The sequence below is a fragment of the Myotis yumanensis genome, unplaced genomic scaffold, assembly GCF_028538775.1.
Source record: "Myotis yumanensis isolate MYYU_CA2020_CCGP unplaced genomic scaffold, mMyoYum1.0.hap1 SCAF_2, whole genome shotgun sequence".
Lineage (NCBI taxonomy): Eukaryota > Metazoa > Chordata > Mammalia > Chiroptera > Vespertilionidae > Myotis > Myotis yumanensis.
The window spans coordinates 172177402-172248163 of record NW_027223753.1 but is presented as its reverse complement, the minus strand read 5'-3'; the positions used below and the strand labels follow the sequence as shown (position 1 = coordinate 172248163).

General features: G+C 44.0%; 2 protein-coding genes and 5 non-coding genes across 9 annotated transcripts; 6 read left to right on the top strand and 1 right to left on the bottom strand.

Moving 5' to 3' along the window:
- Positions 1-31075: 31075 nt before the first annotated feature.
- EIF4A2 (eukaryotic translation initiation factor 4A2) lies at positions 31076-37269 on the top strand. Of its 3 annotated transcripts, none has more exons than XR_011470320.1 (12): positions 31076-31178; positions 31979-32024; positions 32111-32243; positions 32525-32664; positions 33386-33554; positions 33642-33751; positions 33993-34136; positions 34446-34583; positions 34826-34915; positions 35137-35216; positions 35656-35762; positions 36478-36568. XR_011470320.1 is itself a non-coding variant. In XM_070406607.1 (11 exons), the coding sequence occupies exons 1-11, from the start codon at positions 31150-31152 to the stop codon at positions 36620-36622; spliced, it is 1224 nt and encodes a 407-aa protein (XP_070262708.1). In that variant the 5' UTR covers positions 31077-31149; the 3' UTR covers positions 36623-37269. The 3 variants fall into 3 exon arrangements, 1 of the variants encoding a protein (XP_070262708.1); XR_011470319.1 differs by having other exon boundaries at positions 35656-35766; positions 36478-36567; XM_070406607.1 differs by lacking the exon at positions 35656-35762 and having other exon boundaries at positions 31077-31178; positions 36478-37269.
- Positions 32355-32423, top strand: LOC139004782 (small nucleolar RNA SNORD2). Its single transcript, XR_011470595.1, has one exon. It is a non-coding gene; the product is annotated as a small nucleolar RNA SNORD2 (small nucleolar RNA).
- LOC139004636 (small nucleolar RNA SNORA63) lies at positions 33798-33923 on the top strand. The gene has a single exon (XR_011470491.1). It is a non-coding gene; the product is annotated as a small nucleolar RNA SNORA63 (small nucleolar RNA).
- Positions 34183-34360, top strand: LOC139004777 (small nucleolar RNA SNORA81). The gene has a single exon (XR_011470590.1). It is a non-coding gene; the product is annotated as a small nucleolar RNA SNORA81 (small nucleolar RNA).
- Positions 34632-34763, top strand: LOC139004635 (small nucleolar RNA SNORA63). The gene has a single exon (XR_011470490.1). It is a non-coding gene; the product is annotated as a small nucleolar RNA SNORA63 (small nucleolar RNA).
- Positions 34945-35081, top strand: LOC139004675 (small nucleolar RNA SNORA4). Its single transcript, XR_011470524.1, has one exon. It is a non-coding gene; the product is annotated as a small nucleolar RNA SNORA4 (small nucleolar RNA).
- RFC4 (replication factor C subunit 4) lies at positions 36863-57286 on the bottom strand. The gene is made up of 11 exons (XM_070406608.1): positions 57036-57286; positions 55473-55615; positions 53570-53648; positions 46570-46649; positions 42170-42289; positions 40097-40240; positions 39789-39909; positions 38989-39114; positions 37685-37765; positions 37494-37610; positions 36863-37412 (listed from the first exon to the last, which is right to left on the bottom strand). Exons 2-11 carry the CDS (start codon positions 55601-55603, stop codon positions 37317-37319), a joined length of 1095 nt encoding a protein of 364 aa, XP_070262709.1. The 5' UTR covers positions 55604-55615; positions 57036-57286; the 3' UTR covers positions 36863-37316.
- Between the last annotated feature and the right edge of the window lie 13476 nt (positions 57287-70762).

The window sequence follows — 70762 nt, the reverse complement described above, 5'->3', positions numbered from 1 at the left end:
ACATCATTCAGCAGCGGAATTTTAAAAGCAAAAGCAAACAAAAGCCCTCAGGCAGCCTGCACTTCAAATAGGCTGGGGAGTAGGGCAGCATCTATACTTAATAGGTCAAATGTCTATGTTTTCTTGCTTTCCTTTTTCAATTAAGATGCCTACTTTAATTACTTAATAAATTGGCTTTTTAGAATATAATCAAGGTCATATAATTTCAGTTATATGAGAAGCCAATGTTTTTATAAGCAATTAGCTTTAACAAAGTCCAAGGTAAAAATTCCCATAACCTCTCTGTGTATGCAGATGAGAACTAGCCAAAAAGAATGTGGTTTTAAAGTAAATTTTAAGCTTAATAAAAAGGAGAAATTTTAAAATCTCTCCTGCTACTATTTACAAGGTAAACTGTAGATTATTATTCAAGCATTAAATCAGATCATTAATAAAGTCACCATAAATAAAAAGAGAGTTACTTTTGCATGGTATGTAGGCATAGCAGTATCAACCAGAATTCAAAAAGCAACCGAGCTTGGTGCTTTGGTTAAAAGAAAGAAAAATGTTTTAATAAAGAAACTCTCTAAATGTGGTCTAGAAATTACTCTGGGAAGAAATAAAGGGAGGTTTCCTTCAAATGTCTGGGAAAGTGTAATTAAAAGTCAATATATTAGGCCTCAAATAGAAAAGTAAATAATTTGCATTTTGTCTCCCTACCAAAGCTTATGTGGATATATTCAAAGACTGAGAGCAAAAATTCAGTTAGTGTCCACACCCAAGGACAAATAAAGTTTAAAAATAGCCTTATTTCAGACTGATTTAAATTAGCAAATTGAAATAACTGAATATACAGGGGAACTTAGTTGTACTAGGCAGGAAACTATTCCTGGAGAATTAACTAATTGTTTACTGATGATTCATCTCATAGTAAAGCTGCTTATCATGCTATGAATTCAAAGCAGTCATACTTCTGTACTAAGAATTAAATTGAAAGCTTTCAAGGCTGCATGCTGGATTTTCAAAAGCCAAAATATTGTACAGCAGGCAAAAAATATCCTCCTTGCAATTTAAAACAAAAAAAAAAAAGGCAGGATAGTGGAGTAATCTTCTGTAAGTAAAATACATCAAGCCTTAATTACTTTGAATTCTTTCACTTTGACATTTTTTTCACTTGTATGGCAGGACATACATGGTGTCTGAATAAGCCAAAGGTAAATGGTTTGGTAAAATGAAAAGATGCCGAGTCTAGTTTACAGAAAGGATTCCTTTATTAACCTTTGGTAGAGGATATGCTTATATATTTCCAGAAAACTCCTCCAAGCCCATGTGGATTCCTGCAACAATGGATCTGAGAGAGGAAGTGACCAGACTACTCCAGCCACAGATGGCGGTGGCCCCAAGCAACACGCTGACGAGACAGAGGAAAAACAGTCCAGAGGTGAGGGATGGAAAAGACGCCTTGCCATGCCAGCAGTCAGCAGCTGTGCATCGCTGCAGGATGCCCAGGACCAAGCCAGAGAAGGTCAGACCTGCATTGCCATTGCTCACCGTTTGTCCACCATCCAGGGCTAGAGTATCATTGCTATCATGTCACAGGTGTGAGGTGGCCCAGAAAGCGGCGTAGTGAACAAAGAGAACCAGACGGTTAAAGAGGAGGGAAGGAGAGGAGTTTAATGCTGCGTTCTCAGGCGAGACCCACCAGCCCAAAGGTGGGGCCAGTGAATTCGGGCCAACAGGGAGGGGCGGCACTTCTTTTATACAGGTGTTTAGTGAGGGGCGGGGCGGGAGACGTGAGCTGAGGTAGTTCCCGCCGCAGGGGGTCGGCAGGGTCTTCAGGAAGGAGTCAGTATCTGTGTGGGGGTCCTTGTGGATTCCAGGGAGGAGCCGGTATCTGTGTCTGGCAGGCTGATCTGTTAGAAATTCCAGGAAGGGTGCATTATCTGGCCATACATCTACATGCGTTGATCCTGGGCTCCCTCTGACCTAACAACAGGGGTCAGTGATTGAGAAGGGAACCCATAAAAAAATGTTGGACAGTGATTGGAAAGGGGACTCAAAGAACTTTTGGCCCAGAAACGAGCTTACTGCAGACTGATTCCCTTGATAACTGGGAGCAATTTAAAAGGACATGAAAGATTCAATCCTTGTCATTGAATTTAAAAATCTTAGTGGGACCAGAGCTCTGCAAATGGCATACATTCTTGTTAAATTTATTAAATTTATTAAATATGATGGCGGAAAATTCCAGCAGGTCATAATTATGCAAGAAATTCATCAGAAGGCTGATGGACCTTGGGGCTTCAGCAGGACTGAAAATCTGCATATTATTACCTGCTGCTGAACAGTTGTAGGCATTTCCCCTAACCTGATAATCTTTCCCTGTTTTACAACTTTACCTTTTTCCATTCCTAAAGGACCAATGTGTTTTCCATTAATAAAAAGGATGTGGGTCCAGACACTCAGGGAGCCACTTCACTAGAGAGCTTGTTTCCGCCTGGTTCCCCATGACTTCCAAATATATATTTCTTGTCTAGTCTCTGATAGATCCTCCCTTCCCCCAACTGTTGGGCGGGGTATGACGTAACCTGCAGCCCGGAAATACCTGAGTGACTAACCAGGTACCTTATATGGACTGTACATTGGACCACCCATCCACACCTGCCAAATACCCAAGCCCTTGTCCTATATGGACCATGCAGTAAGCCACCAATCAGTGTGCGCCGAGTACACTAAGCCCCCCACCCCTTCCCATTCCGCCCCTCAAAAGGCGTGCCCACCCCTGCACGTGCTGCTGTCCTCCCCTTGGGAGACAGCCCGGCAGGTGCTTCTCCTCTAATAAAGCCTGTAGTCCTGGTTTTAGGCCTCCGTCTGATCTTTCATTTTGGTGCCGAAGACTCGGGAGAGGTGAACGGGAGCGTGGATGATCCTCGAACCTAGGCCCGAACTTCTGACTCCTACTCTGGCTCTGCTCGGTGGTACGGTTCTGAGTTGATTGGCCCACTCCTCTCGAACCTTGCGGCACCAGGACATGCGGGGATCTCGTCGCTTCCCTTCCACCGGTAGGCTTCAGGGACTTCCCCAACCCCCTCCTACTTTTTTTTTTTGCTAGCTCCCTGTGACCTGGAGGGGCATTAGGGCCTACAGAGTTTCCCGTCTACTCGGCTACACGTTTCGCGCGTTCTACGAAAGCCCAGGTACCTGGCCGGGAATTCTCTTCTACTCCACGGGAACGGTCTTGGGGTGACGACCCTGGAACCTTTTCTCGTCTCTTTCTCTCGCTACAGGTTGGCTGAGGGAAAAGGAGGACGCTCCTTGTTCCTTCCCCAACTTCCGCTCGCCCTTCCCTCCGGTCATAGGGACCTCTCAGTCTAAACCCCCTCGAAACACACCCTTAAGGTGTCTCCTCGCCAATCTCTCGACCCTTGGTCTTTCTGGCTACATCAAACCAAAGAAGCTCGTTTTTTTCTGTAACACTGCCTGGCCACAATATAAACTCGACAATGGCTCTCGGTGGCCCGAAAACGGCACTTTTGATTCCAATATCCTCCGAGATCTAGATTTTTGCCAGGGAAAGCTTTCGAAATCCCTATGAACAGGCTTCTTTTTCCCTCTGCTCTCGCTCCTCGCTTTACTTCTCATGTTCCACTCATCAGATCCTCCTCGCAAAGTCCTCTTTGCCCTCTCAAACTGATTCTCAGCTCCTTTCTCTGTCTTCTGACCCTGACAGCCCTGCCGTAGAAACCTTCATCCCATGCTCTCTGAGACCTCTAACCCCACCCCCCCCACCCCCGTGACCTCCAGCAACCGAATTCAGGTGGCTGGCCAGTTCCCTTTGCTTGAAAGTCGCAGAGGGGAGGGTATTACCCGGGTAGCCATTCCCCTCTCACTCTCTGATCTTTCTCAAATCGAAAAACACCTCGACTCTTTCTCTTCAGACCCTCCTAACCAGCAGCCACCTTCTCCCCAATCCCTGAAAGCCCAAATCCTGAGAATGTGAGCTCTAAAACAGCCTTTCCCATCTAACACTCATTCTCAGGTCACCCACAGACTGCCTTCCTCAACAGCCTCTTCTATTCCCGCGTCCATTCTACCCAAGGAAGGCAGCAGGAACTGAGGGCATAGTCTGAGTAAATGTCCCATTCTCTATGTCAAGCCTCACACAGATTGAGAGGCATCTCAGGTTTCTTTTTCCACTGACCTGACCACCTTTACTCCCCCCGACATGCGCAGCAAACTTCCACAAACCCCTCAAGAAGACCTCGTTAACCTTTAAGGTCTTTAATAATAGAGATGAGGAAACCCATATCCAAAATCAAAGACCAAGGCTGAGGCACACTAGGAGGCCTTTCAGCTCCTAGCCACCGCTTTCAAACCCCAAACGACGTGTCAGTCCTCCAACCGCGGGTAAGTCAGGGGCTAAGCCTCCTCCGGGCCCATGCTTCAAAAGCAGCAAGGAAAGACACTGAGCCAAGTCCTGCTCAAACCCGAAACCCCCGCCTGGGCCCTGCCCAAGGTGTGGAAGGGAAGGCCACTGGAAATCAGACTGTAGTCTGGCCCTCCGGTCCAGGCCTCAGCCAGTCCAGCGAAGCCACCCTCTGAATCCGGTTTGGAGCTCCAGACCTCCTGGGACTGGCCACTGAAGAAGCTGCCCAGGCCCCGACAGGGCCCCACAGACTTACATCACCAGGACAGAAACTCGGGTAACACTGTGGTGGCAGGTAAGCCAATCTCCTTTTTAATTGACACTGGGGCCACTTATTCTGCCCTCTTTGAATTCGCTGGGACCCCTGTCCCCTCCTCAGTCTCTATTATGGGGGTTGATGGATTAGTCTCACAGCCATTAGCCACCTCACCTCTACACTGCATCTTACTAAATACCCCCATTCACTCTTTTCCCGTTCTACCTTGGTGCCCGGCCAGGGCTACCATGCATCCCCTCATAAAGCCCAGTAATCTCAAACCACAGTCACCTACCTCAGTTTCACTGTCTCACCCCACAAGGCCGGCCATTCCTGGGACTGTAAACGCCTTATCTCCCTATCTCCACTAAGACTGTCCCCTCCTCTGAACAAGAAATTTTCTTCTTTCTCAGGCTCACTGGGTACTCTCGCCTCCGGGTTCACAACTGTAGTCTTCTTGCAAAGCTCCTTTATGACATGACATGGTGAAGGGACCCCCTCACTGAGCCCATAGATCCCAAGGCCAACATTCTCACCCTTTTAATGCTCTGAAAACTGCTCTGACCTCAACGCCTTCTCACGCTGTCCCCCTCGCCCACTCTACCCTTCCCAAAGGACTCAACAGTCTGGCTATTACCAGAAACTGAGATCGTTATCTCTAGGAAAAATGCGGCAGTTTTAAAATCCAAGCTGCTAGAGGCCTGAAACAGGCTGCTCGGCCTGCTCCCTCCTCCTCCTGCATTTTCTCCAGCCTCATATACCTATACATAATTTTCCAAAGTCTTTATTAACTTAAAGACTTTGGAGCATTGCTGGGTTACATGTTTTAATTCGCCTACTTTTAGTATGTATACTTTCTTGAATTAAGAGAAATACTTAATGAAAGGTCTGAGGCATGGTTATGCATTTTTGAAGGACATAGAAAGAAGGTTTGAAGGCTAATTTGAAAGTGTGAAATTTATGAAGGTTGTGTATGTGATGAAAAGGAAAAGAGAAATGTTGAAAGAAAGAAAGAAGTTCTAAATTAACTATTTACAAGAATTGTAAAAGGGCCATTTTACTCTGAGCAAGAAAGTGAGGTTTCAGTCTCCAAGCCTGGCAGGACAAGGTTGCTGGATACTTCTTAAGCTAAACCAGAATATTCAGAAAAACAGCAAGGATTAAGGTTCAGTAAAAATAAGAAGTTAAGCCAGCACAGTGTCTTACTTCTTATCCAACCATCCTGGTCTCTAGCATCCACTGCTCCTTTCCTTCCCTTTCTCTTTTCCCTCGGATACAGCCCATTCTAACATTCCCTCCCACTTTTCACTGCAATACCTACCTCTCTCAGGATCACCAAATGCCTCCCATTATCCCCGAAGAAGACTCGGCAACACCATCCAGGACCTGATGACCCATCATTCCTCACAGACTCTTACCTGGCAAGGGACCCTCAGACTTTTTACTCGGGAAGAAGCTCAGTTTCTTGCAGAACAGAATGCAGGTGTTCGCCAACCAGAAGGTGGGAGAAATCTATCTGGCCTTGAATTCAGAACCTAGAGACACCTATGTCACCGGAATCTTTGAGACCCCGGGTAGATGCCCCTGATGACGTCCCCTCTCAGCAGGAAGTAGCTATGGAAGACAGACATTCGCCCCCTGACCTTGCCCGGACTCTCAATTTTTTTTAATATTACCAAAAGCCTGGAATGATAGATCCTCCCTTCCCCCAACTGGTGGGCGGGGTATGACCTAACCTGCAGCGGGAGGCAATAACATGTAGATTGAAATGCCCTTAGCTGTCTGGCAGCAAGCAATCATTTAATGCATCCTTTTCAGGTTTGGGGAAATGCCCTCAGCCATTTCCAGATGATTCAGCCCTGTTGACATGCTGGAATTGGCTTCCAACATGCACTGGCCACCAGGGGGCAGATGATTATTGCAGGAGCTGCCCCGGGCATTCAGTGTGCTCCCACAGGGGGAGCACCACTCAGCCAGAAGCGGGCTCATGACTGGTGAGCACAGCAGCGGTGGCGGGAGCCTCTCCCGCCTCCATGGCAGCACTAAGGATGTCCGACTCCCAGTTTAGGCCCACTTCCCCTGGAGAGCAGGCCTAACCTGTTGGTTGGACATCCCCCAAGGGCTCCTGGACTGTGAGAGAGTGCAGGCTGGGCTGAGAAACCCTGCTGAGTATACGAATTTCATCCACCGGGCCTCTAGTAAAAAATAAAATGCAGCCCTGACTGATTTGGCTCAGTGGATAGAGCATCGGCCTGCGGACTGAAAGGTCCCAGGTTTGATTCCGGTCAAGGGCATGTACCTTGGTTGCGAGCACGTCCCCAGTGGGGGGTGTGCAAGAGGCAGCTGATCGATGTTTCTCTCTCACCGATGTTTCTGACTCTCTATCTCTCTCCCTTCCTCTCTGTAAGAAATCAATAGAATATATTTAAAATAAAAAATAAAAATAAATAAATAAAATGCATAGTTTCTGCACATCTATGTATGTCTTTATGTATGTATATTTATGCATGAACACTTTTTCCTTCAGAAAACTCAAATTGAGATGAAATAAATATAAACATACTAGAGGCCCTATGCACAAAATCGTGTACTTGAGGTGGGGGGGTCCCTCAGTCTGGACTGCACCCTCTCGCAGTCCAGGAACCCTCAGGGAATGTACGACTGCCAACCCAGGGGGATTGGGTCTAAGCCAGCAATTGGACATCTTTGTTGCAGTCCAGGACTCCTCGGGGGATGTAGCAGTCCACCAAGAGGCAGGAATCCAGGGAGGAGCCCAAATTGTGGCCGGATGCTACACCACTCGTGCTAATCCCAGCCCACAGTGCCTGCTGCTGTGGAGTCGGGAGAGGCTCCCGCCGTGGCAGCTGCACTCCCCAGCCGTGAACCTGGCTTCCAGCTGAGCGGCACACCCCCGGTGAGAGCACACTGACCACAAGGGGACAGCTCTGGCGTTGAGCATCTGCCCCCTGGTGGTCAGTGCCCATCATAGTGACCAGTCATTCCTGTCGTTCCGCTGTAACGATCTCTTGAGCTTTTATTATATAGACTAGAGGCCGGTTGCACGAAGAGATTCATGCAATAGGCCTTCCCTTCTCCTGGCTGCCGACACAGGTTTTCCTCTGGCACCCGGGACCCAGGCCTTCGCTCCGACTGGAGCCGCCTTCAGTCTTCCCTCCACCGCTTGGAGCCTACATATGCAAATTAACTGCCATCTTTGTTGGTTAATTTGCATATCGTGCTGATTAGCCAATGGGAGGCATAGCGAAGGTATGGTCAATTACCATGTTTGTCTATTATTAAATAGGATAATTATGATATACAGGATTATGATATACAGGGTGAGGCAAAAGTAGATTAACACTTGTTTGTATGGAAAGTAAAACAATAATTAATAAATAGTAATACACAAATAAACCCTATTCATATACTCACAATTGTAAACCTATTTTTGCCCCACTCTGGACTTGATAAAGTTGTTTTAAAGCTAGAGTTTTGTTTTGTTTTTTAATTTTTTTTGTATTGATTTCAGAGAGGTAGGGAGGAGCAGAGAGAGAGATAGAAAACTAATGATGAGAGAGAATTATTGATTGGCTGCCTCCTGCATGCCCTTCAATGGGGATTGAGCCCACCACCCATATATGTGCCATGACTGGGGAAAAAACCGTGACCTCCTGGTTCATAGGTCAATGCTCAACCATTGGGCCATGCCAGCCAGGCTAAAGCTAGTGTATTAAAGTTTTAAGTATTGTTATTCAAACTAACATGACCCTATAAGTACCTATGTACATATCAAAGCTATATTAAGGCTAATAGCATTTTTTAATTACATATAATAGAGGAGAGATGACTTGTACTTTGAGAAAAGAAACAGGGTATGTCTCAAGGTATGTCATCTGTTGCCAGCATGAAGCAGAAAAAGTTCTTTGCCTAAATTATGTTCTGACATGGTAGCAACAATTTTGTCACCCTTCTGGGCGTGTACTCTCACTTTTCACAAGTGTGTCAAGTTTATACAAATCCTCGTGATGCTTTTGAGTACTTCATGATTGAACAGGAGTGTAAAATAATGCAGTTTCCAACTGCTGAAAGAATGACAATTTCCACTGTTACCTCTGTGTAGCCAGTATCAAATATCCATTTGTCATTTTCAGCCACCTTTGCTACTATTGTTTATCAACTGTCCAGTCTCATAGGCCTACTTTTTCATATGTTATTCATTTCTACAAATTGACTGCAAATTCGGTAACTTTGGACATTTACAGGTTGTTACTTTCACTCCAACGTTCTTTGCTGCTCCCCAGAATAACAAAGATAGGCTCCCTCACCTTGTCCAGCTCAGCACTCACCAACTAGGAGGGGAGACCAAGAGTGAACAGGCATGACTTGTATGCTGTAGTATTTTCCCAGGACTGCTCTTCTGTCCTGTAAAAGCTGCCCTTTCTTGTGAGCCCTTCAATGTTGAAAAGAATGTTAAGACTAAGAGGAGCACACCTCCCCTCCTGGGAACCTAGTGAAGAGTGGCCCATATGTGCACACTCACGCTTGTGAGACCCTGTTAGAATGGGTGGGCACAATGGCTATCCACAGAAGACTTCTAAACAACAATGGATCCCCAGGTTTGGAATACCCGTGTCTGTTAACAATGTTGGGATACACTTTACAGGACAGATAGTGAAATAATTTTGTTTAAAGGCCCAGGATAAATGAAATGTCAAAGTAACAATCTTAAAGAAGAAAAAGGAGAAAGAATAAGAGAAAAGGAGTAGAAGAACAAGGCAGGGGAGGAGGGAGGTAAAAAGGAAGGAAGGACCAGTAGCCAAGGATTTTTTAAAAATTGGATAAAAGTGGCTGGAAATAGTACTCATAGCAAAGAAGCAAGTAGCAGTGGTAACCTCTGGGGAGAGGAGCTGGAACGAAGGGGCTATGAGGAAGACTTCCTTTGCACCATTAACCCTCATGCTCTGTTACATTCTGTACAAGGTTTATTATTGTTTATCAAAAAAGTGAGTATAATAAAACAACACTCTCCCAAATTGCAAGCGGTTCATAGAGTGATGTGTGTAGTAGCAAAAGATGGAAAGTATCTAAATGTCCATGGAAGGGGATCAGTGAAATGAACTGTGTACATCCAATGGAATACAATGCAGCCCTAAGAAAGGATCAGGAAGCTTATTATGCAGATATGGAAATGATGCCTCCATAATATATTAAGTTAAAAAAAAAAGAATGAGTGATGTTGAAAAGAAAATTATGCTTTTATTTTCTGTAAAATAGACACCATTTCCTTTCTTGTGCCTTAACAAATACAGAAGGATACAGAAGAATTTAATATCATTGGTGGAATCTGGAGAGAATAATTAGGTGTCAGTTAGACAATAGTAAGAGGATGACTCTCCACTGTAAGTACTTTTGTACCTTTTTGGACTTGAATCTTGCAGATATATTACCTGTTTGAAAAATAAAATTTGTCAGAAGATGAAGATAAAAGTGAAATGTTACCAATTTTAAAAAACTTCATCTGCAGGCATTTAGAGCACCTCTACCAAAGTTCAGTTGGTATCCCAGTAAAACTCATTTAAACCATCTCTGAAAATAACCTGAGACTGTGATATAGAAAGAACATGGCAACTGAACAAACCTGTAGAAATAAACAATGAAACCCAGGTAGTTTTTCATAGGTGAAAACTTTCTATGATGTACAAGTATAAATATACCAGAGTGCTCTTCTTCCTGTGAGTTTTTTAAACTTAAATTGTGACAAACTTTTAGACTTGAGGAAGAGTTGCAAAAATAATACAGATAATTCTTGTATACCACCTACCTAGCTTCCTGCAATGTAAATATCATATACGATCATAGTACAATTATCAAAATTAAGAAATTAACATTGATACAATACTATTAACTATACTACATACTTTATTCTGATTTCCTGTGAGCTTTTAAATTATCTTCAAGACCTACTTGATTCAAAAAGCAAGCCATTAGTAAGAACAGAAACACATTATTTCTTTTTGCTATACAGCAAAAAATATGTATTTTTTTGTCCTTGGATTTTAACTTTTGCCACAAAGACTTTGCAAATGTTCAAAAAAGCTATTTTGAAAATTTTAAAATTTGTGTATACAGATTGTCTCAAAAAATGTATACACATTTTAACAGCTAATAGCTCAATTTTGAAAATGAAATGTATTTTCATAAACACTAACATTATAATTATTCAAAGTGTGGGTGTACATTTTTGGGACAGCCTATATGTGTACAGACTGAATTTATACTGCAAACAATGGTATGCTGTAGAATTGTGGAACTGGCTTAAGGTACTACTTGAAGGAGGTGCTCTTTGTCTCATCAGTTAATCACAAAGTTTTGATAGTCAAAAATGTACAAATTCTCTACTTAAATAAAAACATTGCAATTCCATTCCTGAGCTTACCTCCCAAAGCAGTGGTTTTCAAGGGTGGTCCTCAATCAAGCAGCATCAACTTTATCAGGGAAATTGTTAGAAATGCAAATTTCCAGCAATCTGTACATTAGAGAGCCCTGGTTGATCCTGAAGGCTAAACTTTAAGGATCTCTGATTTAAAAAATTGCTTTGATGACTAAAGGGAGGGGTCTGAGGAGGGAGGGATTAACAGAGAAAGGGAAATGCCCAATGGGACATTCAAGTTGCCTGTTTATTAAGGGAAAGGTCTTGTTTCAGACTACTTGTTTGTTTCTTAGAAATTAGATTGTAACTTTGTTTCTCCTAAGTATGGACTTACTTTTGCATGTCAAAATTTGGCTTTGGCCACCTTTGACCTGATTGAATTGATTCCAAAGACTACAAAATGAGTAATGTAGAGCTTCTGTGTTGGTAACCTCTCTGCTAGGAACCAATCGGGAAATGAGTATAGGCGATCCTGGTTTTGCACAGTCCTGAGATGCCTAAATTTCAATCTAGTTAAATTAAGACCAGTCTCTCAGCAACAAGGTGCAAATTGTAGTTACCATAAAATATTATCTGTGAGTAACTACATTGTACCAACTTCACTGTCTTCAAAGCACTAGAAAAATAACAAATGTGCATCATGATCAGTGGCCAATCACATGAATTCTTTCAGAGTCTGTGCATCTGTTATTCAGTTTCCACAGTCTAGCAAAGCATGTAGTTGCTTCATTGTCTCCCAGTGATAAACTCATATTTTACAAAAATGGATGATTGAAAGAGGGAATTGTCCAATAAAGCTGAAATTGCCAAGAAAGGTAAAGTGATATTGCTAGGAATGAAATTGGGTATGATGGAATGTTAATAAAGCTGCAATTCTGGAAACTCTAGGCACGCAGCCTGAGGAGTTTTGTGAAGGTGAACTGACAACATAACTGAGGAAAGTAGCTGTAACACAAAAGGTGAAAAAAGTGTCCCAGGTGAAGCGATGCCTACAATAACCTTCACATTAAAGGATCCCTCAGAGATATTTCATAACATGAAATATCATAATATGAAATCACAAAGGATAAAAACTTGCAAGCAAAAATACGTTGTCAAATTGTATTCCTGGGAACTGGGACCTGTTATATGAGTGGACTGTTAGACTTTCAGGGAATTAGGACCTGAAAAATTGTGTAAGTTCAAAAGGTTAGTTCAGAGACTGTAGTTGTGCCTTGCATCAGTGAGCTTTATCCTCTAAAGTTTAATATCTTGCTTAGTAAGTTTCTGGTCTGGTAATAATATTTAATTTTCTTGTTGTTGTTAATCCTCACCCGAGGATATTTTTGCAATTGATTTTTTTTGTGGGGGGGGAGTGAGGGGGAGAATGGAAGAGAGAGAGAAAGACAGAGAGAAACATCAATGTGAGGGAAACCCATTGATTAGTTGCCTCTTGCACACACCCAACCAGAGTCCAGGCCAGGGAGGAGCCTGCAACTGAGGTACATGGGGTTGACTGGATTTGAACCCGGGACCCTTTGGTTCACAGGCCTAAGCTCTATCCACTTAGGCTAACTGGCTAGTGCTGGTAATAATATTTAAATTATTGTCTCTTTTTATGAAAGATATTAATACTTGTGTATTTTCTTTATTAAGCTAGAAAAGGATTTTTGGCTCTTCTTCCAGGTTTATCAGGGTTAAAAGGAAGGAAGGGGAGGAGAAAGAGAAGAGGACAGGAGAAGGGAGAGAGGGGGATAAAGAGCAAAGACTAGAGAAGAAGAGGTGGAGCTCTGCTCCTTCCCATCCATCCCCCCTCCTTATTGTTCTTTGTAGTGTAGTTTTTTCCTTAAGGATTTAATTCTCTGTCTGTCATTTTCTGTGTTCTTATTTCATGTTGTCTTTCAGATGGTCTTTCTATTATCTCAAGCTCATGGCCACTGAATCCTGCTGCTTGTTGTAAGTACTGACCCTCATGCCTGGTGAAATTTTTTCATGTGTATTTTGATTATTAGCTCATCTCTAGCAGGGCCCGCTTTTTCCTGAAAGAACCCATTGTGCCCCGGGTGGAAAAGAGTCCTGGTAGATCCATTCTCTCTTGACTTCTGCCAAGAGTCTTGGGGTGTTACTGTGCTTTGACACATTTCTATGTTAGGTTCTCAGCTTGGGGTTGACTCATAATTCTATACTCATTCCCTAGGAAATACTATCCAGTTCAATGATTTTAAATGTCTACATATGTCAATGACTACCAAATTGAGATCTTATTATCTGGTTTCTTCTGCCCCCTCCCCAAGACTGCAGACTCCTATATTCAACTGCCTACTCAACAGCTCCACTTGAATGTCAAACTTAATACGATCCAAACAGAACTCTACATTTGGTGCCAATAGTAACAGAATAGATTGTTCAGTATATGCCTGTGATAGGCCTTAGCCAGGCCTGGTGATATGGCAGCAAATAGAACAGAAAAGTAAATCACTATGGCATAGCAAAATCTTTTTTTTTTTTTTTTTTTTATTTTATTGATTTTTCACAGGGAGGAAGGGAGAGAGATAGAGAGCCAGAAACATCGATGAGAGAGAAACATCGACCAGCCGCCTCCTGCACACCTCCCACTGGGGATGTGCCCGCAACCCAGGCACATGCCCTTGACTGGAATCGAACCCGGGACCCTTCAGTCCGCAGGCCGACGCTCCATCCACTGAGCCAAACCGGTTTCGGCGAGCAAAATCTTCTTTATGGAGTAGTAAGCAGACCTTTGAGTATGAAGGTAGGCCTTCCCCAAGTCTAATAATATGAGATGGTAAAACCATAGTTCTCTACGTTGACCATCAAATTTTAAGTACAGCTTCATGAGGGTCCTCTAATCAAAGACTTACTATTTTACTATCTTTATTGAAAAAATCTTGAGACTAGAGAGATTGAATGAGGAAATGAGGCCTAACTCCATGGAGGACAGGAATTCCTGAAGTCTGCTTTTTCTTTTTTCTAGGTTAATATCACATTTATTCTTATTACATTGAGCTTGGAAATAAAAGGGTCATTAGTGTATAGAATTGGGCTATTCTATTGTCTTTCAGACTTGGGATCTAGATTTTAGTATTCTTTAAGTTGAGTATCTGAATCAGATTCAGAGGTCAACTGCTGCTTGGAGCTGGAGAAAGATAGGAAACAAAAATGTATTTGACAATAGAAGGCTCATGTCCCAGAATTCCATGCAGGTACCTGAGGATCCTCCATGTAGATTACATGTATGTGGCTGGGAGAAGGGCACAGCAGCTCATCAAAGGGAATGTGATTGGTACAGGCCTGGGCTGGTACTTAGGAGGAGGGAGGATAATCGCATGTGCACAGGGAGGACCTGAGAAGACACTGTCCGCTCATCTATATACGAGGATCCTGTGAAGGGCCTCTTCATAAGGACAGAGCCAGGGTTTGCTCTTTGGCCTCTGGTTGGCCTCTTTAATAGTAGGGTGTATACCCTACAAATTTATGAGCATTTGTGGACATTGTTTCCACTTTTTTTTATTCTTCTGTGCTTAAGACCCTGGGCAATTGCATTTGACCATAGATGATTCTGAGACTAGTTAGTAAAAAGCTAGAATATTCCTTGACAAATGGAGTGAGGAAACTGAGACAGATAGTTACATGGCTGAGCCATTTACAGCCAGATGATAAATCACAAGGTCTTATCTTCCCTAACCAAAAACACTTAGGAACAAGTGGTTTACACATTCCAGACCATGCTTTTGCTCCTCTGTTCTGGCGAATTCAAATTGCTTTTTTCAACAAATTTTCTACCAGTGTTCCTGTTTGATTCTCACATGCCCGTGTCCAAAGGAACATGGTGGTACCAATTCCTGAGTTCTTGGTTCTATCATATGAATGAGGTTGTTTATCAGCTTTTCCCACTCCCAGTTTAGGACTAAGCTTTCTCCTATCTGCTAATTTTGTCACCATTTCCCCCATTTGCTTCCCAATTTAAGCAGCTTTGTGAGCTGTTTTCTGTTTCCAATTTTCTCTAGTGTGTACGTCTTTTAAACAAGACTTTTAGCCTGGTTAGTGTGGCTCAGTGGTTGAGCACTGACTGATGAACCAGGAAGTCACAGTTTGATTCCAAGTCAGTGCACATGCCTGGGTTATGGGCTTCATCCACAGTAGGGGGTGTGCAGAGGCAGCCGATCAATGATTCTCTCACATCATTAATGTATCCATCACTCTCTCCCCCTCTCCCTTCTTCTCTCTGAAGTCAAATTAAAAAAAAGAAATAATAATAATAATATAAAATATAAAAGGAAGGAGGAAAGGAAAGAAGGAAGGAAGGAAAGAAAGCAAGGAAGAAAAAAAAGGAAGGAAGGAAAGAAGGAAGGAAGGAAGAAAGGAAGGAAGGAAGGAAGGAAGGAAGGAAGGAAGGAAGGAAGGAAGGAAGGAAAAAGGAAGAAAAACTTTACTATTATTTTAGTGAGTTTTCAAGAGAGGGCAGAGATTAAATATCAATCTTTTAACTTTAAAAATAATCAAGACTTTAATATATAGGGGCAAAAAATCACCATTTGAAGGGAGAGAGCAGGGTGAGGCAAAGGTGGGTTATTGATGCTTCCAGGAACCTAGCGGTGGTTCTCAAACTTCCTAATGCCACGACCCTTTAATACAGTTCCTCATGTTGTGGTGACCCCAACTGTTATGCCCAGATTTCAGGATCCCCAAGAAACCACATCAGGGAGCCAGCCATGTCCGATGCAAAAGCATGAGTCTTTATTCGAGCTAGCTTGGCTCCCCCACCTTGCTGACACAGCAGCAGGAAGCAGAGAGAGAGATAACTCTGTGTGGAGACCGGTTATATAGGGGGAGTTGGAGGAAGGGGAGGAGAAAGGACTGTGCTCTGCCGATTGGCCAGGACAAGTCGGTGTCTTGTTCCTGGGTGTGGCTAGCAGATGCTTAGACTTCCGGGAAGAAGCTCCTTGCCAAGCATGTGGCCAAGGTAAGATGGAGCACTTACCCTGGGGCAAGGTGGAGGGCGTAGCCCTTACCCTGGGGCAAGGTGGAGGGCGTAGCCCTTACCCTGGGGCAAGGTGGAGGGCGTAGCCCTTACCCTGGGGCAAGGTGGAGGGCCTAGCCCTTACCCTGGGGCAAGGTGGAGGGCCTAGCCCTCGCCCTTTCATTCCCCCCTTTGTCTTGGAACTTCCGGCTCAATCATGAGATGGACTGCTTTTCTATTCCACCGTTGCTAGAGGCCCGTACTGGGCATATCTTAACAAATGGTCTGGTGGAAGGGAAAGAAACCATTTTAGCTTTAACAACTTCTATTGAAATAGGATTTTTCTTCTTAAAATTCCTCCATGGCTATCAAAAAGCCAAATCAAGATTAATTTATCTACTGTCCTGATGTTTGCATAAACACAACAAGAATGGTAACTGACTACCTTTGCTGGAATCTCATGGTTGAATCTTAATGTGCCCCGTAGGGCCAGGAAGCCGCACCACTCAGCTGCCATCAGGCCTGCCTGCAGTATCTGCTGAGTTAGGTGAATCCCTCACCTGTAGCAACTCCACCTGAGCCCACGCTCTAGGCTTTAAACCCATCTCAGTAGCCCTCCTACTTGTTGCGGCCCAGAGTGTGTGGGGATTCCGCAGGAATGCAGAGGCATCCCTACTGCTCCCCTTCTACTCTTACCAACCGCCAATAATGGTAGGGCATGGGCCTGACGCTCCAGCGCCAGCCATCTTCAGGGCTTCCAAGCAGGATACCAGGCTTTCTTCGTGGCATTTTTACTGGCTTCAAGTCTTTAGAGCTCAGACAGGGCTCTTTAAAACATGATACTCCAGTCAAAGTTTTCCATTAATAAAACCACTATTAGGTACCAGTCTTATTGAATCTATGCAAAGAAATGTATTGCCATGACTTATTTAGCATTGCCAATATTTCAGAGGAATTATGTAAGGAGAAAAACATACTGATCTGCTCTAAGATTTTTCTGATTTTTCCTTGCCAATTCCTTTTCATGGAGTTATAACAAAACAGTAACTGTTGGCATTAAACTTTCTTTCTATGCATAACCATGCCTTAGACCTTCTATTCCAAACAGGCCTTTCCCAGCTTTCTAAGTTGAGGTTTGTACTACCCCTGACATGGGCATGGTTATGCAGGCCTGCAAGACAATATACAGGCTGCCAACCATCAACTGTCTCTCAACAGAGACCAAAACCTGATGGGCACTGTTCCTGCCCAGTTGGGCACCTGCCCTCTTGGCAGCCAGACACCCTCTACTCTTGGGGTTCACCCCACACAGTCCCCTTCCAGGACAGCCAACATACATTCAAACCTGCAAGAGAATCAAAGGTCAATATAACATATCAATACAATGAAACATAATATTGGCATCATGGCCGCTTCAGGCAGCCAAATCCTACTAAAGTCTATTCTTGACCTTCCTATGAATTATCCTTGTCTCTTTGGAGCCATGTCCATGAAGATGCAGGCATCATCTCAGTCTATTACACAGTATTGTGGGGGCTCCCAGTAGCAGGAGTGATCGCGAGCAATGTTACCAGCATCAGGCATGTCGAGCATGCCGTAGCTTGAGCTTGAGGGGGTTGCGTTGATCTCGATCGACGCTCCATTTGGTGACAAAGTCTTCCCGGATCACAGATGGACCCAGGTCGCGACGCCGTCTACCTTGAGAGCGGTGGAGGTCGTCAGCACCACAGTGTAGGGACCCTTCCAACGTGGCTCGAGGGTCTCCTGGCGGTGCCTTCTGCTGTAGACCCAATCTCCTGGTCTGTGCTGATGAGGAGGAGTTGGGGTTGGGGCTGGTCTCGTACAGATTCTAGGGCCCGTTGCCTTCCTTTCACAGGCAGAGGGAAGGGCCCATGAAATCTCTGCCTTGAGGAACTGTGAGCCCCATCCTTAAATGTCCCAATCAGACTAGAAAAGCCACAAATACCTTTTAAATTTACCCCAGAATTCCAAAATCCCAACCCAGCACAGAATATCACATAGCAAATCAAAGTTCCCAGCAAACAAACAGAGATGCTTACAAACATCAAATAAACATTTACACTTACACCTTTTCAGTGAACAAGTATTTTTACAGTCTTGGGCTCTTGAGCTGATAACAGGAACATTGCCCAAGTCCCCTGATGGGGGCCTGACAGGAACAGATGTGGGGGTCTTCCCTTTCCCACATTCCAGGACAGGATTCTTGACCTATGTCTCATTCAGATAGAAACTGTTTTCATCACAAACAAAAACAAATCCAAAACCAGAAACCAAGAAAACCAAGGCCAGAAGTACCCTCTGATGTTTCAGGGGTACCAAGGAAGGAGAAGTTAGGCAGTGTCCAGCCCTTCTCACAATCCACCACCAGTGACCAGTTCCAGCTTACTGGCCTACCATCCATTCAAAATTTCTTTCCTCCCATCACACCAAAGCCATGCTTTTCAGTTAGTTAAAACTTTTAGCCTTAATTTTTAGGTGACATGTAAATAATTAACATTCCTCAGATTAACAATACATTCAAATTTAACAAGGATACATATTTAAGCAATAAGGACAGATCAATTTACAGAAGCAGAGACAGCATGCAATCCAAACCACAGCTGTGGTTAAACAGATTATCTAGAGTCCTTGGGTAACCTAGGTTCAGCATGAAACCACAGTCTCTATCTGACTTTAGAAATTGGATTACTGCTATCAGTCCCTTTTAAAGACTTTGACATAACCTTTGATTGTCCTTAGTTTAAGGAAAGCAGGGTTTTCTAGATTTAAGAGATTAGCTTAAAAAATAAATCCGCAAAGCAAGCACATTTGCAGCCCCTTAAAACTTTGCCTTAAAGCTCCACCCCTGACTAAATCAGAGGGCGGGGCCTTTGCTGTTTCAAGATGGCAGCCCCCAGGGGAGCGGCAAACCATGTGGCCAACATGGCGGCTGCCAAAGCTTGCAGCCCAAAATGGTGGCTGTACCAATAAGCAAAGGCATTTAGTTTCCACAATAACACAATTTTTCCCAATTCAATCCGAACCTTAAACTTTTAGCTGGCAAGTCAAAATATTCAGCATTTCTCAATCAGTCTAGAATCTAGCTAGCATCCATTTTTTCTTTGGGTAAATGATCAGTCTTGGGCTCCATCCTGCACATCTGCAAAGAGACTCTAGCTCAAAACTCTATCCAAAATCAGACAGTGCGCGCATTAGTTTTAAGCCAGCTTTTCTCTCTACATGTGCACAGAAATCCCAGACGCATTTACTTGGGGAGGGAGTGACCTGTTTTCACAGATCCTCACTCAGATGCCCACCTGACCGAAGTCGTGGAGCCACACAAAGGAGGGGAGAGGGCAGGCCCCCTCCCTCCACACTCACACACTTTCACCAGACATTCACTCAGAGTTTAAACAATAACAACTTCCCAACTCCTGAGGGAGCTCTACAGCCTCCCCGAGTCTCCTTGAAATGATCAATCACAATACCCAAAGGAGCAGTCTGAGTCCGTCCCATAACATCCGTCCAGTAAGTCCACAGAAAACAGAAAAACACAGACACAGACAAACAGAGGGCCCCAAAGAACAGCCTTCCAACTCCATGGAAGCAACTAGACGATGGCCTTACGCCAAACCGGCGGGAGCGACCCGCCTCGTCTCAGATTCTCAGATTGAGGGGGTTCCTACAGACCTTCCGACTCCGCGGAAGCAAAACTACACCCCTCCAGATGGAGGGTCGAGGCGTCCCCCGACTCCTCCCGCCCTTGATCCCCCTGTGCGTCCACTTAGATCATTGCGGGCGATTACAGATTTCAGAAGTGAGCTCACACAGAACAGATACAGAACAAGTCCCTGAACAGAGGCAGTAGAAAACTGCCTAGGAATGCTTCTCTTCCACCTTTTTTAAAAGATAGGCCAGATTCGAACCTTTAGCCAGTCCGAGTTTTGATGGTGAGTACCATCTAGAAGCCATTCCTCCAGATACAGGAAAAGTCCCTTAGAGATAACATATATCACACAGAACAGAATACACAACACACAGACACTTACCGCGGCCAGTCAGACTCTTCGAACTGGGGGTCCCTGGATGGTCTTGGGAATCCCGGACGAGCCCCCAAATGTTATGCCCAGATTTCAGGATCCCCAAGAAACCACATCAGGGAGCCAGCCATGTCCGATGCAAAAGCATGAGTCTTTATTCGAGCTAGCTCGGCTCCCCCACCTTGCCAACACGGCAGCAGGAAGCAGAGAGAGAGATAACTCTGTGTGGAGACCGGTTATATAGGGGGAGTTGGAGGAAGGGGAGGAGAAAGGACTGTGCTCTGCCGCTTGGCCAGGCACAAGTCGGTGTCTTGTTCCTGGGTGTGGCTAGCAGATGCTTAGACTTCCGGGAAGAAGCTCCTTGCCAAGCACGTGGCCAAGGTAAGATGGAGCACTTACCCTGGGGCAAGGTGGAGGGCGTAGCCCTTACCCTGGGGCAAGGTGGAGGGCGTAGCCCTTACCCTGGGGCAAGGTGGAGGGCGTAGCCCTTACCCTGGGGCAAGGTGGAGGGCGTAGCCCTTACCCTGGGGCAAGGTGGAGGGCCTAGCCCTCGCCCTTTCACCAACCATAAAATTATTTTCGTTGCTACTTCATAACTGTAATTTTGCTTATTTTTATGAATCGTAATGTAAATATCTGATATGCAGGATGTATTTTCATTGTTCGTAACCCACAGGTTGAGAACCGCTGATTAGAGTCACAAACCATTCAGAGTTCCCTGAGAAGCTTTGAAATCTGATTGCTAAGAGTTAGCCTCAGGGATTGCCCAGGGGGCTCTCATCCCTGTTGGCTCAAGCAAAGCATTCAAAAGCAAGCATTTTTGCATAATACTCTCCAGATTACAGAGATAAGTATCACTTGATCTCACTCATGTTGAAGCAGACGAGCAAAATAAACTGATGAACAAAATAGATCCAGAGACATAGAACCATGCAACAGACTGACAAACTTCAGAGGGAAGGTGCGGTGGGGGTAGGGGTAGGAGAAATTAACTGGGGAATTGATATGCGAGTATGCATAGCCCAGGGACACAGACAATAGTGTGGTGAAGGCTTGGGAAGGGTGGGTGTGGGGTGGAGGGAGTCAATGGGGAGAAAACAAACAAACAAACAAACGTAAAACAACAAAGAGCACATTTGTAATACTTTCAACAATATAATTAAAAAAAAAAAAAAAAAAGCAAGCATCTTGTGATAAATCATTTAATCTCTGTCCAATCCTATCCCCTCCCCATATTTTTACCTTTAGGAACCCCAGTCAGTGCAAAGGAGGAGGGCAACCAAAGTTAAAAAATACATGTCCCAAATAAAAATTTAGTAATTATGCCTCAATACATATACCCTGGTGCTGTCTATCTCTTAGTGGTTCCCACTGTTCATAAGTATACTTACCTCTAGCTTATCAATTAATATAGAAATGAGTATATTGATTCTACTTTATAAATCTAGGAACCTCATTTAGTTCATGTGACAGATTATTTTGTCATTATTTACTTTGAAGTGTCTAGATTCAGCAGTTAATCTCAGATTAGAGATAGGCAGGAAAAGACAGGAAGTTTCCCATAGGAGACTTTGCCTTTTACTTCTGTGGCATGCCAGGAGCTCAGTCCAGAGTATCGTGAGGGAGTTTGACAACTGAGCTTAGTACAGCACCATCTTATCCAAGAACGAGGTTTTAAAGTGTATTTAGAATTAAATCTATTAGAATCATATTTCATTTTAGCTGTCAAAAAGACAGCTAGACACAGGATCTGGGTTTTCTTTTAATCCACTAATAGACATCAGATTATGTAGAAAGGTAAGTCATATCAGGAAAAAAGAGACCAGACTGGTTCAACTACAATTTAAGCAAACAAATTCCATTTTCTACTATAAACATATTCTGTAGATTGAAGAAACACTACAAAATTGTATTTACTTTGTAATAGAAGGGAGATTATTAAACATGTAAGAAGCATTGAACATCTCAGGACCCTTTGGTTAGGTGTCATTCCAATACACCAAAGTTGAGGTTCCATCCCTGGTTAGGGCACATTCAAAAATCAAACAATGGTCAAAACCGGTTTGGCTCAGTGGATAGAGCGTTGGCCTGCAGACTGAGGGGTCCCGGGTTTGATTCCGGTCAAGGGCATGTACCTGGGTTGCAGGCACATCCCCAGTAGGAGATGTGCGGGAGGCAGTTGATCGATGTTTCTCTCTCCCTTCCTCTCTGTAAAAAAATCAATAAAATATTTTTTTTTTTTAAAAAAAAAGAATCAAACAATGAATGCATAAATAAGTGTAGCAACAAATCTCTCTCTCTCTCTCTCTCTCTCTCTCTCAAATCAATCAGTAAATAAAATAAAATAAAATAAAATAAAATAAAACATCTCAGGAAAATTTTTGGTGTTTCATTGAACCTAACCAGAGATAGAGCCTTTTCCTATATAATAAAAGGCTAAATGCAAATAGACTGAACGGAGGAACAACCGAACAACTGGTCGCTATGATGTGCGCAGACCACCGGGGGTGCATGTGGAACATGGCGGGCATTGGCAGCAGGTGGCAGAGCGCGGAACATGGCGGGCATTGGCTGTGGTGGGATGGTGGAGCAGGTGAGCGGGGATGCCAGACCAAGGTGGGGCGCTGGTCACTGTCATCGGGGCGAGCCTCTGGTGGTTACTGAAAATTCTTTGCTCCTGTGTTCCTCAGTCCCGCCGGGTGCTCGTACCCGCTGCTGGCACCTGGCGCTTGTCCCAATCCCTCAGCGCTGTCAGTGGGTGCGAGTGGCAGCTGCTGGCCTCGATTGCCCCTGAGGGCTTCTCCACCTCCCCCTGCTCCTAAGGGGCGATCGAGGCAGTCCGCCATTCAAACTGGCTAACAGCGCTGGCCCCACTCGCACACACTGCTGGCACCGGCCCCAATCACTCCACACAGTCAGTGGGTGCGAGTGGCAGCGGCGGGAGCGGGGCTGCCTGCAGACAGGGGACCAGGGGCTGTGGCAGGAGGGGCTGGGCAGGGGTGTGGAGGATGGGCAAAGACCGGCTCCTGTGCCCACCAGAGCCTTGCTGCCCACAGTTCCTTTCAAGGTGTATGAATTAGTGAACTGAGACCCTAGTAGATTATAATTAAACTAGAGGCCCGGTGCATGAAATTTATGCGCAAGGGGGGTGGGTAGTCCCCTTAGCCCAGCCTGCACCCTCTCCAATCAAGGACCCCTCAGGTTAGGCCTGGGCCTAACCTGGCAGTCAGACATCTCTCACAATCCTGGACCACTGGCTCCTAAGCACTCACCTGCCTGCCAGCATGATCACCCCTAACAGCCTCTGCCTTGCCGGCCTGATTGCCTCTAACTGACCCCTCTGCCAGCCTGATCACCCCTAACTGCCTCTGCCTGCCGGCCTGATAACCCCCGACTGCCCCCCCTGCCGACCTGGTCGCCCCTAACTGCCCCCCCACCCCCCGTGACCTGGTCGCCCCAACTGCCTGCCCTGCCACCCTGGTTGCCCCTCACTGTCCCCCCTGCTGACCTGGTCACCTCATGCAGCCTGCTATTTGGTTGTTTGGTCATCCCTCACTGCCCTCAAGCTGGCCTGGTCGCCCAACGCAGCCTGCTGTTCAGTCATTTGGTCATCCCTCACTGCCCCTGCAGTCAGCTTGATTGCCCCACACAGCCTGCTGTTTGGTCAACCGTTTTGTTTTTTTTGTTGTTTGTCAAGGTCACTGCCTTTATATATATATAGATAAGACCTTTTCTCTACCAGTCTGATCTCCTTATTCCTGATATCACCAGATTGTTCTTAACCTACTGTGGAGGACAATGACCTGCCTAGTACTTTGAAATTTTCAAGTACTTGACATATTGGTTTCTTGCCCTCAAGACCTATTAAATAATTTTGGTTTTGGCGCCTCCATAGCTCCCACTCAGTCTCACTGCGCTTCTTTCTTTTCTTCCAGTTGTAGATCTCCCACTGGACCAACTTCCCCATGGTTCTGAGTGGAGGTTGTTTACCTCATAGTTGATAGTTTCAATGATGCTGTGAGAGAGCAGCACGCACAGGTCCACTCCCTACGCCGCCATCTTGGTTCTCCCTATTAAATAATTTTGTAACATATATAATTTATTTCATTTAGATCAAGTGTAAGTGTAAAATTTTAAAAATTATTTTTCAAAAGGATCTTAAAGGAAAAGAAAAACAAAAACCTTCATCAAGGGGACACTACCCCTTGGCTGTCTTCTCCCTTCAGGGAAGACTCAAAGGCCTTCCCAAACAGAAACCTCAGAGAGCACCAGTTAGTCTTATTGATATAATCAGAAATAATTTCCATCAGGAGCAACTGACAATATTATCTGGCTAGTCACAGACCTGTGGCCTATCATTCAGAATTCAAAACTGAAAACAAGATCTAATTTGCCTCTGCTAATTTGTCTGGCTAATGACTACAGATTTTGGTGGGCCTAAACGGTGTATCCCAAACTGTCAGAAATTTCAGGTGGAATATATTGACACACAGTATTTATATTAATAGTTATGTAATTGTTTTCATCAGTACTGGAAAAATACAACAAGTTAAACCTGATTTTACTCAAGGGAAGTAAATGCAAATTGACTTTTAAAAAATTTGGGAAAGAATTCAAATGTGGCAAAAAAAAAAAAAAATTTGATAGAGCCTGGATAATTGAAGAACAGCTGGATTCATACCGAGGAAGTAAGGTCTATAAATTGCTGCTTTACTTCTATGTACTGCACCCCAGTTTCAGGTGCACAAACTGGATTTAAGGACCCCTCTATCCAGTCCATGCTCCAGGCCTCGCTTCAAATTTGGGCAAATTCAATTTACAAAATTCACAAATAACATCAGCAAAGGTAACAACACTATAGCAACTAATGGGGCAGTAAACAAGGGGAAATGCCCTGCCTCAACTGAACTTTGTTTCTTAATGTAGTAGGGTTAAGAGAAATTTTATTTTTTAAATGTTCTCTATCATTTTTAAAGCATTGCTCGTACAATAAAAAAAAGATTAAAATTTACAAGCAATTGTAATTTGTTTTATAGTTCAGATAGTTTAAAACAGCTCCTTGTTAAAAGCATATAAATCATCACCACTTCAGTAATTAAATGAAGGCTCATAAGTCTAGGGAATAGAAATGGTCAGATAAGCTGTAGGAAACATCAAGATGTCTCCTTTCTGACTATGAATAGCAAGGAGAAATAGTCAGCCCTAACTGGTTTGGCTTAGTGGATAGAGTGTTGGCCTGAGGACTGAAGGGTCCTAGGTTCAATTCCAGCCAGGGTCACATGCTTGGGTTGCGGGCAGGATCCCCGTGTGGGGTATGCAGGAGGCAGCCAATCAATCATCATTGATGTTTCTATCTCTCTCTCCCTCTCCCTTCCTTTCTGAAGTCAATAAAAATAAGAAGAAGAAAAAAGAAATTAAAACAGAGTATCTACACTAATAAAAGACAAACATGCAAATTGATGGTACCTTTGCTACACCATAAGCCATGCCCACCAGCCAATCAGAGTGACTATATGCAAATTAACCCAACCAAGATGGCGGCTGGCAGCCATGGAGCTGGAGCAAACAGGAGGCTTGGCTGCCCCAATGATGGAGGAAGCCAAGCTTCCCACCTGCCACGGGCTGCTCTGAGTTCCACTCAAAGCAACAAAGTTTCAATTATAGAAGGTAAATAAACCCTGGATACCTGCTTTCAGCCAGCTATGGCCACGGAGTTGGAGCAAGCAGGAGTGGGTTGCCCCTGGCGATGGAGGAAGCCAATCTTCCCTCCCACCTGCTCTGGCCGGCTCTGAGTTCCTCTCAAGGCTACAAAGTTTCAATTATAGAAGGTAAATAAATCTCAGAATTAAAGAAAAAAAAAGAGGCTTCGAGCTTCTGTCTCCATGGAGGGTGTGGCCAGCCTGAAAATGGCCCTCAGCCCCTCTCCCAGACTGGCCAGGCAACCCAGTGGGGACCCCCCACCCTAAAGGGGGTGTGGTCAGCCTTAAAACAGCCCTCAGCCCCTCACCCAGGCTGGCCAGGCACCCCAGTGGGAACCCCCACCCTGAAGGGGGTGTTACCATCCTGCAAACACCCATCAGCCCCTCACCCAGTCTAGCCAGGCACCCCAGCGGGACCCCCACCCTGATCCAGGACAACCTTCAGGGAAAACCAGTCGGCCCCCACCCATGCACCAGGCCTCTATCCTATATAATAAAAGGGTAATATACAAACTGACCCTAACAGCAGAACGACTGGGAATGATTGGTCACTATGACACACACTGACCACCAGGGGGCAGACGCTCAATGCAAGAGCTGCCCCCTGGTGGTCAGTGTGCTCCCACAGGGGGAGCTCTGCTCAGCCACAAGCCAGGCTGATGACTGCCAGTACAGCGGTGGTGGTCGGAGCCTCTCCCGCCTCCTCAGCAGCGCTAAGGATGTCCTGCTGCAGCTTAGGCCTGCTCGCCGCTGGCAAGTGGACATCCCCAAGGGCTGCAAGGCTGCCAGAGGGATGTCTGACTGCCAGCTTGGGCCTGATCCCTCAGGGAGCGGGCCTAAGCCAGCAGGTGGACATCCTCCGAGGGGTCCCAGATTGCAAAAGGGCATAGACCAGGCTGAGGGAGCCCCCGAAAGTACAAATTTTTGTGCATCGGGCCTCTAGTCATCATTATAAATCACTATAGGAAATATATAATATCCATTCTTCTAGTTATTCACTAACAAGTGGCCCGGTGCACGAAATTCATGCACGGGGGAAGGGTGTTCCTCAGCCCGGCCTGCACCCTCTCCAATCTGGGACCCCTCGAAGGATGTCCTACTGCTGGTTTACAGGGATCGGGCCTAATACAGCAGTCGGACATTCCTCTCGCAATCTGGGACTGCTGGCTCTTAACCGCTCACCTGCCTGCCTGATTGTCTCTAACCACTCTGTCTGCCAGCCTGCTCGCCCCTAACTGCCTCCCGCTGCTGGCCTGCTTGCCTCCAAATGCCCCCACCTGCCAGCCTGGTTACCCCCAACTTCTCCCCCTGCTGGCCTGCTCACCCCCACCTCCCCTCCCTACTGGTCTGCTTACCCCCAAATGCCCCCCTCGGCCAGCCTGATCACCCCCAACTGTCCCCTCTGCTTGCCTGCTTGCCCCCACCTTCCCTCCCCACTGGCCTGCTTACCCCCAACGGCCCTGCCCCCCACCAGCCTGATCACCCACAACTCCCCTCCCCTCTTGGCCTCTAACTGCCTCTACCTCGGCCCCGCCACCATGGCTTTGTCCAGAAGAATGTCTGGAAGGTCTCCTGGAAGGTCTCCCAGTCTAATTAGCATATTACCCTTTTATTAGTATAGATAGAGGCTTGGTACACGGGTGGGGCCGGCTGGTTTGCCCTGAAGGGTGTCCCGGATCAGGGTGGGGGTTCCCTTGGGGTGTGGGGCAGCCTGGGCGTGGGGCCTGTGGTGGTTTGCAGGCTGACCATGCCCCCATGGGGTGAGGGTCCCTGCTGGTGGAGTGTGGCCAGCCTGGGTGAGGGTCTAAGGCAGCCGTGGGCAAACTACAGCCCATGGGCCAGATCCGGCCGGTTTGAAATGAATAAAACTAAAAAAAAAAAAAAAAAGACCGTACCCTTTTATGTAATGATGTTTACTTTGAATTTATATTAGTTCACACAAGCACTCCATCCATGCTTTTGTTCCGGCCTTCCGGTCCAGTTTAAGAACCCATTGTGGCCCTCAAATAAAAAAGTTTGCCCACCCCTGGTCTAAGGGCTGTTTTCAAGCTGGCCTCACCCCCTTTAGGGTCGGGGTCCCCGCTGGGGTGCCTGGCCAGCCTGGGTGAGGGGCTGAGGTCTGTGTTCAGGCTGGCCACATCCCCTTTAGGGTGGGGGTCCCCACTGGGTTGCCTGGCCAGCCTGGGTGAGGGGCTGATGGCTGTTTGCAGGCTGGCCAAGACCCCCATCAGGGACCCTTATGCCATAAGGGTGTGGCTAGCCTGGGTGAGGGACTGAGGGCTGTGTTCAGGCTAGCCACACCCCGTTCAGAATGGGGGGTTCCCACTGGGGTGACTGGCCAGACTTGGTGAGGGGCTGCGGGCTGTTTGCAGGCTGGCCAAGCCCCCCAGTGGGGACCCTCACCCCATGAGGATGTGGCCAGCCTGGGTGAGTGGCTGATGGCTGTTTGCAGGCTGGCCACAGCCCCCAGGCAACCCAGGCTCCCAGACCCTCCTTGAGCGGAGGCCATGCCGGCTGGAAGCAGGTATCTGGGATTTATTTGTCTTCTATAATTGAAACTTTGTAGCCTTGAGCGGAGCCCACAGCCAGCCAGGGCAGTCGGGAAGCTTGACTTCCTCCATCGCTAGAGGCAACCCAAGCCTTCTGTTCACTCCAACATAAAGCATACTTTTAAGGTTTTGTTACTGTCTTTACATGTCATACTGACAAATTTGTACTACCTAATTCCTTGATTCCTCTCATCTGGTGAATATTGGCTTACAATTGCTAGATGGGTTTAGAATTGTCAGCTAAGGCTACTGAAGAGCAAAATTAAACTAGGTGGCTCATATGGGGAAAGAATCTGATTTTTAGCATCATTTGCAGTATAAATGGCCTCACATGCTACAGGTTAGCAAAGAAGCATTTACGGTTGACTTTGAGAAGGCTATCTAATTTTAGATCTCGAGTAAGTAGAAAAATTTTTTTCAACCATAAAAGAGTGTGCTTCTACATTGATATGCAAAACTTGTGTGTTTAGATCTTTAACTCATTTATTATTTATTAATGCTATTGAGTAAGCATAAGCAAATGTGGGGAACACAGCATTCATTAGAAATACACTAGGGTTTCAGGCAATGGGGTTCTGAATTTTCACTGAATTTTGAATTATAGAGCTTTCTTACCTTAAAATCACTTCAACAATTGCGACCTAAACCAGAGGTTAGCCCTTGATTATTTCCTCTTAAGACACTGGAAATCCTGAACAGCATTTAACAGTAGGGCTAAACCTAAAGAAAAGACTCAACAATTAGGTGTTAACCGTTGATTGATTTCACCCTATGAGTGACTGATTATACCCTAAAGCAGTGGCTCTCAACCTTCGTAATGCCGCGACCCTTTAATACAGTTCCTCATGTCGTGGTGACCCCCGATTTCATTGTTACAAATTGAATATAATTAAAGCATAGTGATTAATCACAAAAACAATATGTAATTATGTATGTGGTTTCCGATGGTCTTAGGCGACCCCTGTGAAAGGGTCATTTGACCCCCAAAGGGGTCTCGACCCACAAGTTGAGTCTTTAGGGCCTAAAGACTCAAGTGAGACTAAATGGTTAGTTGGTCACTTTTCTGATTCAGTATTTTCTTTTGTTATTATTATTCTTTAAAAATATATTTTATTGATTTTTCTCAGAGAGGAAGGGAGAGGGATAGAGAATTAGAAGCATCGAAGAGAGAGAAACATCAATCAGCTGCTTCCTGCATACCTCCTACTGGGGATGTGCCTGCAACCAAGGTACATGCCCTTGACAGGAATCGAACCTGGGACCCTTGAGTCCGCAGGCTGATGCTCTATCCACTGAACCAAACCAGTTAGGGCTGATTTAGTATTTTCATTGATTTCTTAGTTCTCAGGAGATTTTTTTAGTAAGTTTTAGATGAGATAATAGGATCTCTCACGTTCATTCTCAGAAAATGTCCAGCTTTGAACATTACAGGCAGATGGATAGGAACCACATTACTAGACTGAGGTCCACTTTTTTTATCGTGGTATTCGTTTTTGTCAGTTCCTGGCACGATAATAATTTTGAAACAAATAAACAAACAAATAAATTAAAAATACATGTGTATCAAATATGATAAACAAATATAGAAAATTAAGAATCAGTATTTCCAGTCTCAGACTTTAGGTCGGTCTTCTGAATTAATGAGAAAATGTTTTCCTGAATATTCGCGATATCTTGCATCATGAGAAGGATTGTATTTAAGAGTTACATGAGTAGATTCATTGTTTTTACCGACGGGCCTGGGTTAAGAGACTACAGTTGAAAACCTCTAGAACTTAAAGAATCATGCAGTTTAGTTGAACAGCAAGTGTTGTATTGATCTCACTTTCAGTAAATCAACATTCATTACGAATGAGCAATTAAAACTCCGTCTTCAAAAAACAGACCTAGATAGACCAGAATCAAAACCCATCGTCCCAAAACAGCATGGAGTTGTGTACGTCAGAAGCACTCGTTTAAATTTCTTCATTGTCAGGGAAATGACTCCTCCTTCGCTATTATCCATTTACAAAAGTTTAAAATGATTTTATCATGCATTCCTCACAACGGTGAAAATTAAGAGCGCTAGAGAAGACCGGAAACAACAGGCGAGGAAGAGAGTTGGCTGCTCCCTAGAGACGCTTGCAGATGCCGCCGCGACACGCTCCCGCTCGCCCTGCTCAGTGCGGGGACCCCGGCTTTCCGGGACGCGCTGGGGGCCGCCTTTCCTGGCAGGACTTTTACACGTTTCCTATCTGAATGGGTATCAAGCGCCCGGGCTAAAGGCCAGGCAGCCCTTCAGGGTCAAATTAAATGCCCTGTTCCCATCGCTATTTAACCGGGCGGCGCGGGGTGGGGGTGCCTGCCTCTCTGGCACCGGGCGCCGCGGACAAGGACGAGGGCGGCGAACGGATCCCCGGGGAGGTCGGGCCACCTGCACCCGACGCGCCTCCGGCTTCCGCCTCCTGGTCCGGCCCGGCGCCTCCGCTTCAGGGACGCGGAAACCCCGTAGGTGCAGGGTGGGAGGGGAACGCGGGTCGAGCACCGCTTGCTGCAATATTCTTCCGCCTCCGAGCAAAGAGTCCCGACCTTCCCTCGGCGTCCCGCGATTTCCAGCGACCCTGCAGTATCCTGAAACACCCAACCTGGGTTTCCCCACAGACCCGCCTCGGATATTTTCGGAGGTAAGGCTTCCAGGGTCACAATTTTGTGGCTCACCGAAGAGCGACGGGAAAATTCCTCCGCAGAAAACGGGTTCCGGTCGCGAGCCTATAAAAAACGGGTGGCGCGGCCCCGCTGTCTTTTCAGTCGGGCGCTGAGCGGCTCTTCGGAACATGTCTGGTGGCTCCGCGGACTATAACAGGTACGGCGCTGCCCGCGGTGCCCGCCGGTGAAGGTCATGCGGCGCCATGGGGGGTGTAGCGGCTGGCGTGGAGGCGGGGAACTCGGGTTCATAGGTGTTTGCCCGGGGAACGGCGCCCCTATGTCCTTCGAGAAGCTTCCATGATGGGCAGGGCCACGGACTGCAGGGAGACAAGGGTACGGAGATGGAGTGGTGTGGCGGCTTTTCCCGAAGACCCTTAGGGTTTCTGGCGCCGCCCGTGCCGCACGGAGCTGACGTTTGGTGAAGGCCGGGGCGCAGGCCGCGTCCCGTGCGGTGTAACCGGCCTGAAGCTTTATGTGCGGCCACCGCCGCGGGCGGAGGGAGGTGGGAGAGGGAGGCCTCGGCACCCACTGGCCACGACCTGGAGGTGCTGGGACCCGGCCGGCCACGGGGCTCAGCGAACCGTTGGCTTAGCCCCGGCCAGGCCTTTGCCCGCGTCAATCACCGGCTTGCGCATTGTAAGGGGCGGAGCTCGGCGTGTGGAGCTCTCGCGAGACGGCCCGCCGCCGAGACCGGAGCGCGGGGCTGGGGGGAAGGGCCGGCTGCCCGGAGCTTTTTCGGCCGTCATAGCTCAGCTGTGCCTGCCAACCGGCCGGCGGGCGCTCGGGGGATAGATGGTGTGTCCTGCCCCACCAGCTTCCTTTGCTCTCACAGTAGGAAGTGACCACGCGGAGGGGAGGGTGACCGGACGGGAGCGGGGGTGAAGGGCTGCCCCCTCCCTGAGGTGCGGATGGGGCGCTTGGAAAGGTGTTCTCTAACTTCGATCTTTCTGTCCGCAGAGAACATGGCGGCCCAGAGGGAATGGAACCCGATGGTGTCATCGAGGTAAGAAATGGGTGTGGATTTTGAAGCCGTGGACAAGTGAGGTTGGTCATCCTATTTATTCCGTTTTAAATGTTTGTTTTTTATAGAGCAACTGGAATGAGATTGTTGATAACTTTGACGATATGAATTTAAAGGAGTCTCTTCTCCGGGGCATCTATGCTTATGGTTTTGAGAAGCCTTCAGCTATTCAGCAGAGAGCTATTATTCCTTGTATTAAAGGTAAAAGAATTCGTTGGAACTTGATCACAGCGAAGCATTGTTTTATATAGACCTGCGTTATAAAAGGGCAAATAGTCTGGGGGACTAGTACCTACCTACTTGTATTCCTTAAAGTGAAATGATGGCAATCATCTTTCGGGACTGACCTGAAATGAAGAGAATGCTCATTGCTGATCACTTGATTATTTGGGCATATTTCATGTTCCAAATGGAATACATAGTGTAAACTAGAAGTGACGGTTTGATGTGGGATCGGTAAATATGTATCCTACTTTTTTTAGGGTATGATGTGATTGCTCAAGCTCAGTCAGGTACTGGCAAGACAGCCACATTTGCTATTTCCATCCTGCAACAGTTGGAGATTGAGTTCAAGGAGACCCAAGCACTAGTATTGGCCCCCACCAGAGAACTGGCACAACAGGTATTGATAGTGTAGTTAAAAAAAAACTGCTTGCGTGTTGCATAGGTTTCAGGTTTCACAACTGAAGAATTCAAAACGGTATAAATTGGTCTTATCAGAAACCTCCTTTTAACTGTCTATGCATGCAGGGAGTTTTTGTGCAAGTATGGTTTGCAGGGTTATATAACAGATGGAGAAACTAAAGTTTTCTTTTCAGGGTGGACTAGATCTGGTCTCAATTTTAAGTTTGAATGCAGTTGTGCAACATGAAAACTGCAGTGACATGTTACTAGTTTGTGATGCATCTTTTTGCATGATATGTTTTCAAGACTCACTGCTAATAAAGGCTTTGAAGTACACATTGCTAATAAAACTGTAGGCTTTATTGAGGTCAATGTCACTGCCCTTTGGGGAAAATTAATGTAGCAATGATTTGTTGTAGCTGTAATTGCAGAGCGTGGCCCACTATTTATGGCTCCCTACACAATGGAGAATAAAGGACATGTTTTTAGTTCTTCATCCAGCAGGTACCTGGGACAATAGGATCCCAAGTTTGACAAGGCACAAGACATTTCAAGGGAATTATACCTCCAAGCAGTTAGATCAGTCTTCATTTTGAGCTTAGTAGTTAAGTGCTGTGCATGCATAAAAGCTGTGTGTAGACCACATATTTGCCATTATGCTTTGGAAGTTTAGTCACAATCTGTAATTCTGTTGGATAATTAAGGCTTTTGCCTTTTAGATCCAAAAGGTCATTCTGGCACTTGGAGACTATATGGGAGCAACTTGTCATGCCTGCATTGGTGGAACCAATGTTCGCAATGAAATGCAAAAACTGCAGGCGGAAGCACCACATATTGTTGTTGGTACACCAGGGAGAGTGTTTGATATGCTAAACAGAAGATATCTTTGTAAGTGTTGCTGTCAATTGAGCATAAACTTTTTTACTATAATAACTTGAGAATTTAGGGATGATAGTATGATTTTCTTTTTAACAGCTCCAAAATGGATCAAAATGTTTGTTTTGGATGAAGCAGATGAAATGTTGAGCCGGGGATTTAAGGATCAAATCTATGAGATTTTCCAAAAACTAAATACAAGTATTCAGGTGAGCTTTATTTCACGCCCTCCAATAGCTGGAGGGCAGGTTTTTAATGCAGGAACTGTTACAATACAACTGAAGTGTTTTATTGTCGTTCCCCCTGCTTAAAGCAATTGATGCATACTATCTCTGTCTAGCACAATTCCATAGCTAGGCAGAGACGCTTGGCCTCAAACATGGTTTTTTGAGTATTGTAAAAGTTCAGCTAACAACTTATGTGATAGCATCATTTTGTTATTTTTTTAAGGTTGTGTTGCTTTCTGCCACTATGCCAACTGATGTGTTGGAGGTGACCAAAAAATTTATGAGAGATCCAATTCGAATTCTGGTGAAAAAGGAAGAATTGACCCTTGAAGGAATCAAACAGTTTTATATTAATGTTGAAAGAGAGGTAACTTGTCTAATTAACTAAACATAAAAATGTAGCCAGATTTTTGACCTTCTTGTATAAGCACTGTGCTAAAATTGCAGAAACTAGGATCACATCTTGGTTTTTGTAATAATGCTAGCAGAGTACACACAAGAAGAAAAGTAACTGCACTAGATGATAAAGACTGGGGTGGACCTCTTTCTTAATGTCCAGTGTCCTTTGTCTTAAAATTTGGTGCAACATGTCTTCTGATCAGCCTAACAGCGAATTTTTCATTGTAAGTTGGAAACAAAATTTTAATGACTTAACTTTTTCTTTGAAATATTGTAGGAATGGAAGTTGGACACACTTTGTGATTTATATGAGACACTGACGATTACACAGGCCGTTATTTTTCTCAATACAAGGCGCAAAGTGGACTGGCTCACTGAGAAAATGCATGCCAGGGACTTCACAGTTTCTGCTCTGGTAAGAGGTGTTCTCTAATAGTGGTAATTACAATGTCTTCTCTTATTAAAGCAGGATTCAGACTACAATATAGCTGTTAAGTGCTGTGTTGTCGTTCCCCCTGCTCAAAATAAAGTTGTTTCTTAACTATACCTGTCTGCTAGACTCCTGTAGCAGCCAGGGACGCTTGGTCTCATACATAATTGTTAAAATAAATAATTGACTGACTGGTGATTCTTGAATGAAGGTTTGTTAATTTGCAGCATGGTGACATGGACCAGAAGGAAAGAGATGTTATCATGAGGGAATTCCGATCAGGGTCAAGCCGTGTTCTGATCACTACTGACTTGTTGGTAAGTAAATCTTAGCTGCTCGTTTTGATCTACCAAAAGTTTTATTTTGGGTGAAGGTTTTTTAATAACCTTTACCAACTTAGGCTCTTTGGGAGAATAAAGACCACACTCCACAGTGGACTATATCACTAAACATATAGCCCATTACTATTTTGTGGCCTACATTACTTAAGTCTCTAGTTTATCAACTAGAATTTTAATACCATACCATTGTATTTCAGGCTCGTGGGATTGATGTGCAACAAGTGTCATTGGTTATAAACTATGATCTACCTACCAATCGTGAAAACTATATTCACAGGTGAGTAGATGGCACCTTGATTGTTACTGTATTTGTAAAATGAGCTCATGTATTTTCTACTGATTTATCTGAAAGGTAACTTCAAGTCAGGGAACTGATTCAGTAGACAGTGTCAAATTGGTAAGATGAAATTAAAAATTGTACTTGGGAACATTGGTCATGCAGTGGGAAAACAATTGCAAACATTGCCCAAATTGTGGACTTTCATACCTATGGATTAGATTGTTTTAGTTTAGATCTGTTGGTCTTAGATTATTTTTGAGCTTTATTTTTTGTGATGCTCTTGTGTGTCCTTGTGCTTTCTTGGTGATTATAGTTGGGATTTTCTTGGTGTTGTCTGGTAGCAATTTGAGCGGTCCCTGGTTTATAGTGGCTTTATCCCTAAATAAATTGAATTGTACTTTGTTATATGATGTAAAAAAAGACTTTTTAAAAACAGGAGTCGATAGCAGCAGTTGATGACGAGATGGCACTCAGAAACGGCGTTGACGTAATTTAGGACGTGGAATCATAAGCGAAACAGCACACTGTTTGAATAAAGAGCGAGTCGGTATTTATATTTGTTTTTCTTTTGTCAATGATTATTTTATATTTTAAGTTGCTCCAGCCAAGGCATTTTTGTATATTAGCCTATTAGGTGGTTTTATATTGTCTGGTTTCTATCAGGAAGGTAGAAAGTTGCTTTGGAGGTAAACACGTTTGAGTAATTTGAGTTATAACGTGTGAAACTGAGCAAAAAGCAGTGATGAGTTTGGGTTACCATACCAAATACTTGTTTTCCCACTGGAAAAAGTTGTAAGCTTAGACAATAGTTAACCGTGCAGCATTTGTGTTTACAGTTTACAGTTCCAGAAGTGCGCCGATATGGATTATATAACTGTTCTTTTTTGCTTCATCCCGGTGTGTTTATATCTGTCCCAGGCTGACTTCTGCTCTTGGCTGGCCCACTTTGGTATGGGCTTTTTTAATTTCACTACCCCAAACACAATACTGTCATCTGCTTTAAAAATAACAATGCTCAAGGCATCTGATAAAATCTCATTTTGCAGCCAGACAAGCTTTGAATCCTTTTGGCACTAACTGCAAAGGAAGATTTTTTTCCCTCTAGATATTGATTAGCAGATAGTGCTCCAATTAGAAGCACGAACTATAACCTTGATAAGTAAACAGCAGCTGATGGTTAACAAGTGGATCATCATGTTCAGTAACTCATGCATTGTTAGAAGTAACATTCTAATTGCTGTTTTCTTTTCTTATACAGAATTGGCAGAGGGGGTCGATTTGGGAGGAAAGGTGTGGCTATAAACTTTGTTACTGAAGAAGACAAGAGGATTCTTCGTGACATTGAGACTTTCTACAATACTACAGTGGAGGAAATGCCAATGAATGTGGCTGACCTTATTTAATTCCCGGGATGAGATAGTTTTGAATGCCGTGCTCGCTGTTGCTGACTAGGCGATCACAACGTGCATTGTGCTTCTTTCTTTGGGAATATTTGAATCTTGTCTCAATGCTCATAACGGATCAGAAATACAGATTTTGATAGCAAAGCGACTTTAGTCGTGAGCTCTTGTGAGGAGAGTCATTGGCTTTATCCTCTAGAGTTAGACTGTTGGGGTTGGGTACAAAAGATGGGGTCTGTAAAATCTTTTTTTCTTAGAAATTTATTTCCTAGTTATGTAGAAATGGTTGTATTAGATGTTCTCTATCATTTAATAATATACTTGTGGACTAAAAGATATAAGTGCTGTATAAAATCAGCCAATTATGTTAAACTAGCTTATCTGCCTTTATTGTGTTTGTCATTAGCCTGACTAGAAGGCCTTTAAAATTGATTTTTTTTTTTTTTTTTAGGAAGCATTTGAATGCATTTTGTTTGGTATTGTATTTATTCAATAAAGTATTTAATTAGTGCTAAGTGTGAACTGGACCCTGTTGCTAAGCCCCAGCAAGCAATCATATCCTAGGTAGGGTTAACCCCCCAGTAAAATTGCCATATTGCACATGTCTTAATGAAGTTTGAATGTTAAATAAATTGTATATTCACTTTAAAGGTGCTTTCATTATTTTATTGTAAAACAGTATGAATTGAATATGGTTTTAACAATTCTGGGTTAACTGTTGCATCACAGTGGCACAGAGGCTAATCAATTGCAGATGTTCATCAGCACCATCTGCTAAACACTTGTCAACATCCTACAAGAAAAAGAAAAAAGGTTAGATAATTCTCCCTTTTAGGTAGAAGTCTTGCTGAGATGTGCAAAGGTGCCTACTTACAGCAAGTTTTTCTGTAATAATGGACTTTTGTTTATCAGAAAGAGCATCATTTTCTACAACTACATCATGAAGTTGATTTACAAGCTGAGTTGCTGCATGACCTTCATCTATTAAGTCCTGTAACAAAATTACATGGTGTCAACATTTAATTTTCTCTTCCCCAAAGTTAGTAAAGTAACTTAAACTTTTACCTTTACCACAGCCTCTAGCTTGTCAAAAGAGCCACTCTGACATGCAGCAAATATTCCATCAACTGTCTCAACTGGTATTACCTAAAAAGATAATTTTGGGGGGAAGGCAGTTTGGACATAACTGCCAAGCCTGTGCCCACTCCCTTCTGTTCGTGCTTGGTTGCTTCACTGTGTAAAAGGACATTTCCTAACAAATGACATAAAGCTGACAGCTGCTATCCTGACAAGTCAATCCAGAGTTGAAAAGGCAAGGAACTGGAAAAGGGTCTTCTCCAAGCCTTATACTCAATTCTGAGCTGACAGGTGATCCAGAAAAAAGTACTGGACCTGAAATTTAAATATGCTCTCCAGGTGGCTATGCCAATATATTAGTCCAGTCACTACAATGCAATAAGGGTGATACATTTGAAATCCTTGAAAATATTCTCAAGTTTGGGCTTTCTGGTTTTAACAGTGGCTGATATCCTAGTGGCTGTCATTCCTCAAAGCAGTGGTTAAAGTCATTTTAAGGGAAGTGCCTTTTCTCCAAGGAAAGATGCCTCTAGAGAGATTGGTTTAAATAATCCCTCGTACCCAGAAAAAAGGGACTAATGCTGTTTAATTATGGTATGAAAATGCAATAAAGCCTGAAAGGAGTCTTCAAAGACCGGTGTGGCCCTCTATTTTCTTTAACAAAAGATATCTCTTAAAGTTGAAAATGCATGTGCCTTTATTATATGACCCTTTGTCAGAATGGACTACATTTATAAGAAAAGACATCAGAGGGGGGATGGATGTTGGAGGTATGGGACATCTGTACTAGTTTAAACAAGATCCCTGCAGCATTCTGATTCTCCCAGGTTATTCACTTAGTACTGTTCCTAGTGCAGTACTTGGCACATGCTATAGACTAAATGTAACCCCCTCTCCAATTTATGTTGAAAAAAAAAATCCCTAAAATATTTGGAGGTAGGCCTTTGGGAGGTGATGGGGTCATGAGGGTGAAGCCATCATGAATGGGATTAGTGTCATAAAAGGGCCCAGGGAGCTCCCTTCTGCCATAGGAAGATGCAAGCCATCTATGAATTAGGAGTCCAAGAACTAGAAAGTGGGTCCTCACCACACGGAATCTGGGCACCTTGACCTTGGACTTCCCAGACTCCAGAGCTATTAAATGAATTTCTGTAGTTTGTAAGCCAGTCTGGTATTTAGTTACAGCACCCTGAGTGGACTAAAGCACATAACAAAGCATTCTATATATACTTGTTAGGTGAAAATTTTCTAAAAGCGGCCTAAAAGAATTTCAGAATAACTAATGTTCTTACCCCAGCAATGTCTGTGATCACTTTATCTGTGACCTCCTTCCCACCTGTTAATCTAGTAGCACTTTGAAGAAATGTAATGGCTTTTCTTAAGTCTCCTTCTGATACTTGAACAAGACAAGACAGTCCCTGAAAAGAAAAAAAAAAGTGTTTTTGTGTGTTTTTTACCTATGATGACCAGTTAAAGTTTTTTGATCTTAATAAAGTGAAAAGCACTATATTTTAGCCAAGAGTTACTAGGGAGAAATGAAATTTATTTCAATTTTTGAGGGAATATTATTAGTCCTATAGTGGCAGAATTCATAGAGACAGCTTCAGTCCAATGGAAGGATAGAGATCTCTTGCCTTTGAAAATTGCAGAGATGTTCAATACTTCTCATCATACCTTTTTGATTACATAAAGAAAATTCAAATTATGGTTGAATTCTGTTATAATGAATAAAAGGCCTATATATTCTATCACTGTACCAGAATTTCATACCAAATAAGTTTTTGAAGTGGAGTTATTAGCTAGGAGATTAAAATCTTGTCATTATAGAGATTTGTTGCTGCAGAATTTGCATTAAATGTATGAAATCTGCCCCAGTTTTGGGTCTCTAAAATACTAATATATAATAAATTGCTAATAGTAACAGAAAGACTAAATCTGTAATTCCTAGACATTCCAATTGTTCATTTAGCTTAATTTTGCCTGAAGAATTGGCATCAGAAATTGAAGCAACACACATGACTCCTTTCAGGGCCTCTTCATATGCATTCATCAACGTAATTAGTAAGTACAAGAACTAATAATTAGTACTTACCTCATTGCTTATTTTGACATGTTCTTTATCAGCAATGTCTAGTAATCGCTGCTGTTGAATTTTATCTGACAGAGGTTTGAAGCGGAATTTAGAACATCTGGAGGTCAGAGGTTCAATTATTCTGTAAAATATTGGACAAAACAAGTCAGTGTCTAAAAGAAGGATTTCCCCCAAAGAACTCATTTTTATCAAGGTTTGATGAAGGAGATATTAATGTAGGCTTGAAACATTGATTTTTTTTCCTCTCCTTAACTGAGGGTTAGCAAAATAAGGTTGCCTAGCATCTATCTTTAAGGCAATATACATACCGACTGACATAATTACAGATGAGACAGAATCGTGTGGTTTTAGATTCTTTCTCCATGGTACGTCTTAACGCTGCCTGAGCAGCTGAGGTCATAGAATCTGCTTCATCCAGAATCACAATCTTAAAAGGAGGACATGGCTTCCCACTGATTCAGAGAAACACATAGGAGTAATAATTCACCTATCATCATTACAATCTAATTTTATAACATACTCATCCTCCCAAAGAAAAGTCTCATGCCCAAGAGGAATTACTCCTCTTCTCTCCCAACTCTCTCAGCCACAGGCAATCATGATCTCTACTTTCTGTCTCCAAAATTGCCTATTCTGGACATCTCTATATATAAAAGCCTAAGTGACTGTCTGACCAGTAATGATCACCAGGGGGCAGACGCTCAACATATGAGCTGCCAAGCTGCGGTGACTTGGCAGCAGCAGTTCTTGAATGATGCACCTGGAAACAGAGAGGAGGGAGACCGATTCCCGGATGCCTCACCGGAGAACCATGCTCTCACAATCCAGGAGCCCTCAGGGGATGTCAGAGGGCCAGTTTCAGCCCTATCCCCACAGGCCAGGCCAAGGGACCCCACCAGTGCTCGAATCCATGCACAGGGCCTCTAGTTTCATATGAATGGAATCATAGGATGTCAACCTAACATGTTGTCTTTTATGATTGACTTCTTTCACTTAGCATATTTTCAAGGTTCATCCCTACTGCAGTGCTATTACTTCATTCCTTTTAAATAATATGGCAAATGGATATACTGCATTTTATTTGTCCATTCATTTGTTGATGGGTGTTTGGGTCATTTTCATGTTTTGACCATTATAAATAATGCTGTTATGAACATTTGTGTACATGTTTTGAATAGACATGTTTTCATTTCTTGTGGGTACATACATAGGAGTAGAATTACTGGGTCATGTGGCAAAACTATGTTTAACTTTTAGCCAAACTTTTCAAAGTGGCTGAATCTTTTTACTTTACAACCAGCAATGTATAAGGGTTCCAATTTCTCCACATCCTTGCCAATACTTATTATGTTCTGTATTTTTTATTATAGCCATCCTAGTGAGTGTAAAGTGGCATCTCATCATGGTTTTGAATGGCATTTCTCTAATGGATAATGATGTGGATGATGTTTTCATGTGTTATTAGTCATTTGTGTATCTTCTTTGAAGTACTGTTGATTCACATACCTTGCCCATTTTAAAATTAGGTTGTCTTTTTATTGTTGAGTTGTAAGAGTTCTTCATATATTCTTGATATAAGTGCCTTATCAGATATGATTTATATGCATTGTCAATTCAAGGTGGATATAAAAAATTAGTCATTCACTTCCTATAAATTCTTAATGTGTGCTCTGATATAAATTTAAATATATGCCAGGAACCAAAAATTTAATCTTGAAACTTTGCCACCTGAGGAGTATAAGTAGTTGGCTAAACAACCCTGTTTAATTTAGGGCAGTCCTATTTAACTAGAGGCCCAATGTACGAAATTCATGCAAGAGTAGGCCTTCCTTCCCCCAACTGCCTGCACCGGCTTCCCTCCAGCTGCCAGCAGGCACCCGGGACCTGGACTTCCCTCCAGCTTCTGGCAGGTACCCAGGACCCGGGCTTCCCTCGCAGCCCCAGCTTCATCCAGAAGGACCGAAGGACGTCTGGAAGGACCTCTGGTCTAATTAGCATATTACGCTTTTATTATTATAGATACCACCTTTTTCATTCTAAAAGCATCCCAGTTTGGACAAGAACTTATACGGTCACCCTACTATAAAATATACACTGAAGCTTAAGATAGTTGACTTTTTAAAAATAACACAATAGCAAAAGCAGGATTTTTGTTATGTGTGCACCACCCAACTATCACATTTGAATTAATAAATACTCCTTAGACAAAATATCAGTGAAAAACCCTTGACAGCTAAACAAAATTAATTATAATGGAAAGTTTATTTCTGGCTTTAAATAATGTAGATAAAAATATGATCCAATATGAAAAAAGTTGTAAATTTGGCAGAAATATGTATTTTAAACAATACAATGACATGGTATGGAGAAGAGAAACTTACTCTGAACGACTTCCTGATACAGTTAATTGAGCAAAATTCTTCACTTTCTCTCTAACTACTTGTATTCCACGTTCATCAGATGCATTTAACTCAAGAACTCTTAATCGAAAAAGTTCATGCCTATGTAAAAATGAAGCAAATATGAAATGTCATAGAGAATGTAAGTAACTGAGGTTTAACCACATTTTAACATTTGCACATCTTGCAGTAGTTTAAAATCCACCTACTAAACAATATGGATAGAAGGTACACAATTGTTTCTGTATTATCTCTTTTGCAGAGACATGCAGTTAACATTTTGGCTTTGTTCCATGCTTTTTAAAAAATATAGGTAAACAATATCACATAATATATAAAATTTTAAATCAATTTTCCACTTTGTATTGTATCATAATCATCTTGCCATCTTGCAACCAATCAAAATACTATTTTTATAGCTGTGAAGCTCCCAAAATGCCATTTTAATAGCTATATGACATTTCATCCTACAATTGTACCACCATTTACTTATTTAGCATCCTTCTATTGTTAGACGTTTAGTTTTAAGTATATTGCAATTTTAAATAATGCTGCAATACAATACATTTTGAATTATTTCCATAGGGTAGCTTGCTATACATAAAATTACTAGATTAAAACATGAATGGTTATTTTAACCATTTGAGTCCCAAGCAGCATGATCGCGCTGCTGAGATTTAATGTCGAGAAAACATACGATTCGTTTGAGTCCCAGGGGGTATTGAAAAAACACTGTCGAAGAATCCCAAACAGCACAACCGCGCTTTCTCTAAATGAGTACAAAAAGACCCAAACAGTGTGATAGCGCTTGTTTTATTTTATGTCGAGAAATACCAAGCAGCGCGATTGCGCTGCTTGAGACTCAAGCGGTTAAAGTGAGTTTATTTATTTATTATATTTGTATTGCTATCAGAGAGGAAGGGGGAGATAGAAACATCAATAATGAGTGAGAACCATGGATGGGCTGCCTCCTGCATGCCCCCTACTGGGGACCAAGCCCCCAACCTGGGCACGTGCCCTTCACTGGAATCGAACCCAGGACCCTTCAGTCTGCAGGCTGACACTATCCAATGAGCCAAACCGGCTAGGGCTTAAAGTGAGTTTTTAAGAAAATTATTAAAAGTAGTTCACTGTAGGGAAATCTGAGAAATCAAAAGATAATTAAAACAACTGGCACACCCAAAGCACTATTTTGAAAGGTTCCTTCTAGTAATTTTTCTACTTATTTATACATACTTTTAATAAAAAAACTAAATTTAAATTTGTTTTATTTTTCCTAAGTATTTTTCCAAAAAGATATCTTTGCTATATTGGAGCATGTTGCATGGGTATCAGACCCAGGCTAATATCTTTCTAGGTAGAGGGCTCCTAAACAATGGTTGGCTAAGCCAAGACAGAATCTAAGAAGAGGACTCTAGGAAGGTGGCTCACAGAGATTTTCTGCTATACCTAGAATCATACTGTATATGCGACCACACACTCTGCTTACACTCAGGATGCCTGAGGGTAAGAATCTGGTCCAGCCACTCCAGAGGCAGGGCCTAGGAAAGCCAGTGCAAGAAGGAACTCAAGAGGAGGTGTGCTCAGTAGCATCAGACACAACAGATTTGATCATACGAAACATGTTAACGCAATAATTAAGAGTGTGATGAAATTATCGATGTGGTATTTTAAGATGGCGGCATAGGTTAACGCCGGTTCAAAAATACAACTAAAAGACGGAACGGACATCATCCAGAACCACAGGAAGGCTGGCTGAGTGGAAGTTCTACAATTAGGAGGAAAGAGGAAAGCATACCGAGACTCAGAGGAGGCACAGTGCAGAGGTGAAATACTAAGGTGCGGAGTGCATGCGGAGCGGGCTGGCGGCTGAGGGCAAGGTTGTCTGTTTCAATCGGGAGGGAGCCTCAGACTCTGAGCTCCAACTCCGGGTGAGTCTCTAGGGACCCAGACTCAAACGGGAGAAGCGGGACTGTCTGGCTTAGGTCGGAACTCGAAGGCAGCTTTCTCTTTGAGGTTTGCAGCGGTTGCTGGGACTCTGAGAGGCAGAGACCCTGGGGACGGGACCGAGAGCAGCCATAACTGCTTGCTCCGCCTGCCCTGTTGATACCCGGGGACCCACCCCGCCCAAGCCCAGCACAGAGGCATTTGCCGGATAGCCTCAGGCAAAGGCTAGATTAGCACCTCCTTAAAGGACAGTAGTTCTCCCACTGCAGACACAGCTGATTCGCACAGCCAGTTGGCCTGGAGGTCAAGTAGCAATTACCTACAACAATCAAGGCTTAACTACAACAAGACTGCGCACAAAGACCACTAGGGGGTGCACCAAGAAAGCATAAAAAAGGCAGAGACAAAGAAACAGGACACAGATGTCAGAATTGGAGCTCAAAACCACACTTTTAAGGTCTTTCAATAATTTTCTAGAAACCGCCGATAAACTTAATGAGATCTACAAGAAATCTAGTGAGACCCTCGAGGTTGTGATAAAGGACCAACTAGAAATTAAGCATACACTGACTGAAATAAAGAATATTATACAGACACCCAACAGCAGACCAGAGGAGCGCAAGAATCAAGTCAAAGATTTGAAATGCGAAGAAGCAAAAAACACCCAACCGGAAAAGCAAAATGAAAAAAGAATCCGAAAATACAAAGATAGTGTAAGGAGCCTCTGGGACAGCCTCAAGCGTACCAACATCCGAATTATAGGGGTGCCAGAAGATGAGAGAGAGCAAGATATTGAAAACCTATTTGAAGAAATAATGACAGAAAACTTCCCCTACCTGGTGAAAGAAATAGACTTACAGGTCCAGGAAGCACAGAGAACCCCAAACAAACGGAATCCAAAGAGGACCACACCAAGACACATCATAATTAAAATGCCAAGAGCAAAAGACAAAGAGAGAATCTTAAAAGCAGCAAGAGAACTCAGTTACCTATAAGGGAGTACCCATACGACTGTCAGCTGATTTCTCAACAGAAACTTTGCAGGCCAGAAGGGAGTGGCAAGAAATATTCAAAGTGATGAATGCCAAGAACCTACAACCAAGATTACTTTACCCAGCAAAGCTATCATTCAGAATTGAAGGTCAGATAAAGAGCTTCACAGATAAGGAAAAGCTAAAGGAGTTCATCACCACCAAACCAGTATTATATGAAATGCTGAAAGGTATCCTTTAAGAAGAGGAAGAAGAAGAAAAAGGTAAAGATACAAATTATGAACATCAAATACACATCCATCAACAAGTGAATCTAAAAATCAAGTGAATAAATAATCTGATGATCAGAATAAACTGGTGATTATAACAGAATCAGGGACATAGAAAGGGAATGGACAGACTATTCTTGGGGGGGAAAGGGGAATGGGGGATGCGGGAAGAGACTGGACAATAATCATGCACCTATGGATGAGGACAGTGGGTGGGGAGTGAGGGCGGAGGGTGGGGTGGGAACTGGGAGGAGGGGAGTTATGGGGGGAAAAAGAGGAACAAATGTAATAATCTGAACAATAAAGATTTAATTTAAAAAAAAGAAAAGAAATTATTGATGTGATGCGACAGGCTGGGTTTTCTGGGCCCAAAATCATAATAAATAGTGATAAGCCCTTGCCAGTTGGCTCAGTGGATGGAGCATTGGACTGCAGACTGAAGGGTTCTGGGTTCGATTCTGATCAAGGGCACATGCCCAGGTTGCGGGCTCGATCCCCAGTGGGGGGCGTGCAGGAGACAGCTGATCGATGATTCTCTCTCATCATTGATGTTTCTCTCCCTCTCCCTTCCTCTCTGAAATAAAATATATATATATACATATATATATATATATAAATATATTAAAAAATATATTTATATATATGTATATATATAAAATCATGCCCTTGCTGGGTATCTCAGTTGGTTAGAGGACCATCCCATTCATTAAAAGGCTGTGGGTTCAATACCTAGGTTGCAAGTTTGATACCTCATCAGAGAGCATACGGGAGGCAAGTGATCTATGTTTCTGTCATCTCTCTCTCTCTCTCTCCCCCCCTTCCTCTCTCTAAAAATCAATGAAATCATATTCTCAGATAAGGATTAAAATATCTATCTATCTATCTATCTATCTATCTATCTATCTATCTATCTATCTATCTCATGGGGCTCCCTGTGTGTAATATATTCAAACACTGAATAAGGTTCAGAATGAAGGTCACAAAAGATGTAGGCAAGCAAATTTATTGGAGCAGGGGAACTGGAAATCAACCCACTGGATTAATAAAAAATTCAGAAATGAAAACAAACCCAACAATTTCACAGAAAAACCAATGCAAATTTTTAGAGAAAGAAAAGCAGTACCAGAGATTTTCAGTGTCAAGTCTAAAAAAAAAAAAAGATATTTCAACTTACCCAAAGAGTTCCCTCGCTGCTGCCAAAATAGTGGATGTTTTTCCAGTTCCAGGTGGCCCATAAAACAGGAGATTGGGGAGCTGTAGAAATTAAATTATTTTTAAATTGTACTCTGGCACAAATAAAGGAAGACGGAAAATGTCTGGAACACTGAAGTAATTTCCCCAATAGAGAGGGTACATATCCTATATAATAAAGAGCTAATATGCTAATTAGACTGAACAGCCGAAGGACCGTCCGGACATTCCAGACGAAGCTGGGGCTGCGAGGGCCAGCTGTGGCTGGGAGGGCCGAGCCCCTTGCATGAATTTTGTGTATTGGGTCTATAGTATCTTAATAAACAGGTTTCTTAATATAACTGGTATCATAGTATTCTGTTCTAAATCCTGCTTTTCCATATACTACTAGTGACCCAGTGCATGGATTCATGCACGTTGAAAGGAAATTAATTAGAAGGTGGCTGGCAGGGCGGGACTGGGAGAGAGGCCAACACGCCCTGGAGCCAACTTCCCACGGTCTCTCCCCAGTGTCTGTGGAGTGAGTGAAGTCCCTCCAGCAGGTGGGGTCCCTCAGCCTGGCATGCGGGGATCGGGCCGAAACCAACTCTCTGACATCCCGAGGGGCCCCGTAGTGCGAGAGGGCACTCTGTAAAGTTGCAGATGTACAGTGTGTGGAACGCAAATGCAAGTGGCAAGTGTGCAGTAAACCAGATTCAGGACCAACAGTGTCCCAGCAACAACATAATCTATGGCCTAAGGTGGAATCGCTTGCCCCTGGAGGAATTGGGCTCCCTCTTCTCTGGTTTTGGGGTGTGTCACCTGAGAACTGCCCCCCTGGTGGTCAGTGCGCATCATAGCGACCAGTTGGAAGGTAGGAGGCACACTTAGCATATTAGTCTTTTATACATATACTAGAACTAGAGGCCCGGTGCACAAAAATTTGTGCACTGGGGGAGGGGGGTCCCCCAGCCGGCCTGTGCCCTCTCGCAGTCTGGGACCCCTCGGGAGATAATGACCTGCTGGCTTAGGCCTGCTTCCGGGTGGCAGAGGGCAGGCCCAATCCCTAGGTGCAGCCCCTGGTCAGGCTCAGAACAGGGCCGATTGGGGAGTTGGGGTGCCGCCCCGTCATGCACAGAGCAGGGCGGATCGGGAGGTTGCGGTGCCACCCTCAGTCATGCTCAGGGTAGGGCCGATTGGGGAGTTGGGGCACCGGCCCCTGTCACACTCAAGGCAGGGTCGATGGGGAGGTTGCGGCGCCACCCCCTGTCATGCACAGAGCAGGGCTGATCAGGGGATTGGAGCGCTGCCCCCGTCACGCACAGAGCAGGGCCCATCAGTGGTGTTGGGGCTCCGTACCCTGTCATGCACAGAGCAGGGCTGATCAGGGGTTTAAGGAGCTCCCAGCTGTCACTCACAGAGTAGGGCCGATAGGGGAGTTGGGGCACTGCCCCCTGTCACACACAGAGCAGGGTGGATCAGGGGGTTGGGGCGCTGCCCCCTGTCACACTCAGGGCAGGGCCAATGGGGAGGTTATGGCTCTACCCTGTCACACACAGAGCAAGGCCCGTGGAGGGGGGTTGGGGCGCCACCCTCTATCACCCACAGAGCAGGGCCGATAAGGGGGTTGGGGCACCGCCACTGTCACACTCGGGGCAGGGCCGATGGAGAGGTTATGGCTCTACCCTGTCACACACACAGCAGGGCCCGTGGGGGGGGGGGGGGGGTTGGGGCACCGCACCCTGTCACACACAGAGCAGGGCCAATCAGGGGGTTGGTGCGCTGCACCCTGTCAAACACAGAGCCGCAGGGCAATCAGGGGATTGGGGAGCTCCCCCCTATCAGGCACAGAGCAGGGCAGATAGGGAGGTTGTGGCCCCGCCCCCTGTAACACACAGAGCCGCAGGGTGATCAGGGGGTTTGGGCGCTGCCCCCTGTCACGCTGATCCTGGTGCCGGGAGCCTCACTGCTCCGCCGATCCCGGTGCCGGGAGCCTCGCTGCTTTGCTGATCCCGGTGCTGGGAGGCATATTACCCTTTTACTATATAGGATAGAGGCCTGGTGCATGGGTGGGAGCCAGCTAGTTTGCCCTGAAGGGTGTCCTGGATCAGAGTGGGGGTCCCCACTGGGGTGCCTGGCCAGTCTGGGTGAGTGGCTGAGGGCTGTTTTCCGGAAGCGAGTGCCTGAAGCTTCCAACTGCTCCTTGTTTTCTTTTCTTTTTTTTTATTCTTGGCCAGCTTTAGCTCTGAGGCCTCACTGCTGAAAACATCGATACAATGTTGCTAAAGCCTGGCTGAATCAATGCCGGTTTCTGGGGTTTTGTTTATCTTCTTATTTGCAACATAGTACATAGTTGCTTAGAGTTGTAGCTCAGAGGCCGGCAAGTCAGGTGGGGAACGTTGGAGTCTGCAGTCACTGCAGCAAGCAAGCCTCATGTTCGCTTCAGTGAATGGCTGCCGGCCGCCATCTTGGCTGACAGTTAATTTGCATATACTCACTGATTAGCCAATGAAAAGGGTAGCGGTCGTACGCTAATTACCATGTTTCTCTTTTATTAGTGTAGATATATAGAAGATAGATGACTTCTTCCCCAATATGTTTTTCTAATACCTTAAATTGAATCATATTTATGATTGTTCTATTCCTAATTTACTTAGGTGGAATTTTCAAAGCATAAATTAGAAACCTTTTATTTCAGAACCCCAGGCTTTTGCCAGGTCCCTGTCCCACCCCTTTGCTCAGCATTGGGCAATATTTTATACTTGATAAAGATGTCAGTTATTTCAAAGTGGAAATAGAATGAAGGAGTAATTGGATTTGGCCAATACTGAGGAAAAAGGAGTGAAAAAACATATTAGGGCTTTGAATGAGCTGAGATTGCAAAAACAGAAACATTAAAAGAACTAAGCATCTATTAAATGCCAGGCAGTACTCCACATCATGATCATGTACTCTGTAGGATGCCTGCATATATCAGGGAGAATTCACTAGAGAAAGAAGGATAAGGTTAAATAACTGGTTATCTTCTTTTATACCTTAAGTATAGCTAGCTTGGCTCCTTATAAAGCAGGCAATTGATCTGTGGTACAGATTAATAAATGTAAAAATTTCTAATGAGCTCTCTTACAAAACTGTACATTCTTCAGTATGTCCTTTCATGTAGGGAAATAATTGCACATAAGAAACTGGGCAGTAGTTTATTTGCTTCTACTCTTGCCTAACCCCCAATCTCCACCCTTTCCCATCCATTCTTCACCCAAACCAATGTTACTCTGCTTGTTACTTAAAACTATTCACTGGCTTCATACTCGCATGTAGGAAAACAGAAGCAGACAAACAAATCAACTGGTTTACCATAATCTTTAAGGACATCCATGATCTGCTCACCACTTCTCCTACCTCACCCAAGGATATTTTTTCCATTGATTTTTAGAGAGAGTGGAAGGGACAAAGGTGGGAGGGGGGTGAGGGGAAACAGAGAGAGAGAAACATTGATGTGAGAGAGACATTAATCACTTGCCTCCCACACGCTGCACCCTGACCAGGGCCAGAATCAAACCTGTAACCCAAGTACCTGCCCTTGACCAAGAACCAAATCCATGACTCTTCGGTGTGCTGGCTGCTGCTCTAATCTCTGAGCAACACTGGTTATGGCAAGAAAAATATTTTGAATAGTTTTATAAATATAACTTCTTTCAAAATATGCAGTTGTACTGTAATTCCAGGAAGAAAACAATGGCAGCAAAAACCAAAAGAATCTCTACTTCAAAGCAGCCAGGTTACGAGGAAGGAAACCAATCTTGGGAATAAAGCAAAAACCAAATACCACTTTCATCTGAAACTTTTTCTCATCCTTCACTGAGTTTTTTTTTTTAAATTAAATCTTTATTGTTCAGAATATTACAGTTGTTCCTCTTTTTTCCCACCATAGCTCCCCTCTACCTGGTTCTCACCCCACTCTCCGCCCTTGACCTCCCACCACTGTCCTCATTCATAGGTGTACGATTTTTGTCCAGTCTCTTCCCGCATCCCCCACACCCCTTTCCCCCCCACAAGAATAGTCAGTCCACTCCCTTTCTATGCCCCTGATTCTATTATAATCACCAGTTTATTCTGATCATCAGATTATTTATTCACTTGATTTTTAGATTCACTTGTTGATGGATGTGTATTTGTTGTTCATAATTTGTATCTTTACCTTTTTCTTCTTCTTCCTCTTCTTAAAGGATACCTTTCAGCATTTCATATAATACTTGTATAGTGGTGATGAACCCCTTTAGCTTTTCCTTATCTGTGAAGCTCTTTATCTGACCTTCAAATATGAATGATAGCTTTGCTGGATAAAGTAATATTGGTTGTAGGTTCTTGGTATTCATCACCTTGAATATTTCTTGCCACTCCCTTCTGGCCTGCAAAATTTCTGTTGAGAAATCAGCTGACAGTCGTATGGGTACTCCCTTGTAGGTAACTGAGTTTCTCTTGCTGCTTTTAAGATTCTCTCTTTGTCTTTTGCTCTTGGCATTTTAATTATGATGTGTCTTGGTGTGGTCCTCTTTGGATTCCTTTTGTTTGGGGTTCTCTGTGCTTCCTGGACCTGTAAGTCTATTTCTTTCACCAGGTAGGGGAAGTTTTCTGTCATTATTTCTTCAAATAGGTTTTCAATATCTTGCTCTCTCTCATCTTCTGGCACCCCTATAATTTGGATGTTGGTACGCTTGAGGCTGTCCCAGAGGTTCCTTACACTATCTTTGTATTTTCGGATTCTTTTTTCATTTTGCTTTTCCGGTTGGGTGTTTTTTGCTTCTTCGTATTTCAAATCTTTGACTTGATTCTTGCGCTCCTCTGGTCTGCTGTTGGGTGTCTGTATAATATTCTTTATTTCAGTCAGTGTATGCTTAATTTCTAGTTGGTCCTTTATCACAACCTCGAGGGTCTCACTAGATTTCTTGAGGGTCTCATTAAGTTTATCGGCGGTTTCTAGAAAATTCTTGAAAAACCTTAAAAGTGTAGTTTTGAACTCTGTATCAAGTAGTTTGCTTTCCTCCATTTCTGTCATTTGTGTCCTGTTTCTTTGTCTCGGTATTTTTTATGCTTCGCTGGGTCAATAGAGTGGCTTTCTGTGCTAAGTGTCCTATAGGGCCCAGTGGCTCAGCCTCTCCAATTACCTGAGGTAGACACTCTTGGTGCACCCCCTTGTGAGCTTTGTGCAGTCTTGTTGTAGTGAAGCCTTGATTGTTGTAGGTAACACTGGGAGGAATTGACCTCCAGGCCAATTGGCTGTGAGAATCAGCTGTGTCTACGGTGGGAGAACTGTGCTGAAGACACCCTTATGGGGCAAGACTTGCTTCAGTGGGGCTTTGGTGCTCCCTGAGTCTGCCCCCTGAGTGTGTCCCTTATGGATCTGAGGAGTTGTAATTGGATGGTCCCACTCTGACCACTGGGTACATTGGCTCTTGGATCTAAGGAGGTGCTAATCTAGCCTCTGCCTGAGGCTACCCAGCAGAAGCCAGCTGTAAAGCAATGCAAGTTGCCCTGGGGCCTTGGGCCAGCTGCAGTTTGTTAAGTAATTTTCAGATTACAAAGGGCCAGGCCTTTCATATGCAAAAGCCTCCGTGCAGGGCTTGGGCGGGGCAGGGTCCCAGGAGATCAACAGGGCGGGAGGAGCGAGCAGTATGGCTGCTCTCAGTCCTGTGCTCATAGGCCCCGGCAATTGCTGTGAGTGCCTCCGAGAGAAAGCTGCCCTCGAGTTCCGACTGATGCCAGACAGTCCCGTTTCTCCCGTATGAGTCTGGGTCCCCAGAGACTCACCTGGAACTGGAGCTCAGAGCTTGAGACTCCCTCCCGATTGAAAAAGACAATCTTGTCCTCAGCCACCAGCCCTTTCCGCATGCACCTCCGCACCTTTGTATTTTACTTCCGCACCGCACCTCCTCTGAGTCTCAGTATGCTTTTCTCTTCCCTTCTAGTTGTAGAACTTCCACTCAGCCAGACTTCCTGTGGTTCTGGATGATGTCTGTTCCGTCTTTTAGTCGTATTTTTTAAGTGGTTGTGCGAAGCAGCAATCTCCGGTGTTTACCTATGCCGCCATCTTGGTTTTTCCCCCTGAGTTCTTAAAGCACTTTATCATATGCAATCTTAAACTGCTAAATTTTTAAAAATTAAATCTTTATTGCTGAAAGTATTACGTATATCCCTAAACTGCTAATTCTTTATATGGGTTTAGTTTGTCTCTGAATAATCTAAAGCAGTGGTAACCAACCTTTCAGACCTCACGGACCACCAGTGGTCTGCAGACCACCGGTTGGCGACCGCTGATCTAAAATACAAGTCACTCAAGGACATCTTATCCTACTCATCATAGTAGGATTCACAACGCTGTAAGCAGAATTAAATGCTCAATTTTTTTGTATGGTAGTTCAAACCAAATCCTAAAATTAGGTGAAAAATTATACTTTTTCTTTTTCAGTTACAGTTAATGTTCAATATTATTTTATATTAGTTTCAAATGTACAGCATCATGGTTAGACATTTATATAATTTAAGAAGTGATCCCTCCCCCATAAATTTAGTACTCATCTGGCACCATACAAAATTATTGACTATATTCCCTATGCTGTACAAAATTGCCCTGTGACAATTTTGTAACTACCAGAGAAATTATACTTTCAAAGAAACTCTTGACTCTTCTTTACAGCACATATCGTTACCTAGAATTCTCTTACTTATTTGGCTTCTATGTTTACTCTGTTGTTCCCTACCAAAACAAAAGTTCATGAGCAAAGAGATCCAGTCTGTCTTGCTCAATGGTCTATACTTGAGTACTATATAACAATGCCATAGGATAGAATTGGAGATGCTCAACAAATACTTGTTGAACTAATCACCTATTGTACAAACAGTCATCAAGGGCCCGCTGTATACATATCATAGTATTTAAAGGGGTTGGAGGTTATAAAGGAAGAGGGTGAATCTCCCAATGACATTAGACATCATCTGCTACTCACATCAGCTCCTTCTAAAGACTTTTTCAGTACTGCAACCACTTCTTCCTGGAAAGCAACTTCATCCACACATTTTGGACGACTGTAAAAAAACAACAAAGGTTATTTTGTATATTATAGTAGCCACAGAGAAGTTTCCAAGTGTTCTTTTTGCTAAAATACTGATGATAAATCTCATATTGGTAATGAGAAACTTTCATAATTGGAAGTAGGTGGAAACGCCATTTGTGCCTTAAACAAATACATACTAAAGGAGTGAAGTAATTTTTCACTTTTCAGACACATAATTTGCATGTTATGCTTACCAAAATTAAAAGGATTTTATTACACTACAAATGCCAAGTGCTTAAAAATTTAAAGTGAACACTTGCCTAGAAAGTAATATGATATATATATATATATATATATATATATATATTTATCCTTACCCAAGGATATATTTTTTTATTGATTTTTCTAGAGATAGGAATGGAGGGAGAGAGAGGGGGGAGAAGAGGAAAGAGAGGGAAACATCAATGTGAGAGAGAAACATTGGTTGCCTCCTATGTGCACTCCAACCAGAGACTGAACCCTCAACCTAGGTATGTGCCCTGAATAGGAATCAAACCTATAACCTTTTGGCGCTCGGGATAATGCTCCAGTCAACTGAGCCCGGGCCAAAAGTATTATATTTTGACAAGATCATGCACTTCAGGTGAAAAGAGAGAACTATTTAGTAACTTCATGATAAGCAACTATTTTGGTTAATACAGTTACATATAGTTATTACACTGTTAATTGGTTAATATCAATTTTTTCCATTACTTAACCGCACAATAATGCATATTTTTTCACTTCACTTAGAGCTAAGAAAATAAGTTTAATCAATATGAAGTATAACATAATTTTCTTCTTAAATCATTAACTAGTGATTTTAAGAGAAGCTCGAACAGATATACTTCCAACCCTAAGATTAGGCTTTGTGCTTAATTTACTATTCTGAAACTCTCTGAGTCATATTTTTCTAAGTACTTGGATCAGTGCCAGGCAGGAATTTCATGTTAGATAATGTTTTTTAGAAAAACCAGTGTATGTTATAAACCAGTTTTTTATTCAAATACTTGCAGAGGCCAGGTAGACAACAAGAGTGAAGAAAGCAGAGTATAAGGCAAGAGAAAATAGGGACTATGGTGAATTGAGGAACACATGACCTTTCCAAAATGAGAAGCAGTATCCAAGTCCATCTAACTGCTGTTAGGTGAGAATTTGCATCTAGAGGCTGCCTAATCTCCTGAGGAGCTGAAAATCTAGATTTTTTTCTCCCCTTGAATAATATATTTTTTTAATTTAAAAGTATCTAGATTTTTATGTGAAACTTGCCGTTTTTAAAAGAATTGTCGGTGCCAAACAAAACATGAGGGCCTTTAGGGTCTATAAGCAATCTGCAAACCCTTGGTAATTGAGGCTACACCCGGAGTTACAACTACTATTTGTCATACTAATACTTAGCTGATTGAAATTTAAGTGTGACTTCAAGTGTTGTTTTTGCCAAAAACGTGTAAAAAAAAAAACTCAACAATTTCCACCTATTAGTAATGAAAGGGGAATAGATTACTTGAACTTAAGTAGAACTCCTGATCAAAAGCTGGCTTATAAAAAAAATTATGTTTTCTTCAATGCTGTATGTATCCCGGTCCCTAAAACCATAGACCCGAGTTATACAGAAGACCTTACTTAGTTCATAAATAAGGGAATTAAATTAGATCATTCTAAGGTACCTTTCAGTACCAAGGTTCTACGACTTACATCCTTGGGTGATTTTTAAGGACAACATCTAAACCAAGCAAATCATCCCCTATTAGGAAAAAAAAAAAGGAATTAGAAATGTAATTATTAACAATTTCAACAAAAACACAAGAGTTCTTACTATTTTTCCACCCATGGAACAGGTTTGGCTTTCTTGTTCTCTCCACTGCTTCCAGCAGTAGCAGCTACTCCTCGATCCTTGGTCAACGGTGGTTTAGTACTGATGGATGTGCCTTTTAAAAATGCCTGCATGGTTACTTCACCCTGACGAGGTGCAAGACAGAAAAAGACAAGCTCTTTTGAAACCATTATGAAGAAGTACCACTTGAAAGTGCACTTAACCTTGTGCAAAGATATTCAATAATTACTTATTTAATAAAGAACACCAACCTAGCACCCTCTGACTGCATTGTGCTGAAGGCTGCAGGGACATAAAAGAGGTCACAGTGTTTAGGGAAATCAGAATATATTTACAGTGAGGAGGTGACAGAATAAAGATAAGTCTTATGTCAGAAAAATCCGAGTTCCAAACTTTTTGATAAAGATGATGTCATTAATGGCCCAACTCTACATGGACCTCCATAGCCTCTTCCCTTTCGATCATGGGCCTAGTTCCAGTTCAGACTCTGGAATGGGCTCAGCAATTAGGAGTGCTGGGACCACAAACGAGAACCTCCACTTGGAGGGGTGAGGAAGGCAGAAGCTAGAGCTCCACTCAAGAGGCTGTTGTACTGGCAGCACCAATTACAGGCTTCAGAGGCTTCTTTTTTTTTTTTTTTAAACGTTGATTTCAGAGAGGAAGGAAGAGGGAGCGAGATACATCAATGATGACAAAATCATTGATGGCTGCCTCCTGCATGCCCCCGCCCCCCGCCTCCACTGGGGATCCAGCCCGCAACCAGGGCATGTGCCCTTGACTGGAATCGAACCCAGGACCCTTCAGGCCGACGCTCTATCCACTGAGTCAAACCAGCTAGGACTCAGCGGCTTTTTTTTTCCTGGGGGGAGTCCTACCATCCCGGAGTCTGTTGTTAAAATGGAAATAGCTGTTTTTGCTCATTTGAAGAAATGAAAACATTGCAGAAAAACCAGAGTTTAAAAAATGCATGCAAAATCTCACCCAGGAGATAACCACTATTAACAATCAAGTAAACATAAGTATGGTTTTTAGGGAAAGAAAGGCATCCTTAGCTGGCCTGAAAATTCCCAGCGTTAGTGGCCATTCTGTATTTTTCACTGCTGTGTCCCCAAGGCCTAGTGCACTGACTGGTACATGACTGATGCTCCAAAATATTTGATGACTGCATTCAGATTTGAGACACAGGCACCCCTCTTGTACAAGGAGCTAAGGCCTATTCCATAACTGAGTTAAAGAACTGTGCAAACACGTAGCTCTGTGCTTGGCATGCGGGTATGTCCTCAAACAAAATACAACGCTAATATCTGTGAACAGCTAAGGTTTGCAATGTGTGGAATTCCTCCATCCCCGCCACGGGCTGTTCTACAGCAATACATCCCAGAGCAGGACTCGGAAAGATGCTGTTCTGTGCCTCCATGTGCCGAAGGGGTAGGAGGTAGCCAGGCCGCAGCGCGGTCCAGCTCCGTGCGCGCCAGCCCAGGGGCATGGCGGGCGCGGGAGTGGAGCGGGGAGAAGGCGGCCTTCGCCGGCTCTCCAGCTGGTCACCTGTGATCCCCCGCTCTCCGCGCGCGTTCCCGGGCACCGCCTGGGCCTTCCAGCTGCCCGACCCCGGAGCGAGGATGCTGCCGGCTCGTTCCTGGGGTTCCCGGGGTTCCCGGACGGTGAAGGGACGAGGCGGTGTCGCAGTCCTAGCTCCGTTCCCCAACCTGAAAATATGAGGCTCAGGGAGCACCGAGCGGCCAGACACGGCGACTGATCTGCCACCGTCTCCACAACCGCCTCAGTTCCCGCCACGGAGGGGCGGGCGCAGGGCAGGGCGGGAATTCGCGGGTGCACCCGTCACTTCCGGTCCGCCGCGCTCACGCCCCAGGTTAAAGGAGCCGTTTCCTCCTGAGGAGACGCACAGGCTTTTAGGGATGCGTGGATTGGCACCGAGTGACTGAAGAGGTGGAAATATAACACACCCTGTCCCCGCGCACTCGTCCCACTGGGGCCTGGGGCCTCCGACCGCGACCGACCGGAGGAGACCTGGCGCGGGAACCCGCCTGCTCTGCGCGCCGGGGGTGGGGGTGGGGGAAGGGGAGAGGGGTGGGGAAGGGGGAGGGGGAGGGGAGGAATGGGGGTGGCGTCGGCCGCTGCTCGCCTACCCAGGCGGTTGGGGACGGGGTGCGGGCCTCGGGAATCCCGCGACCCGCCCAAGGTCTCAAGAGGCCCACTCCGTTTTCGGGGTTCGAACCTGCATGGCCTGTACCTCCGTTTTCGGGGTTCGAACCTGCATGACCTGAACGTCACTGTGAACTTAATGCCAAGGCAGCGTCTCGCTGGCATTTCCGAGGGGAATTCCGCTTTCAACCTGCTTCTCCCCGAGGGCGGCGACTGGGGAGGGGGAGTCGGTCTTTTGCCACAAGAGGGTGCCCTGAGGCTCCCTAGAACCCCCTTTGGCCTCCCTTTGGCTTCGTCATCGCAGAGTAAACCGATTGTGTTTTAAGGGCAGAAACGTTTGAAGAAAATGCCTTTCCTTACCCCCTGTTTTTAAAAAATTATGTTTTTACTGATTTTACTTTTTAAAATCCTCAAGCAAGGATATTTTCCCATTGATTTTTAGAGAGAGTGGAAGAGAGAGGGGGAAAGGCAAGAGAAAGGTCCTCACAGGGCCCAGCGGGGAGGAGCCTGCAACCAAGGTTCATGCCCTTGATTGGAATCGAACCCAGGACACTTTGGTCCAAAGGCAGTTCGGGGCTGTATTTTTTTTTTTTTTTTTTTATTGATTTCAGAGAGGAAGGGAGAGAGAGAAACATCAATGAGAGAACCATTGCTGGGCTGCATCTTGCACATCCCCCAGTGGGGATCCAGCTGAAAACCGGGCTTGTGCCCTGACTGGGCATCTAACTGTGACCTCCTGTTTCATAGGTCAGTGCCCAACCACTGAGCAACACCAGCCGGGCTGTTTTTATTGATTTTAGAGAGGAACACCCATCGGCTGCCTCCTGCACCCTGACCAGATGGAGCTCACAACTTGGGGCATGTGCCCTGACCAGGACTCCAACTGGCGACCTTTTGGCATCGGCCAACCAACTGAGCCCCATTGGCCAGGTCTCCTACCCCGTCTGAGTGCATATGGCTTAGACCTTTATTAGTGTCTGCTCCTTGGTGAGAGGGAGGACCTTGCCATGTAGCTATGGTCATCTTCTGGTCCTGGAGCCCTGCCCAGAAATTGGGTGGTGCAGACACTCAATAAAAGTTAACTGATTGATAATAATGTTTAACCCCACCAGGGTACAGGTCCTGTGGGCTCTAGATTTCTATCGCACTTGGCCTCACAGTACAAATTTTGGCCAATCCTGCCCCTCTGACCTCTCTCAGGGATTGGCTGATAGAGTACCACCCACCCAATAAAAACCATGCATGAAAATCTCAGAATCTGTTTCCTGAGGAATTCAATCAGTGAGGATTGGTACCAAGAGTGGTCCTGGAAAAAGACTCAAAGATGGAAGTTTGAAGTTGGGTCACCTGCCAGCCCGTTTTAATGAGAACCTTGGTGGCAGTGGAGCACTGGTAGCCCCGAGAATGCTATGGCAATTGTTAAACTTTCAGCAGTGGCAAACTAGAATGGGGTGCAGGAGGGAGTGCACCAACAGATGCAGTATTTCAGGGTTTTTAGGAAATAGTAATTGTAAGAATTTTGGAACTGAATGGTCATCTGTGTGTGTGTGTGTGTGTGTGTGTGTGTGTGTGTGTGTAGGGGGGAGAACTCATTAATTCAGAATGAAAGAAACATTATTAAAGAAAGATAATGAAAAATAGAGTGGTTAATTGCCGGTATCAGAGCAAGTGTGGAAGCCAGAGGGTCTTTTTGGCAGCGTATAAAATGATTCACAAATCCTGTAGCCAGAGGGCAAACAAAATCTTTGGGCCAAAAACTAAATTAGCAGAGTACCAAAGAAGTTAAATGCTCAACACCACCACGTCTGCTACACCAAGGTCACAGTTCTGATTGGTGGGGTATAGTTGGGGAGGATGCTGAGACTTAAAATGGGTCATTTGGGTCAATGCATTTGAAAATCTTACATTTCCCTATTTCCCTGAACCTGTTGACCTATAGGAGTAACCCATTCTTTTCTGCTAAAGGCTGATGGTCCTCTCAGGGATGTATGTATAAGCCTGGTGATGTAGAGATTTTTGCCTTCCAAGACAATACATATCTCCCCTTATTCCCCAATCTCCACTGCCAACAACCAGAGCGATAGCCAGGATTAAGTCACAGTGCAGCCCCCCCACCCCCCCACCCCTCAGAGAAATGCTTGGGCCGGCTAAAGGTAGAAAAGGACTATGCGTTGAAGGAACTGCAGACTGGGCAATGTAAACTGGCAAAAAACACTGGAGGGAGATATAAAAAGACTCAGAGAAGTGGGATATACCATGTAACGTAAAAATTAGCCCACTATTGGGATCTATTTTTTTTATTATTATTAAATCTTTATTGTTCAGATTATTACATTTGTTCCTCTTTTTTCCCCCCATAACTCCCCTCCTTCCAGCTCCCACCCCACCCTCCGCCCTCACTCCCCACCCACTGTCCTCATCCATAGGTGCATGATTTTTGTCCAGTCTCTTCCCACATCTCCCACACCACTTTTCCCCCCAAGAATAGTCAGTCCATTCCCTTTCTATGTCCCTGATTCTATTATAATCACCAGTTCATTCTGTACATCAGATTATTTATTCACTTGATTCTTAGATTCATTTGTTGATAGATGCATATTTGTTGTTCATAATTTGTATCTTTACCTTTTTCTTCTTCTTCCTCTTCTTAAAGGATACTTTTCAGCATTTCATATAATACTGGTTTGGTGGTGATGAACTCCTTTAGCTTTTCTTTATCTATGAAGCTCTTTATCTGACCTTCAATTCTGAATGATAGCTTTGCTGGGTAAAGTAATCTTGGTTGTAGGTTCTTGGCATTCATCACTTTGAATATTTCTTGCCACTCCCTTCTGGCCTGCAAAGTTTCTGTTGAGAAATCAGCTGACAGTTGTATGGGTATTCCCTTGTAGGTAACTGAGTTTCTTTCTCTTGCTGCTTTTAAGATTCTCTCTTTGTCTTTTGGTCTTGGCATTTTAATTATGATGTGTCTTGGTGTGGTCCTCTTTGGATTCCTTTTGTTTGGGGTTCTCTGTGCTTCCTGGACCTGTAAGTCTATTTCTTTCACCAGGTAGGGGAAGTTTTCTGTCATTATTTCTTCAAATAGGTTTTCAATATCTTTCTCTCTCTCATCTTCTGGTACCCCTATAATTCTGATGTTGGTACGTTTGAAGCTGTCCCAGAGGCTCCTTACACTATCTTCATATTTTTGGGTTCTTTTTTCATTTTGCTTTTCTGGTTGGGTGTTTTTTGCTTCTTCGCATTTCAAATCTTTGACTTGATTCTTGCGCTCCTCTGGTCTGCTGTTGGGAGTCTGTATAATATTCTTTATTTCAGTCAGTGTATGCTTACTTTCTAGATGGTCCTTTATCACACCATCGAGGGTCTCATTAGATTTCCTGTACATCTCATCAAGTTTATCGACAGACTCTAGAAGCCTCTTGAGAGACCTCAAAAGTGTGGTTCTGAACTCAATATCCTCCCTTGATAGTTTTGTCCTGTTTCTTTGTCTCCGCTTTCTTGGTACACCCCCTAGTGGTCTTTGTGCGCAGTCTTGTTGTAGTTAAGCCTTGATTGTTATAGTTAATACTACAGGGATTTGACCTCCCGGCCGACTGGCTGTGATAATCAGCTGTGTTTGCAGTGGAAGAACTTGTGTCCTCTAGGGAGGTGCTAATCCAGCCTTTGCCTGAGGCTATCCGGCAAATGTCTCTGTGCAGGGCTTGGGCGGGGCGGATCCCACGGGATCAACAGGGTGAAGGAGGGAGCAGTTATGGCTGCTCTCAGTCCGTCCCCAGGGGCTCTGCCTCTCTGTCCCAGCAACAGCTGCAAACCTCGGAGGGACCGTAGCCAGACAGTCCTGCTTCTCCCGTTTGAGTCTGGGTCCCTAGAGACTCGCCCGGATCTGGAGCTCTGAGTCTGGGGCTCCCCTCCAGATTGAAACAGACAACCACGCCCTCAGCCACCAGCCCACACCGCGCGCACTCCGCACCTTAGTATTTTACTTCAGCACTGTGCCTCCTCTGATTCTCGGTTCCTCCTAGTTGTAGAACTTCCATTCAGCCAGCCTTCCTGTGGTTCTGGATGATGTCCATTCCGTCTTTTAGTTGTACTTTTGAAGTGGTTGTTCGAGGCTGCAAACTCCGACGTTAACCTATGTGGCCATCTTGGTTTCTAGGATCTATTCTTAAGATCCATAATTCTGGTCCAATGTGATAAGGAATGTGCTGATAAGAGGTCTCCAGCATTGTAAGAAACTCAGTGTTGGATTGTTCGCTGTAGAACAAAGCTGTGGTAGAAGCTGCTGCGACAGAGCAGAGCAGGGCTCCTAGCATAGTGCCTGGCTTACATGCTTTCATTCATGTAAGCACCATAATACTCTCCAGTGTTCCTCCAAAGGAAGTGGAGACAGCTCCAGGCTCAGGCCCTCAGGCAGTGAACAAGAGGTTCTTTAAGGCAGTTACAGCTACCCAATCAAAATGACCCTATTAATATACTAAAAATTGCCCTAAAGTCCTGACTGGTTTGGCTCAGTGGGTAGAGCGTCGACCTGCGGACTGAAGGGTCCCGGGTTTGATTCCAGTCAAGGGCACATGCCCTGGTTGTGGGCCCCATCCCCAGTTGGGGGTGTGCAGGAGGCAGCCAATCAATCATTCTCTCTCATCATTGATATTTCTATATCTCCCTTCCTCTCTGAAATCAATAAAAACATATTTTTTAAAAATTGCCCTAAAATTTGCATATGCAACATTTACCTTTCTTTTTCATTAGGTGAGAGAAAAATCTGGAAGGAACCAAAACAAAAATATAGTTTGACCATTTAAAATCTGTATAGGAAGAGCTGCCTCTGAACTAGCAGGACCTAGAGTGGTTCCATTCCACCATCTAGTGGACAAGAGAGAAAATTAGAGCAAAATAATTGATCTTAGATTTTATTGTCAACATCTGTAATTTACCAATCATGTGTTTTCTGATGAGTCCGTGAATTCATGCACGGTTGGGGTCTGGCTGGCCCACCCTGATGGGGGCCAATCAGACCAGGCAGGCAGGGGGAGGGGCCGCGGGCGGTAGGCTGGCCAGTCCCCTGTTCGGGCTGGTTGGCTAGCCACAGTGTGCATCATAGTGACGTTGTTCTGGCGTTCTGTAGATAATTTAAACTCCCGACTGAGTTCAGTTATTAATAGATTCATTTAAATTTTGTATAGCAAAACAACAACCCAATCTAAGCATTAAACACTAAAACTGTTTCCTGAAACATTTGTATTTACAAACTGTAAATTTTGAAGATGGTCTGTGGAAGGAAAAGAACATGCTCTCGAGGTCTTATCATGAATTTTTCTGGAGTACCTTCCCCATTTATTTTATCCATCTCTATAAATCACTTTTGCATTTATTTTGGTACATAGACTAGAGTAGCCTTGAGCCTCTGAGGGTTATGTCTTCCCCAAAATACTGGATGAAATCAGTGGGGAAATAAAAATCATTCCATTTCTCAAAAATGTACACTAAAAATGTTGGTATAGCCAAGATGAATATTTGTTAAGGCTGTAGGTATATGTATGCACATCTTTCCTATTTCTATTTCTAAGGTCATTTCCTTACATGCCTATGAAGATTTCCATTTTGTTTAGGGTGAAGACATTGGCAGCCAAATCTCCCCAAAAAGTTAAAATGGCAGCATACTTGAACTGGCCAGTGCTGTCTGAGATTGTTTTCACTCTTGCTACTACTAGCCATAATAATAGCAGGTGCTGTTTATTGAGCTTCTGTGGTGTGCCAGGCTCACATAATACTAACTCTCCAACTAACCTCTACTATAGATATTGCTACCTTCACTTTTATGTGAAAGACTGATGCTTGGGACCAGTCACCAGCAAATCCTGATTATGCCCAGGGCCTGACTAAGGTGAATAATCTCAGTCTGACTGGCTGGCTGACTGACTCAGTTTCTTCCCCTAGAAAATGACACACTTTGACTAAGGAATGTCCTTTAAGGTTTTCTCTGATTCTAGGAATTCCTCTGCTAAGAGCTGTGGGGTTTATAGAGGTGCAAACGGTTTTGTTCCTGCTGCCAAGTAGCCCAGGGACCACTGGAAAAGACAGTGCCGAGGGCACACACAGAGTGGGATGTGGTTATTATAGAGCAAATGCTCTTGAAGAGACATCATGGCACCACTTCCTCACCTTCTTTCTCTGTTCTTCCTTTCCCACATTACTCCCATTCCCCTTCTGATTTTCTTTCTTATCTTTCTCCCCTCTATCCTTGCCTAGAACAGTACTTTTAAATAACACAATGCAAACTCTAAAAGGACATCACTCGTAGTGAGGGTTATATCATGTAAAACTTGTTTTAATGTGCATCTACATGTGTGTATACACTGGGTCATGATGTATTTAAAGACATTAGGAAAACCCTGCTCCTCCACCCTTACCTCTGGCACCATGAGCTGAGGAGGCCATTCGCGCTCACAGTCCCCAGCAGGGAGGTGGCATCTGAGTCTTGGCAGTGCTAGGAAAATCCTTCCTCTTTCCAAGTTCAGAAAAATCCTCACCTGGAGGTGGGGAATGACTCAGGTGCAATAATGCAGTCAATTGGCCAAGTGTGTGAGAGCCCCTCTAAACTTGCCCTTCCTAGTGTTTCTTCAGCTCATTTATGGCTTTCTCATTGGTCCAGCTACTCCTTCCTACATACCCTTTAAGGTGAGTCCCACCTTCCTCCACCTTTTGTTGCTGTTTCTTAACCGTTTGAGTCCCAAGCAGCGCGATTGCGCTGCTGAGATTTTATGTCGAGAAAACATACGATTCGTTTGAGTCCCAGGGGGTACTGAAAAAACACTGTCGAAGAATCCCAAACAGCGCAACCGCGCTTTCTTTAAATGAGTACGAAAAGACCCAAACAGCATGATAGCGCTCGTTTTATTTTATGTCGAGAAATACCAAGCAGCGCGATTGCGCTGCTTGGCACTCAAACGGTTAAACATTTGTAGGAAAGGAGGGGGATTGAGACCAGCCAACTGTGACTTGAAGTGAGGACAGGTGTGACTCGCAGGTGAGGTCAGCTGCAGAGGAGGCACAGGAGAGCCACTGCAGGGTCTCAGGGAGGCTCTGCAGAGCAACTTTGTTAGGCTCCTGCATAACCAACCATGACCTCCTCTGCTTGCTGCTGAAGGATTGTGGGGATGTCCTTCCCAAAGGTGGGAACCTGCTTTAGACCCAACCCAAGCTTGTGAATCCACAGACTGGGACTTTTAAAAATAATTCTTTATTGTTGAAAGTATTACATATGTCCCCCTTCCCCCAACTTATCCCCTCCAGCCTGCCCCTGCCCAACCCCTCCCTCCCCCCCAACCCCAGGCCTTCAGCACCCTATTGTCACAGATTAGGATTTTTTTAAAGCACACAGAGCCTTTTGCTGCATGAACAGCACTGGTCATGTCTACCAAGTCACAAGACAGTATACTCATGCTGGCATGTTTTCACACTTATAGTGTGTGGAGAAGCACAAGACTTGGTTGGAAAGTTTGTAAGGAGGAATCTCCAAAAGGTTAGAACCTCTGGGGGGTGGGGGTGGGGGTGGGAGCTGGCCAAAGGCTTGACTTTTCCAAACAACTCTGAGCCCCCAGGTGTTTTACTGGAATCTTTATGTTTAGTCTTTAGATGTCCTTGCTTAAAGGACATTACAGACACATGTGTCAAGGATGATTACTCTACTGACAGTATCTAATAATTAATTTTAGTTCAAGCTGTTGTTACAATAAACGCCTAAGGAGGCAGGCAAATGGGGCTGTTTGGTTTCTCAAGCCAAGCAATCCTTTAGCCCTCTCTTTCACAGAAACATATGTCAGAGTAATCATTCATCTGTCACTCAGGGTCTGCCAGTCAGCCTCGGCAAGTGGTTCCCTGTGTGAGGAACAAGGAACACAATGAGACGCAGTGGAATCCTCAAAAATGAAGCGTAAGAAAACCAAAGTTACTGTGCAGTAAGTCATTGGAGCCCAGTTGGGATTTCCAAGTGCCAGGGGCTTGTTTCTCAGCTAAGGTTTCACAATTGGACAACAGCTGTCCAGAGAACAACAGCAATATATCACAGTGCTTAAATAGTTATCAAAAGCAGGTGGTGCCTCTGTTACGGAAGAACAACTAAAGAGCCTGTTACAGACTGTTAAAATTTATAATCCTTGGTTCCCTAATGCTGGAATGCTAGACCTTAATCTCTGGGAACAAGTGGGCAGGAATTTAAAGAGAAATCAGGCCCAGGGAAAACGAGTGCCCTTGTCATCATTAACTATGTGGGCTCTTATTCAAGCTGCACTATGCCCATTTCATATAGAGGATCAACCCTACAGAGCGACAGGAAAATTTACTACTGCTCCCTCCTCCTGAAGCAGAGCCTGTAGAGCCTGTAATACCTAAGGCTCTGCCGTCCTCTGGTGTGGGAAAGCTCATCAACTAGATCCTCAAGTGGCCCGGTGCACGAAATTTATGCACATTAAACGGGAATTAATTAGAGGAAATATTTTAACATTGCTATTTGCCCTTTCTCTATAATAGAAGTGTCAGAGATGAAAGAAAATTAGTTAAATATATATGAAAATCTCCTGTCAGAGTCTGGGGTACACCACAAGACCCAGAGTCAAGTCCCCGCACACCCGTGCACACCTCAAAATTGTGTGAGACCCAGACCTGGCTAGTCCCACCCCTGACAAGCCCCGCAGGGCAGGGGACGTAGCCTCAGTTCCCCTGGCCCGGTGCTGTGTTCAGCCTTAGGTCCCTCGTCAAGCCCCACCAGGTGGGGGGCACGGCCTCAGGTCCCCGGTCCCAGTGTGATGGCATGACGACCATTTGCATATTAGCTCTTTATTATATAGGATGTGTCAGGCAAGCTATGTTAGGAGGAGAGCTTTTGACTTGCCCAGTTATGCAAGATCAGCAAGGTAATCATATACATGAACCACTCTCCTTTAATACTTTTAAGGAAATAAGGAAGAGTATTAGAAAAAATGAGGCTAACAGTCCATTTACAAAGGGAGTCCTTAATGCCTTGTCTGAAAATTATCACATGACTCCTTGGGACTGGCAGATTTTAGCCAGAACAACTCTAGACCCCAGTCAATATATATTATGGAGAGCAGAATATGATGAGACCTGTAAACAACAGGCTGTTTGTAGGTGTTCACTGGCGACCACTCTGGGCTGTATGCTGATTGTAAGTCCTGGGCACCATAAGACATCTTCTGAAAGATCCATGGAAATTATTATCTAATTTATTAAGTCTTGTCTGTGGGTTGTGCATGCCTATAAATATTGTACATAGAGTGTCTCTGTTGATTGTTGTTTTGTGTCTTTGTTTGGTTTAATTTGTTTAAAAATTGGGCATATTTCACTTTGCTAGGGGCCCCAGCTACTTGTGGCAGGCTGAACAAGTGGTAGGGATTGCAGGAACTTCCCAGCAGCTGCCAAGAATTCTTAATCTTGGGGACCCTTCATACTCTCCCTCTCAAGGCATCAGCCACTGGAAACTTTTAGTTAGTGGAAGTCCTTATCTGTCTGTAATGTAATTTGGTTACTGATTGATATTCTTTACTTGTTTTCTTATCTTTGGGGGACTTAGTTTGCACTTCACCATTTTATAAATATAGGGAATCCTTCTTCTCTGCTGTTTGGGCTTTGTGCTACTCAGAACCCATTTGCTGTGCTGGGTTAGTGTGAGATAAGATTCTAAGGCTAATGTCCCAGTCCACCCTTTTGTGAATACTCATTCATTTGCTGTAGGGGTTTTTTTTTGGTTTCTGTTTTTAAGATCTCTTCTTATATACAAAATTTCATATTATTAGTCTACTCAAAAAGAGAAAAATATGGGAAAAATTAACTTCCCAAGTATTTATTCTAGAGGGCTAGAGCTACAGAAGTACCTTTGAATAGGATGCAGAAGCAGCAGCAGCAGGGTTGGGGGGCACTCTCCTTGTAAAGGGAAAAAAGTGGTACTTTACACTAAAGCTGTTAGAGGCCCAGGAGTTACTACAGTCCTGGGAACAAACCCCAGGACCTGCTATCTCCCCACATACACACCCAGCCTCCTGAGAGTTGTCAAGGTTATGTTATTTCTGTTAAGAATATATTTTCTTTTGAAAAAAATAAGCCTATTTCTGAAAGTTAAAAAAAAAGTTTTCCCTGTATTTGCCTAGGAAGCAAAAGCCATATATATATATTAGAGGCCAGGTGCATGAAATTCTTGCACTCAGGGGTGGGGGTTGGGGAGGGCGGTTCCTCAGCCCGGCCTGCGCCCTCTCGCAGTCCAGGAGCCCTTGGGGGATGTCAGACTGCTGGCTTAGGCCTGAATGGGCCACCGCTGCTGCACCAGCCAGCCTTAAGCCCCGCCCCACTAAGGGCTTCTGGCTGAGTGGCGCTCCCCCTACGGGAGCACACTGACCACTGGGGACAGTTTTAGCATTGAGCATCTGCCCCTGGTAGTCAGTGAGCATCATAGTGACTGGTCGTTCTGCTGTTTGGTCAATTTGCATATTAGCCTTCTATTATATAGGATTATTAAAATAATTATGTTATGTTAGTCAGGAGCTTGATTACTTTAAATGAATAGATTATTTAATACTGTTTGATGATGATAATAATAATAATATATAATTTTTTAATCTAATGTATTTGACTGCCTTCCCAGGATTTGAATTTTTAGAAACTTTTCCTTGACCTAGAATTGGCTTTAGATCATTCCAATAGACTCTGGAATGCCTTAGGTGTTTGTTTTCTCTCTTAAAGGAAAGTTTTCTGCTTAAGGTACATGGAAAACTTTGTCAAATAATAGTAACTATATTATGCTTTCATTTATAGCTCTAATTGTTACTCTGCAATACTGTGTTTTTTAGAAAGGACAAGATTCCATGTCATTTGTATTACTCTATAAAGTACTTGAACTTATAAAAGTACTAGCAGGAAAAATCAGGAAAAACAAAAATTTTATTATAGGGCTGAATGAATAATTATATAGTTTTTGTAACTTTTGTTAAAAGTATTGCTAATTCTTAAGCATTTTGTTTTTCAGATATAAGGAAACATTTTTAAGGCAATTTAGTAAATTATATATTTTTCTCCCTGTCCCTCCAACACCTCTTTTTATTCCAATTTACTACCCTTATGCATTACCTCCCCCAATTCCTCTCTACTGTATGAGAGCTCATAATTAGATTTGGTTATTTATCATTCCTAAACATGATCAAATTAAAGCCTAGTTAACCTTTCTCTCAGCAGGCAGTCTGGCCTGCAGCAATCTGACTAATACTGTATCTCCCACCCCTCCATATAAGCAAAATAAGTGGTGGGACCCTTCTGCTGAAGTATTCCATTGGGAAGTTTGTTGAGGAAGTCATGCCCATTTGACAGTCCTAGGGGACCAACAGATTATAGATTGGAGCCCACATGGTCATTAGCAAGCCAACCACACTGACATTCTGGTACACAGTGCATCTAATACTAGTTACATCAGTTATGCAGGCATGCCTGTGGTTTGGACTGAGGGAGGGGTGAGTTCCCCATAACCTCGAGTACTAGGCTTGCCAGTTCAGGAAACTTTATGGAGTTTAGGCCATATTTTCAATCCTTTGAAATTGTGGCATGGTGACTACCAGAACTCCCCTGGCTACTATAGTATGATTTTTACTGATAATCATACTGACAATAGCCTAATTTGCACCACTCACCCCTATGTCTTGTTATGGGCCCCCATCTACTAATAAACCATAGTTCATCTTTTCTAATACAGGTTGGAGAAGGAGCTTATTTTGCATCCTGTATTACCACCCAGAATATAACCTCATTGAACATCAGCACTATTATAGTGCTTAGGAGACAAGCAGAAATCCTAATACCTGTTAATCTCACCAGGAAATGGTAAGGCTCATAGCTATTGAAATCTTAGAAAGAGCATTGAGCCAATTACAACCCAAAAGACTTTTGGGATTGCTCATTGCAGCCATCATCCCAGTTGTTGTTTTTCTTACTACCACCAGCATCGCTGTGGTGGCCCTTTGTGAGTCTGTGCAGACTGCCACATTTGCAGACAGTATGGCCTATAATGTAACTAGGGAATTCACTATACAACAGCACACAGATAAAAAAATATTAGCTAGACTACAGGTAATAGAGGCAGCCATTGAATATCTGGCGGAAAGACAGGACACTATAACATACAAGCAAGTGCTCAATTGCGATTGGGAACATAAGCACATATGTGTTACCCCCTTAAAATAGAACAGTAGTCACCATCAGTGGATTGATGTTAAAAAAAACATCTATGGGGAGTCTTTCATGATAATCTTACTGAAGAAGTAAATATGTTACAAAGGCAAATTAAAGAGTCCTTACTTGCTATCAATGAATATGAAAAAACAGACTTCTGCTTAGAATACGATAAAGGAGCATATAGACCCCACTACATGGTTTCCTAGAATCTGATCGGACTAACCATTGCTATCATTGTAATTCTCTTTGTTTTTCTTATAGTCTACAAAATCGGAACTTGAGTAGTGAATGTGCTTCACACATCCTAACATTCCAAAGCAGAAAGTTCGCCGTCTCCTTCTGTCTTCTGCAGCCAGCAAAACAAAAAAGGGGAGATGTGGGTAAGCACAGGACTTGATTGGAAAGTTTGTAAGGAGGAATCTCCAAAAGAGCGGAACTCCAGGGGGGGCGGGGGCGGGGGCTGGCCAAAGTTGACTTTTCCAAACAACTCTGAGCCCCCAGGTGTTTTATCTGGAGTCTTTGTTTAGTCTTTAGAGGTCTTTGCTTAAAGGACACTACAGACACATGTATCTTCTCAAGGATGAATACCCTCCTAATAGTATCTAATAGTTAATTTTAGTTCAAGCTGTTACAATAAAAGCCTAAGGAGGCAGGTGAACGGGGCTGTTTGGTTTCTCAAGCCAAGCAGTCCCTTAGCCCGCTCTTTCACAGAAATGTGTGTCAGAGTAATCATTCATCCGTTGCTCAGGGTCTGCCTGTCAGCCCCAGCAATAGTGCACATTCATACAGGCAGTCTTGATGCAGGTTTCTCAGCAAACTTCTCTGCTTTGGCCTCTCCCATTATCAATCACAAGATAATGCATTTCTCAATGAGGATC

Excerpts from the sequence above, each read along its gene's own strand:
- EIF4A2 (XM_070406607.1), top strand. The coding sequence starts at position 31,150 with ATGTCTGGTGGCTCCGCGGACTATAACAG. Across the intron at positions 31,179-31,978 it reads GGCTCCGCGGACTATAACAG|AGAACATGGCGGCCCAGAGG; the intron begins GTACGGCGCTGC and ends TTCTGTCCGCAG. Across the intron at positions 33,555-33,641 it reads GCTAAACAGAAGATATCTTT|CTCCAAAATGGATCAAAATG; the intron begins GTAAGTGTTGCT and ends TCTTTTTAACAG.
- RFC4 (XM_070406608.1), bottom strand. The coding sequence starts at position 55,603 with ATGCAGGCATTTTTAAAAGGCACATCCATCAGTACTAAACCACCGTTG. Across the intron at positions 53,649-55,472 it reads GTTCCATGGGTGGAAAAATA|TCGTCCAAAATGTGTGGATG; the intron begins GTAAGAACTCTT and ends GTTTTTTTACAG. Across the intron at positions 39,115-39,788 it reads ATGTCAAAATAAGCAATGAG|GGACTGTCTTGTCTTGTTCA; the intron begins GTAAGTACTAAT and ends TTTTCTTTTCAG.